Source organism: Camellia sinensis, chromosome 5 (assembly GCF_055761805.1).
Source record: "Camellia sinensis isolate YWXY chromosome 5, ASM5576180v1, whole genome shotgun sequence".
Classification (NCBI taxonomy): Eukaryota; Viridiplantae; Streptophyta; class Magnoliopsida; order Ericales; family Theaceae; genus Camellia; species Camellia sinensis.
The window spans coordinates 117,888,389-117,960,477 of NC_138965.1; the positions used below are offsets into that span (position 1 = coordinate 117,888,389).

Consider the following 72,089-nt stretch of genomic DNA (forward strand, 5'->3'; position numbering starts at 1 on the left):
AATCTATATATATATATACATTGAGGAATGTGCCCCTAGTACCTAAATTGATTAAAAAAAATAGCCCCATCACCCTTCCCAATGGCCGGCCACCCTAGGGAGAAGTGAGAAGCCAATTTCCAAGATTTATGATCATGGTATTCTAGAAAATCCAAAACCTAGCACCCTAGACCTAAGATGTTGTTTCCAATACTAGTTTCATTTCAACTAGGAATTAACTAGATGTTGCCTAATCCTATGATTAAGCTCCCTAATCACTCCTATCCCATTAGACTCCAAGCAAATCCTAACCTTTCCATCCATTTCCAACTAGTGGGCTTTTATGACCTTTTACACCAAAATTTGCCTATAAATACCACCATCCCCTAGCTTGGCAAGCACAACAACACACTCAGACACACACATTCGGCTAGAAGAGAGGAATGAGAGCAAGAAAGGAGTCTTGAGAGGAAGGAGAGCAAGAAAGAAGTCTTGGGAGGGAGAGGAAGGAAGAAGAGAGCCATCTTGTTCAAAGCTTAGCAAGTAAGCCACAACATAACCTTCTCTTTCTTTTTCCTTTTTCAAATACATGTTCTTAAGGGTTCTAGATAATGTTTTCAGATGTGTTATTGATGAGTTACTTGTGCTAAAAATGCTAAGAGTTAAGCATTGATTCTACCTCTCTTGTATCTTCCCCCATTTCGGCACAAAACCATCTTTTTTCATACCAATCTCTCAAACTTTCCAAAGGCACACTTTCAAGCAAATTTTCTGAGTTTAATATATGTTAGTTAGCATGTTTTCATCACAAAATAAACGAAAATTTTCCCTTAGTGGACCCTTTTTCTCATAAATCTTCTTGTTTTGGGCATTGAATCTTAGAATCTGTTTTCGTAGCCCACTTTCAAAAATTCTAGAAAAATGTATAAAATTATTCTGAAACTATATTTTATGTCAAAATATTCCTTAAGGAGTTATCTTTCAACTAAAATTGGTTTCATAGAAAAACAGTGAGCGGTTTGAAAGAAAATCAAATTTTCGTAACAATTGAGAAATCTGGACAGCGCTAGAATGTTTTCTAAATAACTTAAAATCTAGAAAAGCTATCCCATTTCCGAAATATGTTCTAGAAACTAGATCAAATTCTCTACGAACCATAGAAAGGACGAGTCCGGTGAAAAACCTAAAATAGTCCTTTCATTCTAATCCTTATGTGATATTGAATTTGGAAAATTCTGTTGTGTTTGATGTCTTATGCCCTTATGTTCATGAAAATGTTTATTAGCTTATGATCATATCTTGGCATGATATTGTATGTGTTATGGTTATGTTCTTTATCTTCTTCATCTTATTGATGCATGCTTGTGTGGATACTATTATCTTGTTAAGTTGTCTAACCTTGATTTAAAACATTTAACTCAACGGAAAACTTAATTGGGATTGTATTGGGTTTTTGATCACTTGAGTAATGAAAAGATGAAAATATGTGATGTATGGATGTTGGGATGCATTCCCTATTTGAAAGTTAAAGTCTTGCGCAAGTGGTTTCGGAACCCTTGAACGGAGCGGTTGTATTCGGACCCTAGGTGGTTTGGTGTGAGGAGGGACTCGGGCAAGGCCCTATTTTACCGTCTCTTTTGAGGCCCTGCGGTTGGCGCTACGCGGTATATAACCGTTGGTAGGAATCCGAGGTTAGTTCTGTAACAAAGCAGCAAACGAGGGGGCATACCGAATAATCTGCGTCCGATTCTTGTGGTTGGGAGGACAAAATCTTTTTGGGGGATTTCTAGTTTACTAACATCTAATTTGTAACCCTTTATTTATTTATTTATTTGAGTATCATGCTTTACTACTTGATGTTATATTTGTGATTGTGTATTAGACTGGGGAAAAATGGACGCGGTGTGTGTGTTTACTAGGCATTCAAAGCTCACGGCGTATCATGCCAGGTGACGAAGAGGAACTTATAGCTGGAGACGACGAGCCTGAAACCTTCGAAGACTTTTGGCTATCTTAGGAAAGTTAGAAATTTCTTTTTGATATTTTGTAAGACTCATGTGAAGATCTAAACTTTCTTTTGGGATGTAATGTAATGGAACAAGCTTTTGAATTAAGTATATTTGTGATTGTTATGTATTTATATTCTACGTATATGTATGAACCTTATTGTTGCTTATGAGACCATGTGTCAATACCTTTTAAGATCTGTCAAAAGGGTAATGCGCTGCCTAAGAAAGCTGGACTTAGAAGGAAGGCTAATTTGACTCCTCCGGTGATCTGGGATCTTACTTGGTTGTTGACCACGGGACTCATTAGTGACTCTCCCTTGACTGCAACCAATAGTGTAGAATCGGGGCATCACAACTTGGTATCAGAGCCTAGGTTCAACCCTTAACCCTCGCAACCCTATATGTGACTCTAGAAGCCGTTACCCCTTTATCTTATTTTATTCTATCACGCTATTGTATTTAAAGAAGATTAACTAATAAAAATCTTTTCCACCTTAGGATGTCATCAGGGGACTACCCAGGACGTAGCGTCAGTCTTGACTCGTGGGGTACTTTCCGTATGCAAGGAAGGAGGGCCATGTCTGTTAGCCCCTGCTTTAGCCGCCGACACTATACAAGTGCCGCCGAGGAAATGATCAGAACCGAGATACGTAAGGTGGAGACGGAGTACTCTCGCTATACGAGGGAGCAGAAGAGGTCTCTGGTGCGGCGCCGCTTACAATTCTTGAGCCGGGCAGTGAAGACGGTGATCCGAATGGAGCAAGATGATTAGAGGATGGACTCCTTGATACACCGAGCTTTGACCACTAGAGCATACCACCGACCACCGACTCCGGCTGAAAGTCACACATCTTGTTATCAGGGGCCAGGCAACAATCAACCAATGAATATAGAGCAGCCACCAGAACAGCAAGGAGCAAACCTAGCCTACCATATAGAGGTGTTATCTGAACGCAATCCCCCTCACCAATGTACACCCCCCGCTCTTCGGACCAAGCCACTGACTCCGCTGATGAAGACCGAGAATAAGACTTTGATTGGTCGGGAAATGAGAACTAATTCGAGGGATAGTAAAACTAGACTTTTGCAAGATCCGCTGATGGGGATCCTTAGAATAAGATAGCTTGAACCTTGTAATGCGTAGATGCTCTTTGAATGTAACTCCGATATAGGAGCCCTTTTGTAATGATGCCTATTATAATATATGAATGATGTGTTATTGACTGTTACTTGCTTTAGTACACCCTAAAGAAACTGAATCTTTATTTCAAATATAAGTAGTAAGATTTTCTAAGACTGGAAACCAACTCACCACGTGCCATGAACAGAATGGTGGACACGCGAGCTAATGGCTATACCGAAACCAGCAACAATGTATGAAACCGTCCCAAAAATCAACACGGACCCGTCCCCGCAGGGGCTGACATCCCCAATAACCTAGGTCATCAAATTTTGGAGGAACTAGGGCAATTAAGGAACAATCGGCAGAATGAGAGGACTCAACTCTTTTCTGAGTTTCGGAAGCAGAGGCCCCCAAAGTTCACAGGTGTACCGGACCCAAGGATAGCTGAAAATTGGCTTCGGCAGATAGAGAAAATGCTAGACACCATGGGCATAACCGAGGCCGCTGATAGAATAGCTTTGGCATTATTCGAGCTTGATGATGAGGATAACCATAGGTGGGAGTTAATCAAGAATACTTGTGTCCGATAACTCATGTCTTTAGCTTTAGCTTTGGCGGGAGTCAATCAAGAATAGTTTTTTCGTTCCTCCATGCCGCAGCAAGGTGTTGAAATCCGATAACTCATGTCTTTAGCTTTGGCGGACAAGAGATATGCCCCACTTTCGAAGACTTCCAAGCTTTGATGGAGTCTGAGCGCGATGAAGAGATCTTGCCTTAACTCCGTTTTGGCCACATCCAAGCCATAGGACGGATGTGTGGGCTTACTTTGCATGACGCCCGGTCTTTGATTTGCGACGGAGAGCTGGACAATCCGAGCCTGATTCGTCGATTTTTTGATGCTGGTGACCGCAACGATCATCATTGGCAGGGTTTTCGACGACACGCCCTCTGCTTGTGCATGTTGTCTCATTTCTTGCTTGCCCCAGGCTTCGGAGGGTCTAGCGTCCATTTGGTTGAGCTTCCCAAAGCTTAAAAGAGGGCAAGAGCTGCATTGCCATGACACTAGTTGAGACACTAATGGGTTTGGATGCTTTCCATCGCCGAGAGACAACTAGATTCGCGGGGAATCCACTACTGCCACAGGTAATGTTTCCCACCCTATCTCACATATATTTCTCACATCACTCAGCCCTCAGGCTCGGTTTTTCTCTCAAAACCCTTTTCTCACTTTTCTCTCCACGTACACCTCTCTATTCTTTAATCTCTCATTTTTCATCCCTCCCCAGATATGGCTGATGGATAAGTTGAGGGTTGTAGACTCATGCCTAACATATTCAGCTCGTAGCTATTTCTTCCGGCGACGTCTAGTCGATGCCTCTGATGAGGGATGGTGGTGCGAATGGATGTGCAGTCTGTCTGTTATCAACATTGCTTGGCGCTACCTTTGGCTTAATTTACCGGCGATGAGCTACAACATGTCTTGCCAGCTCAGGATTCAGTTGATCGACCTGATACACTGTGTCTTTTACTTCCCATTTTGAATCCGGCTCCAATTTAGGCATGATCAAACTTTCCCGGAAGAGGGGATAGAGTACCCTCCCGCATTTCCAGTCCGAGGCACACAGCTAGCTCGGTATGCCACAACATGGAGGACGAGAGAGCTTCTGGCCCCTGCTCCTACTTTCAGTTGCACCCTCTCTGATGAATGCATAGCTTGGCTTGATGAAGAAGTGCAGGTTGGGCTTACTTTGGCATCAGAGGCTTCCACAAACTCTGGGAGGGGATGCAGGAACACCTGACTATGCCCCGAATTTATTGCTTTATCAGTACTTTCAAGTTTTCTTTATGAATGTAATAAAAAAACAACTTCAATTTGTATTCAAGAGTAGGAGAACTCTGTACTGAAATCAATGTAATTGAAGGTTTGTGGGCACTGAAAATTTTCCGTTTGGTCCAAAAATGGTCTAAGTCGTAAAAAGATTAATTTGAGCAAAATCAACTTTTATTAAAACTTTTCAAAACCATTTTCGATATGGATCAAAACTGGACAAGCCCGAGATCTATCACTGAGATGTACAACCCCGGATCCAGCAACTGGAAAGTTGTCCCTAGTTTGAATAGCATTGCACTGGAGATCACAACCGAGCTCTTGAATGTAGAATAGACAAAGTTGACCAACATGATCACATGGACAAAGTTGATTGGGGAAGTTTTTATGGCTGGACTTCATAATGAAGTTGCCTACGTATCCCAAAGATGGGAATCAAGCCTTACCTAGTTCGGTTCAGGTTCACTCGTGTATTAACCCTCTCCTTTTGCGCTTTAACTTTTGCCAAGGCCGCCCTTTCTGGGTTTTCAACCTTGCGAGCTCAGTTTTTATTACTTCAAATTTTCTGTGCTCTAATTTTTGCCTAGGTCGCCCTTTCGGGTTTTCGACCTAGCAAGCCACTCAGGGATAGTATTTCTTCAACTTGTCCATGTTGATCGGCTGGGAGAACTTAAGGCCATCTAAATCCATCAGAATGACAGCTCCAGCCGACCAGATAGACTTGATGATGTAAGGGCCAGTCCAATTAGGTCTGAACTTGCCCCTAGGGTCGTGGACGGGAGCTCGGTTGTCTTTGAGTACTAGATCCCCCTCTTTCAAATTCCTGGACCTAACCTTCTTGTTGAAAGCCTTGGCAATTCTTCGTTGATAACCCTGGACGTGATACAGTGCTTTCAGCCTTCTTTCATCAAAGAGCATGAGTTCTTCGAACCTGCTTTGCTGCTAATCTGCCTCAACTATCTGACACTCAGCCAATACCCGTAATGACGGAACCTCAACTTTGATAGACAGAACAACCTCCATCCCATAGACCAAGGGATATGGAGTTGCCCCAGTAGAAGTTCGAATTGAAGTCCGGTAACCCCAAAGAGCAAATGACAGCTGATTTGGCCAGTCCCGTAGGTTTCCACCATCTTCTGCAGAATATGCTTGATGTTCTTGTTAGCGGCTTCAACAGCTCCGTTGGTTTGCGGCCGATATGTAGATGACTTATGAAAAGTCACGTTGTACTTCTCCAACAAGTCGATCACCTCCTTCTTGAAGTGGGAACCATTATCCGAAATAATCTCGTTCGGGACCCCGTAGCGACAGATAATGTTGTTCCTGATGAACTTAGCAACATGTGACGCCTTCAACACTGCGTAAGATTGGGCCTCAACCCACTTCGTGAAGTAGTCTATCGCTACCAGAATATACTCATGCCCGTTGGACCCCTTCAGAGTGATAGCCCCAATTACATCAATCCCCTAGACTGAAAACGGCCATGGCGAAGTCATGTTGTACAGCTTCGACGGCGAAATGTTCATGCGGTTTGCATGAATCTGACATTTGTGGCATCGCCGGACAATGCCGATACAATCCACCTCCATGGTTGACCAGTAATAACCCTGTCTAAGGATCTTCCAAGCTAGTATCACCCCGCTCATGTGCGCTCTGTACTCTCCTCCATGGATGGCCTCCATCAGGCGCTTGGATTCTTTAGCATTAACGCATAGCTTATGTATCCCGAGATGACCCCTCTTGTACAGTTTACCCCCACAGACGATGAACTGAGCAGCCATTCTTCGAATTGCCCTCTTATCTTTGGCATTTGCCCCTAGTGGATACACCTCATTTTCCAACAAGTTCCAAATGTCGTAATACCAGGGGTTCTGATCTTGTACCTCATCTATGGCAGTAATTAGCTCGTAGGTCAGCACGAATTTCTGTTCAATGATGATCGGACACATCCGGACTCCAAAAGGGGTGTCTATCATAGAAGATAAAGTTGCTAATGAATTAGCGAACCTGTTGTTCTCTCTTAACAAATCGAGGAATCAAAACGTCCAAGGTCTGGTGGTAAATTCTCATCTTTTCTTCTTTAACTTTCCAATCTCCTTTAGCTTGAGATACAACAAGGTTCGAGTCCCCGATGACATCCAACCGTTTCGCCCCTAGTTCTAGGGCGGCTTCTAGTCCAGCAATACATGTCTCATATTCTACCTCATTGTTCGATACTTTGAACCGGAGTTTGAATGCTAAAGGTATAAGGAAATTGTCGGGTGTCATTAGCAACACCCCTATCCCATACCCGTATTGGTTTGACGCTCCGTCTAAGTACATAGTCCAAGTCTCTTCTTCGACATGCAGAATGGCCTCGTTTGGGAACAGATATTCAACTACTTCATCCCCTTCAACTGGGTGGTCGACTAGGAACTCCGCTACCACTCTCCCTTCACTGACTTGCGTGTCATGTACTTCAAACCAAATTTAGAAAGCAGAAGCAACCAACGAGCTAGCCTACCCGTAAGTGCTGGTTTCTCGAAGAGATATTTGATGGGATCTAATATCGAAATCAGTATTACAGAGTGAGCTAACAGGTAGTGCCTCAACTTCCTGGTAGCCCATACCAAGGCCAGACAAGCCTTCTCCAGCGGAGTGTAGCGGGTCTCGTAATCCAGCATTTTCTTGCTCAGGTAGTAGATGGCCTTCTCCACTTTGTCCTCAGACTCTTGTGCAAGCATACAGCCCATTGTCGTTTCGGTCACTGATAGGTATAGAATCAATAATTTCCCCGGCTCAGGCGGTGACAACACAGGTGGGTTCTGTAAATATTGTTTGATCTGCTCGAAAGCAATTTGGTATCGGTCGTCCCATTGGAACTTTTTTCCTTTCTTCAGGAGACCAAGCAGTGGTTCACAAGTCAAGGTTAATTTTGTAATAAACCGTCTTATGAATTGCACTTTACCCAGAAAGCCTCGCACCTCCTTTTCAGTCCTCGGTGGTAGCATTTCTAAGATGGCCTTGATTTTGGAAGGATCGACCTCGATACCCCTTTGTGTGATCAAGAACCCCAGCATTTTCCCTACTGTAACACCAAATGTACATTTCTGAGGATTCAATCACAACTGATACTCTTTGATCCGTTGGAAGAACTTATGCAAGAAGGTGTAGTGGCCCTCTCTTTCCTTGGACTTGACAATCATGTCATCCACGTACACCTCAACCTCTTTATGGATCATATCGTGCAAAATCGTGGTCGCAGCCCGTTGATAAGTAGCCCCAGCGTTCTTCAGCCCAAACGACATCACCCTATAACAATAGGTTCCCCACGGGGTAGTGAAAGCAGTCTTCTCCTTGTCTTCGGGTGCCATCAAAATCTGATTGTAGCCTAAAAACCCATCCATGAACGAGAGCAACGCATGCCCAGCAGTGAAGTCCACTAATTCATCGATATGCGGCAGAGGAAAGTCGTCTTTCAGACTGGCTTTGTTCAAATCCCTAAAGTTCACACATACCTAAATTCTGCCGTCCTTCTTCAGCACAGGAACTATATTGGCCAACCAAGTTGGATACTCAGATACTAACAGGAACCCTGCGTCAATCTGCTTGGTGACCTCTTCTTTGATTTTCAGAGCCTAGTCCGGGCGGATCCTTCGGAGCTTCTGCTTAACAGGTCGGGCCTCTAGGTCAAGAGGGATCCGGTGCTGTACAATCTCAGGATCGATTCCAGGCATGTCTTTGTAGGACTACGCGAAAACATCTTTGAAATCTTTTAATAAAGCGACTAAGCGCTCGCGCTCCTCCGAATACAACGTGGACCCAATCTGGACCAGCCGCGGGTCCTTCTCAGTACCAACATTAATTGTGGTGATTTCATCAACCAAAGATTTTACAAACCTCTCCTGCTCTTAATCAATCAAACGTTGTAAAACCAGAGGAATTTCTTCCTCGTCGTTTTCATCAAAATTTTGAAAGCCTTGATTAATGCAATAAATTAAAGGCACAGAAAAGTACTCGGAAGCCACAGTCGTACCATTCTCATTAATAACATCCAGTCTTCCTGATTCCTCTGTTATAACAGACTCAAAGGAAAAAGAAAAAGATGACCTGGACAGGACAGTGGCATCCGAGTTATCACCCCCAAGAATACCGGACGCAGACTCAGAAGAGCTGGAATCTGATTCCGACTCTACAGATTCAGTGGAATCAGATTTTGGCTCACTACCTGACCCGGAACTGCTCGATAAAAAGCCCTCCTCGTATTGCCAAACGAGGGAGGGTGCAATGGATGCATCAAGAATGCCTGAAGATGGGCCCACAGCCGCTTCATCCCCGATCATGGAAACTGAGAAGTTATCCTCCAAGCACTTTGGTACGATCTGAGGATCTAAGAGGAGACAAGCCAGTGGTACCCCCATTTCCAATTCTGTACCCTCAGACTCATCCTCCTTACACTGCTCAGCCTCAGCTAGTGGGTCTATCTGCTCTTCGGTAACTTCATCCCTGGACAACTGAAGATCAAAAAAGATTTCGAAGCTGGGCAAGTGCTGCTTCTCTGAATTCATCCAGGGCTCCGAAAAGCCGCAGAACGGGAAATCTTCCCCCTCCTGGACAAAACATCTGTTCAGGGTCCCCTAGATAGGCCGGTGCACCAACTCATAATACTTCTCGACTTGCTTTGCCTTGGCTCTTCTGGCCATCTCTCTTCCTTTCCTTGCTGAATCCTCTTTGGTAGGCAGATAACCTAATCCAAAGGTATATGGGTTGTGTGGCACTTCGGCCAATACTGCAACGCCCTTCCGGCCACTTCGCCCTAATCCCATCCCGGGCACGTGCTAAAGCTTGTTCATAAGGTAGACAGATTGTGCACTGACGTATAGCCCCTCATCAACAGCTAGAATATTCTGTATAACCCGGGCCTCGGCTAGGGTGAATCCTGACAAAAACACATCCTCCGCGCCATGCTCAATCTCCAAAACTGGTGTAGAAACCTCTGGCGGCGGATGTATTGAAAAATTCCCAAAAACGATTGCCACCCCCTTCCCGTGGAGGTACTTCAGCATTTGGTGCCGGGTGGAAGAGACAGCTTTCACTTGGTGCAGCCATGGCCACCCAAGGAGTAAATTGAAGGTTGCGGGAACATCCAAGACATGAAACTCAATGTCCTGTTGCCCCGGACCAACCTGAGTCTTAATCTGTACGGTCCCCATCACCTCTCGGCTAGTATTATCATAAGCCCGTATCACCTAGGCCGTAGGTACAAAATCCGCGGGCTTTAACCCGATAGCATATGTCGTTCTCGACGGCCACACATTGATAGCAGATCCTGTGTCGACAAGGACCACTGGTATCCATTTTTCTCTACACTCGATAGAGATATAGAGCGGTTTGTTATGATCTGAGCCCTCAGGCGGCAGTTCCTTGTCGGTAAAGGTCAAGGTCGGGGAAGCTCCTCCCAGGAAAACCAACCCTACCAACTGTTCGGGTGTCGTATCGATTGAAAGCTTGGCCCGGTCCATGGATGTAAGGACGACCTGTCTGTGAACCCTCGAGGCCATAAGCAGTTCCCAGATGGAGATGTCTGCTTGAATTTTCTTAAGCTGTTTCAGCACAGCCTCCTCTTCCAGCAATTTTTCTTTCTGCTTCTCCGTTTCTTTATCTTTCTCGGACGTCTCTAGTTGGTCCAAGTGTGGGGGCTTGAAATACCGCCCACTTCTAGTCATATGGTCAACCTCTTCAACATACCAGGTGTTATCCGATTGGTTCTGCTCCCAATCTTCGTCAATGTGGGCAAGAAGTAAGTCGTCGTCTTCCCACCACATCCCGTCAGCAACCGACAGACAGCTGTCCGGTTCCGTTGCAACTGAATCTGTGCTTACAGCACATTTCATCCCCACAGGGGCATTGGCATTTCTAGCCCTCTCAAGATCTTCGATCTTTTCTTGCTCAAGACGCTTCAATGCAGCCTTCTGTTCAGTATCTACTGTATTCAAACTGTTCGGATCCCGAGCAAAATTCTTTACATCGGTGCTCTCTGGCGATTCTTCCTAATTCTCAGCCATTCCGGCCACTGCTGATATCCCAACTTCTGATTGCCCCCGTTCTGGCTGAGGTTCCTCAACAACATCTGGCTGGTCACTGAGCGATCCCGTATTCTCTGCTGATCCATCCAAGTCGAACCAGTTGATGTTCACATCCCTTGAATCCTGCTCTTCAAAGAACTGTAGATTTGCGATGTCTTCTTCCAGCTCTGCTAGGTCATCTAGCCCCCGACTAGGTTCATCCTCCCGAACCACACTGATCTCTGTCCCAACTGGCAACTCTACCATCGACTTAGCGTAGTCTGTTGATATGATATAACCACTCGGATTGTATGCAAAGCTCGCAGACCCCTCAGGCTCTGATTCAACATTCCCACCTGCCTCCAAAGTCATCCCGGTTCTGTCTTCGACAGTCACCACCACCGGTTCAGGTTGGGTTTGGGAGATGCTCAACATGCACAAGTCCGTGCTGTCTAGAATGAACACCTCAGGCTTGGGTAGGTGGGAGGGTGTGATATATATGCTAGGGTCTTATGGCACAACCTCAGTTTGGATCAGATTGATATGTTTAGGTGGTGGAGCTTGGTTATGTAGTGGGAGTGGGTTGGTTGTGACATTTGGTTTTTTTGGAGGTGCAATCACCTTATTGTCAATAAGATCCTGAATCTCATGACGCAGTCTGTAGCACTGGTCGGTGTCGTGACCATGCTGTTAGTGAAAGGCACAGTATTTGGCCAAGTTATGGGAAGTAGGAAGTTTGTCTGGTAATGGCTGTAGCTCTAGGGGCTTCAAATGCTCTTTTCTGATGAGAACCCCCAAGGCTTTGGAAAGAGGCATGTACAATGAAATAAAGGTCCTTTGGCCTCGGGGTGGATATCTGGCTGTTTGTGAGCTGGTACCGGACGCACCGGTGAATGGGGTGGCTATTTTTGGTGTGGTGGTGGTGACCATGCCTACATCGAAAGTTCTAACAACTACAGTATTACTCATGCCTGCATTCGAACTGCGGGTAAATGCCCTCTTGGGCTGTTCTCTCTCGTGGTCAATCAGACCCTGCTTCATGGCGTCCTCAATCTGTACCCCAATCTCGTGTAAATCCGCAAAGGTGGAAAGGGGTAAGATGATCATCTTTTGCATCAGCTTGGGTTGGAGGTTACGTACAACCATCCGTATCTGATCCTTGTCGATCGGCCTGATGGTCATCATAGAAGCTTTGGCCCTCCAACGGGTTACAAAGTCAGAGAAGCCCTCTTTCGGCTCCTGTCTAGTTGTCTCGAGATCACGAGTTGTGATCTTGATCTGCGTGTTGTAGGAGTATTGAGCTATAAAGGCCTCAGTTTCTCTTGATAGAATCTTCCAACTTCGTATACCAGATGGCTGCGACACTCGACAGGGTCCGGCCGAAGAGGGAAAGCTTTTGCAGTCTGGAAAGGCCCATTGGCCTTAGGATATCTGAGAACAACTGCAGGTGTACCATGAGATCCCCAGAACCGTCAAAACGATCTATATGTGGCATCTTGAACCGGTCCGACAAAGTCACCGCCGAATCGGTGTATCCATCCTCTATGTCCAGAATGGAATTAATGCCTTGAGCTTTTTTGAACAGCTTTTCTAACTTGCTCACTTTCAGCGTTGTTGGATCCACTTCAAATTCAAACGGTGTATCCACTGGATTAGCCGGTGCTTTGGACAGTTGAGGTAGGATTGGGGGTGGAGCTGGCCCCGTTGGGACGTCCGTACTTTCCTGGACGTTTGTAGTATTCCCGAGTGTTGGAACTCTAGGTGGGAGGCGGGGGTGGATGCGAAATAGATGCTCCGGCTTGTTGTGGTTGCTGCTGTTGCTAAAGTCTGGCAATCAGCTCTATCTGTTGAGCCACAACCTCTGCCTGGTGCGCGGCAAACTCTGCCTGGCGGGCGGCATCCTGCTGCATGGCTTGTATGGTTTCTTGGAGCTGACGCATCATATCCTCCATACTTGCCATAAGGTGCTAATCTAACTGAACAACAGGCATATCTCTCTGCGGTAGAAACGGAAACCTCAACCCGACTACACACTAGTGGGGTGGATAATGACCGCTGATCTGGTAACCGTTGTACTAATGGACTGTGCCTAACTAACCTCCATCTAGTAACTAGGGGTAATGAAAGGAACACTGCTTGTCCATCAATTAGATCCTCGGATCGATGAAGTCTTCGACCTCTGATCCAGAGTGCTTGGGGAATATCTGCCTGGTTGGAAGCAATGATGCTAAACTACCTTGTAAAAAAATATAAATAAAGCATAATAAGGAAACAAACAACCAGAAAAACGGGCAGCATTTTGGCTTAAAATAAACACAACACACAGTTGGCATTTGTAAGCTGAACACACTGTTCTCAAACACTGATCGTTGCCCCCAAATCACTGCCTTAAATCTGATACCCTCAGGTAAAATTGATTTCCCCAAATACTGACGTCCGCAGACTGATACCCGAACTTGCAAACTGATACATGCATTCCCTGTAGAGACACACTCTAAAAGCATATAGCAAGCAAGTGAGAGCGAAAACACCCCTATGGAGATGTAAGGTTTCCCTGTCCTATCTTGTCTGGAGCTAGGGTTTTACTACGCACGCAGCGGTTTCAAACAACCTACAATCGGGTAATCAACCTGTCCTAGCTTGGAATGGTCACTATGGCTTTCGATATGCAACTAGGTCGAATGGTCAAAAAGGGTGCCTCGGTGAAAATCGAGGTTTGTGTTCCCATCGTGGCAGAGCCCGTAACCGGTTAGCCTTATGGCACGCAGCCTCCAGCAAATCGTTCAGGAATAACAGATGGCAAACACTGTGACTTAGGGGCACCTATGCAAATGCGATGCAAAGAAACACATAAGTGTAGACAAAACAACATATCATGAGCTTGAGTCAAGTTCTTTAAATCCCCAGCAGAGTCACCAAGAATTGTAGACTGCCCGAACTCCGCTCCACGCACGAGGGCGCGAATTGTAGTTCTTAGCTACTACAGTTCAGACTCCTGTCACGGTTCTGTATCTAATCTCACAAAGTGCAATGTAAGATTGATAAATCACCAAAGAGTCCAAATCCGGCAAATCATTTTGAAAAATTGATTTTAATCAAGAAGTGCCAAACATGGCTGTAGACACCCCATTTTTTATCGACCTTAAGACTCAGACGTCATCGATTGAGCGCTTGGTGATAGTGCATGTTGTGTTCGTTTCGAGTTTCCGGAATTTTGGCCAGGAGCCTTGCCTCTGGGCCTCTGAACTCTTTGTGCTTTGGCTCGATTTGCAGACCAGGCCTCATTTCTCTTCCCTGAAGGGAGGGAATGGTCTGGTAGACCATCCTTTTGTGGTCGTAGACCACTTTTCTCGTTTGGAGACCAGTTTCCAATTTTTGGAGCCTTCGGTCGCGTGCCTTGGCTCGGGACTGCTTAACGCTCTCTGTTTGGCATGGTTTTTGAACCACACCTTGTTGCCTCTGTCTAGAGGGAAACTGTGGTCCGGGAGACCACTTTTGTGGTCGCAGACCACTTTTGGTGCAGGTAGACTAGTTTTTGAGGCTCCCGGCTGTGCGTTTTGCCTCCCAAACTTTCGTCTTGCATCCATTTTGATTTGTTTTTGGTACAAACCTTGTTTTCCTTGTTTGGAAGGTGGTACAAGGGTGGGAGACCAGTATTTCCCCTTGGAGACCACTTTTCTTCCCGCCAGCCAGTTTTCTGGTCTGACAACTGGTTTTCTTGGTCTTTGGGCCACCTTTTCTGGTCGGCCACCCCACCCCTAGCCTGTTTTCAGTGTGCTGATCATCTCCCACCATGTCTGACCACTTGTTGTCTTGGAAGACCACTTGTGGTGGTCGGCCGACCCCTAGAAGTAGCTAGCCGACTTCAAGTGATCGACTGCTTTTTGTCACCTTTTTGGAGATATTTTCCTCCAGCTAGCACAGCTGGAGGGCACTGAAACCATCCTCCATACACGTGTATAGAGGGCTGGCCTTGAACCCTTAGCTTCCTCAAGAAGCTTTACCTTTTGTTCTTTATAAGAGAGAACCACCTCCTCCCTCCTCTAAGTTCAGAAAAAGTGTGCTTGAGTGATACATATAATCTATATCTATACTTCTTTATTTTGCTATTGTTTTGTGTCTAAAAGTGTAATTTTGTCTCACTTTTGTACACAAACACACACTCAAACACCATACTCTTAGAGCTGAGGACCCTTGAAGTTGTTTTTGGAGTTCTTGGACTGGTTTGAACTCAGAAAAGTTGCTGGAGTTGCAGCTTTAAAGAGGATCTTCAAGGGTGAGCTTTTAACCTTTTAAACCCCCATTTTTGCTTAAGCTTTTAGCCCTACTTGCATGCTGTTTTAGGCTTGACTTTAAACTACAAAAAGTTCTATTTTTCAATCCTTGTGAAGTTTGTTTAAGGTCACTTTTGCATTGGGGGTGGTCTACCCCCTCTTAGGCCTTCTTAGGCCTTGTTTTGAGCCACCCCTTTTGGCTCTTGTTCTAGCCTTTGCACGACCTTTCTACCACTGAAATCCAGAGGATTTTTAGTGGTATAAAGGTGGTTTTGAGGTCCCTAATAGGAGAGGGTCCCCTTTCCTTGTGTTTTGTGTACTTACTTCATATGTCTCATGTTTGAGCATGTTTATTAAGCTTGTATTGGCTTGTTCTTAGCATGTCTTTGGGGTTATTTCAGCATGCCTCAGATCTCTTTTGACTTGGTTTGGTCATTCCATGCATGCCTTATACAGTTGTAGTGTAAATCTTACAAACTAGCTTTGTGTGCCTTATGTTTGAGCATGTCTTTCTAGCTTGTTTTAGGACCATCTCAGTAGGTTTTTGGTGTTATTTTAACATGCCTTAGATCTTTTGTGGATTGGTTTAGTTGGCTCTTGCATCCCTTATACACTTGTAGTGTAAATTTCATAAACTAGTCTTATATGCTTCATGAAGTAGCATGTCTTTCTAGTTTATGTTGAGTCCATTTCAGCATGTTTTTGGTGATGTTTTGCCATGTCATACCTCTGTTAAGGTTTGGTTTGGTTGGCACTTGAATGCTCCATGCACTTGTAGTGCAATTCCATAATTTAGCCTAACATGCATCATGTTTTAACATGTCATTCTAGCATGCTTTTGGCTTAACTATAAGAAGATTTTGTCCATGTTTTACCATGATCTAGCTCTAATTTATGTTGTCTTGGTCATGCATGCCATGCTTTGTATAGTTATTGTGCATTTTAGCTTGTTAGCTTTGTGTATCAAGTCCACTAGCATGCCTTGCTTGACCTATTTGAATGATTTGGCATCATTTGAAATGTGATTTCAGTCCATGTTTCGTGGTCATACACTCATGTCTTTCACTTATTCAATGCATTGGAGGGTTGGTCCTTTATGCCTTTAACATGAATCATTGCATATGCCTTCATGCCTAAGCTTGCGAGCTATCATTTCAGTGCTTATTTGGGGTTATTTTGCCATGATATAACTCTGATTTTTGTTGGTTAAGTCATCCCATGCTTGGTCTTAATAGGTGTAGTGTAATCCACCGTATTTGCCTTGTATGCATCATGCCTTATGCCCTTCATGCTAGCTTGTTTTGGCTTCCTTTCATACATGTTTTAGTATCATTTTGACATGTTCTAGGACTGTTTTAGGTTGCATTTTCCATATGCTTCATGAATTACATAGTTGTAGTGCAATTGGCCTTACTAGCCTTGTGTTTTGATGCCTCATGCATGTTATCTTTGAGCTATTTGGATGATTTGACATCATTTAATACTTGATTTCATAGCATGTAGCATTGTCATATTCTCATGCATATCACTCTTTAATTGTGGTTTAGGAGTTGAGCATTGTTGCCTTGTTTATGGCTTAGTATGTATGCTAGCATGCCTAGGTATTTGAGCCTCCATCTTAGTTTGTTTTGATCCTTATTTTGGCCTATTTAAACTTTGTCCATGGTTGTTTCAAACATTTGTGCCATGTATTGCATGTCTCCTTTGTAGTCCTCTTTATTAGCTTTCATGCTTAAGGACTCTAGCATGCCTTCCTTGTATTATTTGAATGATTTGACATCATTTCTTACTTAATTTCAGTGCACTTAGTGTTGTTACACTTCCACATTTATCACTCCTTGAGCACTCTTGAGAGTTGTGCTCTTATGCCCGGTCAATGGGCCTTTGCATGTGCATGCTTATATATGCTCTTGTGCCTTCGTTTCATCATTATGGCCACTGATTTGGGCATGACTGAGGTCTGTCCATTTTGGTTTAAGTCTATTCATCGCATTGCATAGGCCATGTACTTTGCGTTGTGTATGCTTATGTTACATCGCATTGAGTATGCCATATTGTTACATTGCATTTAGTCCAACACGAGAAACGAGGGACATTTCATACTCAAAGTGATGAAACGTGCCTCAATTCTCGGTTGCTGACGCTCTTGATCAAGCATGATAGAGTTTTAGGCTTTATGTGTTTATGTGTGCATTCATTTCATATTGAATTGTGCAATTTGGCTTCTCGGCCATCATGCATTGAAATGTGCGATTGGTGGCCCGAGGGTCGAGAACCGCACTCCCTTGAGATCATGAAATGATAGGGAGGGTGGTTGTGGACACATATCTTGCAAATACATTGCCATGCCCTTTCTTGCTCTCTGTTGTAGAAAACTGGAGTTTGGCAGCAACAACTAGTCTGCCAGCCAGAAAAACTAGCTGGCCGACCACTTTTTCTAGTTCACAGCAAGGATAGATGGTCGGCCATGGCTGGTGACACCCCTAGGTGGTCGGCCATCCTCCTACAGGTTCCCATGGTGAAGTTTAAGCTTTCTGGAGCTTGGTGCAAGGTTCTGAGAACAGTTGCAAATAGAGGCAAGTTGGGGCGTCGCGCTGGATTTCCGAATGAGGCGACCAGGTATGCATGCACTCTTCTCCCTTTGAAGCTCCTGCTTTACTGCTTTACTTAGCCAATTTACTTAGCTAGTTCATGCTTTGGTTTTGTAATTAAGTAGTTAATGCGTTTAGCTGCTTATTTGTTTTGTAATAGCTTAATTAGCTAACTAGGATTAGTTAATTGGTTTTTTTTGCAATAATTAGTTTAATTAGCTTAGATTAACTAGTTAGCTTCTTATTCAGACACTCCTGCGAAAAGGCGTATTATTGTAATAAGCGTGCGTGTGTGTGATGCATGTCTTCCAACCCCCACTTCTTTCTCCCTTTTACTTAACCACTTACGATGGTTAGTTTTAGGGCATATTTCGATTAGCATACATTATGCTTGCATGTGTGCATCCATTCATCTGTATTGCATGCACTGGGCTCGGCGCATCATACTAACTGCATTGTATTTTCAATACATTTACTTGAATATGTGTTCAACAGCATGCTATCAAGTTGCATCTCACATGACATTCTAGAATAGCCGAGCCTATTTTAGTTGCATTTTCGCATGTGTTGCATTAGCCATCTTGACATAAACTAGGATCATATATGATTTCTAACTAGTTCTTTGTTTTGGCTCGGAGTATACTGTGAGTGTTTACGCTTTAGCATACTGCATGTGTGTTAATGTTTCCATGAAAGCATACTTGCCATGAGGCTAGCTGTTTATTTGATATAACTGCCTAAATGCCTGTGGGTGAAGGTTGGATTGCTTGAATTGGAACAATTCATTGAAATCCGCATTTTTAGCCTACTTGCGAATAGCAAACTTCAAATCATTTTCACAAATGAACATGCAATATTTTGTTCCAAATTAGGCGATCTAGTCTATACTTGTATGCTGTGCGCATCACGTTGTAAGATTAGCTAATTAACCAGAATGAGAACACATGTGTTTTCAAAAACAAAATATCATGCTTAGTACAAGCCGATCTTTGATCGGGCGAGCGGGGGTGCTCATTACATGACCTTCCCCTCTCGTACCCAAGTACCCGAGCCGAGGCAACTTTGGTGATGACGGACACGTGGCCTTAGGCACGAATTAGGGTTTCCTAAATTCTCCCAAAATAAAACATTTAGGTGGCGACTCTGTATTTGGCAAAGCAGTCCATGTTTGGCACTTCTTTATAAAAATTAGTTTTCCAAAACGATTTGCCGGATTTGGACTCTTTGGTGATTTATCGGTCTTACATCGCACATTGTAAGATTATATTCAGAACTGTGACATGAGTCCGAACGTGTAGTAGCTCAGAACAAAATGAGATCTGCACCTCGCAGCGCAGATATCAGAGAGTTCCCGGGACCGCGTCTATAATGGACTGCTTTGCCAGATTACAGAGTCGCCACCTAAATATTTTGTTTTTGGGAAATTTAGGAAACCCTGACTCGTGCCTAAAGCCACGTGTCCGTCATCACCTAAGTTGCCTCGACTCGGGAACTTGGGTATGAGAAGGGAATGTCCTGAAATGAGCACCCTCGCTCGCCCAATCAAAGGATCGGCCTCTACTAATCATGATATGTTGTTTTTGAAAACACATGTATTCTTATTCCGGTTATTAATCTAGAATTACTATGTGATGCGCACAGTATACAAGTATAGACTAAATCACTCAATTTGGGACAAAACATCTCATGTTTGTTTTTCGAAAATGATTTGAAAGAGCTACTCGCAAGTAGGCTAAAACGCGGATTTGCCACCCTCAAGTGGGCTTAAAACATGATTTTGCCACTTCAAGTGGACTTAAAACACACATTTTGATGAATTGTTCCAATTCAAACAATCAAGCCTTCATCCACACGCATTCATGCTATTATAGCAATTAAGCAAATAGCCTCATGGCAATAATGTTGTCATGTCAATCACTTACACGCATGCAAGGATGCTAAAACATAAACACTCACAGCGTACTCCAAGCCAAAGAAAGAAAACTAGTTAGAAATTAATGCATGATCCTAGCTATGTTAAGATGCCTAATGCAACATACGCAAAATGCAACTAATAGGCTCGGCTATCTAAGATGGCATATGAAATGCAACACTTGACAACATGCTTTGAAACACGTATTCAAGTAAATATATCGAAATACAATGCAGTTTGAATGATGCGCCGAGCCCGGTGCATGCAAGACAAATGTATGGATGCAAACATGCAAGAATATGGATGCTAATCAAAACATGCCCTAAAACTAACCATCAAAAGCTAATAAGTAAAAGGGAGAAAGAAGTGGGGTTAGAAGACATGCACACACACATGCACCCTTATTACAACATTGTGCCCTCTCGATGGAGGGTCCGAATAAATAATACAAGCTAGCTATGCTAAGCTAAGCTACTTAACTAATCTAATAATCTAATTAGACTAATTATTACACAACACAAATTGAATAACTAGCTACAACTAATTAAATACAAACTAAATTAATTAATTAAACACATAACTAATTAATTACAAAATAACTAAACTAATGAACTAGTTTAGCTAAGCATTTTAAACAAATGGCCTCAGGAAGCGAGGGGGATATGCATGCTCGGTCGGCTTCGCTTGGAAATCCACTACTGTGCCTCATGATGCCTCTGTTTGCACTCTTTTGGACTTCTGAAAATTGTACCAACTTCGAAGATACTTCTGATCCACCTTAGGAACATGCTGAGGGATGGTCGGCCAAGAGGGATGGCTATCGGCCAAAGTTGACAGCCATCGGCCACTTTTGATAGCTGATTGGCAGACTTGGTGGCCGGTCGGCAAATTTGATGGTCGGTCGGCCACTGCTTCTTGTAATTTCTCCTTTTGCTGCAACAGAGCACAAACAGAGGCATGGCAGTGTATTTGTAAGAAAATGTGTGTGCAACTACACTCCTTATCATATCTCAAGCTCCAAGGAGTGTAGTGCTCGGCTCTCGAGCCACCAATCACGCATCTCAATGCATGATGGCCAAAGAATCAAGCTTGCACAGTGTTGATGAATGCACAAACAACACATAAGGGCCTTAACCTCTATCATGATTGATCAAGAGGGTCGGCGATCAAGAAACGCAACACGTTTCATCACTTCAAGTACGAAACGTGCCACATTCCTTGTGTTTGGATCAACACTCGATCCAAACACAATGCAACACATACAACATGATCAACCTGTCAATACTAATGGCATGCACAAGATTTTATCATGTGAACAATGCATGCATGGCATGTTTGAAGGCTAAAGCATCAAAGCAAGTAAAGAGCATCATACAAGAGGCATGCAATACAATGTTTAATAGACTAAACCAACCCTAAACAGTCCTCATGCATGCCAAAATAATGGCCAAAATGCTCTAAAATGCTAGCATTGAAAGCAATAAAATGCATGCTCATGCATTGGCCCATGAATAGGGCATAAAGGTGCAACTCTTAAGAGCACTTAAAGAGTGAAAAACATGGAAGTGTGATAACACTATATGCTCTGAAATATCATTCCAAATGATGCCAAAACATGCACATATGACAAATGAGGCATGCTAGGAGGCTCAAAGCTTAAGGCTAACAAAGGTACTTGCACCATAGCCATATCAAACAAGCCCCAAAGGGCCAAGATGACTCAAAATAGTCCCAAGGCAGGTCAAAATAATGACAAAACATGCATGGAATGAAGCCAAAACAAGCTAGCATGGTAAGCCAAAACACCAAGCATGTAAGGCCAATGAGCATGGTTACACTACAAGTGTAAGAAGCAAATGAGGGATGCTCTAACCAACCAAAAACAGAGTTGTATCATGGAAAAATAAGACCCAAAACACATTGAAATGGTAGCCCAAAAGCTTAGGCAAGATGGCATACATATTGGCTCATGTTTAAGGCATAAATCATAACTCTCCAAGGCATTGAAAGAGTGAAAGATGTGAGGGCATGACAGTGAAACATGCTCTGAAATCACATATCAAATGATGCTAAATCATGCAAATAGCCCAAGCAATGCATGCTAGTGACTTGGAAACTCAAAGCTAGTGAGTAAGATTGCACTATGGCTATACAAAGCAAGGCATGCATGACCAAAACAACTTAAAATAGAGCTTAAGAATGGAAAAACATGAGTAGAATCTTCCTGGAGTGGAGCCAAAAGCATGCTAAAATGATGGTCCAAAGCATGATGCATGTTAAGGCTAAATGGAGGATTGCACTACAAGTACATGAAGCATGCAACAAGTGATCAAACCAACCCAAAAAAGAGTTATAACATGTTAGAAAAATCGCAAAAACATACTAAGATAGAGCCTCAACATGCTAGAAAGACATGCTACTTTGCAAAGCTACAAGTAAGATTATACTAAAAGTACAAGAAGAACGCAAGAGGTGACCAAGACAGCCAAAAACAGAGTCATGGCAGGTCTAAAAAATCACAAAAAAGTTCTCAAACAAAGCCTCAAGAAAATAGAAATACATGCTCTTTTGGTAAGCCACCAACACAAGCAAACAAGAGAAGAGAAGAGGGGACAACCCCCTCCTATTTAAGGCCTCAAAACACACTTTCCACCACTGAAATTCCTCTGGAATTCAGTGGTTAAAAGGCCAGGAAAAGGTGATCTCAAAGGCCTAAAGAGATGACACAAAACAAAGCCAAACAAGCCACCGAAAGGGGTAAACCACCCCTAACTCAAATCAAGCCTCAAACAACCATTTTTAATACTTAAAAATGAAACTTTTTATAGTTGAAAGTAAATCCAAAAGAAGCATGCAAAGATGGCTAAGTAAGTAATGAAAGAACAAAGCTTTAAAGAGTGTGAAGGCACCCTTAAAGAACAACTTCAAAGCAGCCACTTCTGAGGAAAAACCAAGCTTAAACCACTGGCATGATGGAGTCCTTCTCCCTGGCCATAACAGGGAAGGGCATGGAGAGTCTCCATCTGGCATGATGGAGTCCTTCTCCCTAGCTAATCTAATCTAGATGTCGGCGTGGCTGGAAAATTCTCTCTTAAAATATTCGAGCTTTTCTGAGGTGTCAACCCTCTACCTGAACATACCTATTGTCTCAAGGTAAAGGGGTTGGGCAATAGGGTGATGGATATAGGTTTGAATACCTCAGCTAAAACCTAAACTAGCACTGGGGCTAAGGTTTTCTCAGATCTAAGGGGAGTTTGTTTCAGTTTCTCCTAAGTGTTTGGTTTCTAGGCAAATCCCAAACCTATAAGCTAAAGCATGAAAATAAAGGTGCAAGGGCAAGAATCTGGAAATCAAGTCAAAGAGAAACAGAAAAGAACATGATTCAGACTCAAGAAAGAAACAGAGATTCAAGAACACAAAACAGGTATGTGCAAATGTGCTAAGGTCAAGAGCAGTGACAAATTGTTAAAATATCAAACACTTGAACAATGCGTATGTGTGTACAAAAACCACGAACAGTGTATGCAGACACAGAGATAAATTGAACAGCGCAAATTGCGAAGAAACACCTTTGACATTCTGAATGATGAAGTTCAAAGCACAGTGAAAATTCAAAGGACCAGAAATGACTTGTGGTGACGAGAACATAAGAACAGACGAAGAACAGTACAAATCATTCAAAAATACGAACAATAATATCAGGGACTTATCGACTAAAGCCGAAAAGAGAGACGCCGGAGTCAGATGAATTGAAAGATCAAAGTCAGATCGGAGCAAGTACAAAGCTTCAAAGGTATAAAAATGGTGGAATCTAGAGAGCGAAAATTTGATCACAAGAGAGGGAAATGCAAGAATGAGAAGTGAAGAGGCAAAGAGAGAGTAAGAGTTTTGTCAAAAATTCGAAAAGACGGCAAACCATGATGACATGCTTTGGACGACGTGTCTATCAGGCGGCATGCGTAAAAGCGACGCAACCTGATGGCGCGTATCAAGTATGAATCAATGAGAGAAGGACGCGTGGCGGAAACGATTGAAAAAACTGTGCGTGACAGCTCATGAGCAGATAAAACTATTGGAATTCTTGATTTAATGAAGTAAAAACCTCAACTAGAGGAACGATGTCAGTCAAGATACTTAAAGAACTTGGTTCTTGATTCTTAATCCCTGATAAGAATGGACAGTTAAGTACTGGGCACTTGAAGCCAACGAGTAATGATTTTGGTCGATGGGAAAGAATGGATTTTTATCCGACATAATACATGAACGAGCGATGTAGGTTCCATCACCTCAGGTTGCCGAGGTAATAGAACCTAGGGGGCAATTGTGGGGATATATTTTGTAAATGACAGCATGTGGCTAAGATGATGCCGAAGTATCAGCTGAGGTGCCATGTGGCCTGGTTATGATGTCGAGGTTATTTGAAAGGACATCGGAATTCAAGATGAGCGGATAAGGGACAAGAGTCCTAGAACAGGGGAGGATCTCAATCTGGATAAAGATAAAACTCTTAGGGAGTTTATCCTTATTTAGCTAAGAGTCTAGGATGAGCATTGAGCTTGAGTCCACAGGAGTGAAGCTTCTGTTTTTTATGTTCTGTCTAGTGAGTTAAGCACTATTGGTTATTTTTTAGAGATCTTGAATTACTGACTTGAGCGTCGGAGTGCCCCCGAGTGGACGAAGCACTGCCAGATTCTTATTTTTCTGTGATAGGTTGTTCGGGCTTAATCTATTTTGCCAGTGCTCTCCAGCTGAGTTCCCTGTTTGGTTGTGTGGTCAAAAATCAACACCCACAAGATTGTTTAAATTTAGCTTGAAAAAATTAACAAATTTAAAATTGTGCAAAAACTTAATCTGTGTACATAACGAGTCGATCTCAAACAAATTTTTAACGAGCCGAATATAAATCGAACTTGATTAATTTGATTTCTTTAACAACTCTATATAGCTATTAGAAAGAAAAGAAGAAAAAAAAAAAACCAACAAGCACAGATTTTTCACACCCAAACACTGCTCTATGAATCATAAAAATTTATTTTGAAATAAATTGTATAGAATAAATTTAAAATAAATAAATTGTATAGAATAAATTTAAAATTAATAGAATATAAGTCACATTTAAAATGATTATAATCTATAAATATGATTTTTTAAATTTGTAACGTTGTTGAATGGATGAATTCTTGAGCAACATTGTTGGGACATTTGTGCCAAGTTTTTTTTATTTTTTATTATTAGTTTTTTTTTTTGACAATAATAAAAAAAATTATGATTAATTTTATAAGTTTATACAAAACTTTAGTCTAGTTTTTATCTAACGATAAAAAGTGAACGAAAATACGAAAAGACTACATTGAATTAATTAAATAAAAAATTATTTATTTATTTCGAGAAATTACAAATATATATATATATAGAGAGTTTGATCCTTATAATAAAATAAACTCTAAATTTGTAATTTTGTTAATTTAAACCTAAATATTTGATTTATTTTCAATTTAAACTATTTACATATTTTCATTAAGTAAAATCGATAAAAAAATAAGTATTTTAGTAACTCAGTGAAAAATTGTATTTTAGAAATTTCATGTATATACACATTGAGTTTAATAGCTAAAATATTCTTTTTCTATCATTTTTACTTGACAAAAATAGACTAATTGTTTAAAAACAAATCAAAAAATTTAAATTTAAATTAAAAAAATTAAAAAATCGGGGAGTTATTTTGTTAAAAAACTCAAACTTTGGAATTTTTTTTTATTATAATTGTCCCTATTTATTTTGGTATTAGAAATTATGGGACATTCTAATATACACACCCTAAAAAATGATGTACCATATGTATATCTAGTTATGTCATTTTATTCTTTAGTTATCATGATTAATTTTATTATTTAATTATGATATTATTTTAGTAATAACTTATAAATTCTTTAATATGTCTCATGTTATATTTAATTATGACTTAAAAAATATAAAATTATGCTATTTTTTTTGGGAAATTAGGAAAAAAAAAACCCCAGGGTTTAACATGTTTTTCACATTAAACCCAACATTTTAATTTTGACAATTTAAACCTTGAATTTTTAACCGTGTCCCAATGTTGACCCTCCGTCTATTTTCGTTTGTTTGGGTTAACTTTTTACACTTATTTGATACACGTGTCACTTTTTTATTCCTCCATAATTATTATAATTATTTTTTTTCTATCAGTTCTCTCTCTCTCTTCAAAATCAATCCAAAAGATTATCAACTCCACAATCGAGGTCTTACCACTACAAAAAATTTCACTTTTGGCGACTTAAATTTTAGTCGCCAAATGCCCTATTTTAGTCGCCAATTACTTTTGGCGACTAATATATTTGGTCGCCAATTTGGTAGCCAATAGTTCGTCGGGAAAGATAATCAGCGACTAAAATTTGTTTGGTAGCCAAAAGTAACCTATCAGCAACTAAAACTTTAGGCGCCATATATTTTTTAAAAATAATTAAATATATATTTTTTTTACTTTTAGCTACTAAATTTTTTAGTAGCCAATTGAGCATGTATGTTTGGCGACTAATTATTTGGTAGTCAAAAGTTTCACTTTTTGAAAATTGGAGACTAAAAATTTAGTAGCAAAAAATTTCTTTTTTACAATTGGCTACTAAAAGTTTAGTAGCCAAAAGTTTCACTTTTGACAATTGGCGACTAAAATTTTAGTAGCCAAAAGCCAACCTATGATATTTGTTTAGTCGCCAAAAGGTCTCATTTAGTTTTTATAATTTGTTCTATAATATTTTTTGTACCACATGTAACCTGTGCATATACAAAATTATTCATCTATTCATCCATTCAATTCTCAACCATTCAATACAAATATTTTCCACAAGCTGTAACATTCAATTTTCAACTATATACAAAACTTAACTATTAACTGTGCATATCAAGGAAAATAAGAATCCATAAACATATTATAATCTAACAAATACATATATTATCCAAACCAACAATTAAAATACAAATTAAAACATATCAGGTGTACATGTTTTCCATATACAAAAATATAAAGTAAATTGCGCCCATGCAAACATCATCAATCTGGCCCAAAAACATTACTGTATCCATGCCAACATCATCAATCTGTAACAAAAACCAGTGAGGTAAGTAATGAAAAATGACTAAACTGTAAGACTTTTTCCTAAATATGGCTTAATGTGACTTATGCACGATTATACTAGATTCATCTCATTAAGTAAGATATATGTACATCAATTAGATGGTGACTAATTATTGATGAATGCACCTATATATACAATGTATAGAAGACTAATGTTAATGCATTGAATGTGATGGATTCATTATGAATGAATCTTAAAGATGCATTATGTATCTATTATAAATATATAAGATACATTAATCTATCTAATGAATTCATTAATATAGAAGATGCATTATGTATCATGAATGTATAAGATACATTAATATATTTAATGAAATTCATTGAATGAATGGATTCTTTGATGGGAAGAATACTAGTATAAATAGTGTAAGGTCCCAATCCATACTCTCCATCAAAAACTCAAGTTGTCACCACAAGAAGGCTCCCATTGCCTAGAGAGAGAGAAGTGGTTTGAAGATCTTAGATAAGTCAAGATCTTAAAGATCAAGGTATTCCATTCAATGTTTCTCTTTCTTGCAAGAGGATTTCATACTATCATGGATCAATGTATGTATTTACTTAAGTTGTATAGTAGAATTCATATAGTTTTCATGTATAGAATTGAATCCTTAATGGTTTTTAGTTTATGTTCCGCAAAGTTTTCTATCAATCTCAATTCTGATGCATGAAACGTATAAGTATGAATTTCATTTTATGATGATGTTTAGTGTAACAAGTGCAAAACCTTGATTTACACTTGTCCAATTTTATTTTTATTTTTGGCCAATCTTTTATTCTATTGATGTTAAAATAAAAATTGAAAATTATTGAATAAGTGGTAATTAAGATAATGTTTTATGCACTTATAATGTTTTGTTACACACCTTAAGAGTTGAAACATTGTTGATCAGCCCAACGAAGGTTCAACACTATGTATGTTTGAACAACCGAGATGATTAGTATAATAAATATAGCAATAAGTTTTTCTGCCCAACGGTGATAAACTTCTCACGTGCTTTAGTTAATAAAATAAAATAAGAGACATTTGAATTTTTCTGCCCAACGGTGATAAACTCGTTACGGTCTTAATGATTATTTTATTTTATTTTTTGTTGTTTATTTTTATTAGTCATCTCATTTACTTTTATGAATTGTTAAAATATATTGTTATTCGGCCCAACAGAAGGATAACTTGATTTCGTATCTAACTAATTATGTTTTATAGTTAGATATATTTAACTTGTGGTGTTATTTTTATGAGATGTGAAAAGTCGTTTTCTTGATTATATTATGTAATGGATATTATGTGTTTGCAGCATTGAATCCTATTGCCATTAATAGTTACTTATCTGGTATTGAAGCTTTAAGTGGAACTAATTTTAAGAAATGGAAGGAACAAATTGGAATTATTTTGGGAATTATGGATTTAGACTATGCATTAAGAGAGTCAGCTCCTACAAAGCCTAATGATACAAGTTCTAAGGAACACATGGCTTTATATGAAAAATGTGAACGCTCTAATCGCTTAAGTCTAATGATTATGAAAGGCTCAATTACGCCTGCAATTCAAGGAGCAATCCCTGTTTCTGAAAGTGCAGTGAGCTATATGAAATCTATTGAAGAACAATTCATTGGAACTTCCAAATCTCTTGCTAGTACTCTCATGATTAAAATGATGACAATGAAATATGGTGGTTTGAGTGGTGTTCGTGAACATATCTTAAAGATGAATGACATGGCCTCTCAATTAAAGGGAATGGACATGGAAATTTCTGAAGGTTTTCTTGTTCATTTCATTATGACTTCTTTTCCTGCGCAATTTGGTCCTTTAAGATCAATTATAATACGTCGAAAGATAAGTGGAAGATGAGTGAGTTAATTGCCATGTGTGTTCAAGAAGAAGAGAGGCTTAAAGCTGAAAAGCCTGATATGGTTCACCTTACCACCTTGGGTCCAACAAAAAAGATTTTCAAGAAAGACAAAAGTAAGAAGAAGAAGAAGAATGTAAATGATGAAACTCCAAGGCTAATAAAGAAAATAAGATTCGATGTCATTTCTGTTGAAAGAAAGGTCACATAAGGAAAGACTATCCAGGTTTTAAAAGTTGGTTGGACAAGAAAGGTAACATTCAATGCTTTGTGTCTTATGAATTCCTTTTGGTAGATGTTCCACCAAATTCTTGGTGGATTGACACTGGTGCAAGTATTCACATAACAAATTCCATGCAGGGATACCTTACAAGTCGGAAACTAAATAAAGGAGAACGAACCATTACGGTTGGGAATGGAATAGAAGTGGACGTTAAGGCTATTGGCACCCTCCATCTAATTTTAGACTCTGGTTTCATTTTAGATTTAGTAAACACAGTTTATGTTCATGTTTTTACTAGAAACCTAATTTCTGTTTCACAACTTGATTCCCATGGTTATGAATTTAAGTTTGGAAATAATAAGGTCTCTTTAATCCACAATTCTCATATGATTGGTTCTGGTATTTTATATGGTAATCTTTATTCATTGAATTTAGATTCCACTTATGCACAATCTCTTTTATCCTTTAATGTAAACGACTTGGTAAATAAAAAGAGAAAGTGAGTGAATGAAAATTCATCCATGTTGTGGCATAAGCGCTTGGGCCACATATCAAGAGAAATGAGGGAACGTCTTATTAAAGACGGAATTTTAAGTTCACTTGATTTTTCTGATTTTAGTACTTGTGTGAATTGCATTAAAGGAAAATAAACAAAGCCAAAGAAAAAAGGTGCTACTAGGACTACTGAATTATTAGACACAATTCATACTAATATATGTAGTCCCTTTACTGTTCCAACTATTTCTAGACATAAATATTTTATTACCTTTATTAATGACTTTTCTAGGTATACTTATGTGTATCTTATTTGTGAAAAATCGGAAGCACTGGATATGTTCAAACTCTATAAAGCTGAAGTTGAAAATCAACTTGGCAGATGGATTAAAAGTGTAAGATTTGATAGAGGTGGTGAATATTATGGTAGATTCACTGAGTTGGGTCAAAATCCAAGTGCTTTTGCTTTATTTTTGGTTGAGAATGGTATTGTTGCTAACTACACAATGCCTGGTACACCTGAGCAAAATGGTGTAACTGAGCGACGAAACCGTACTCTTTTAGACATGATAAGAAACATGATGAGTAACTCTTCTTTGCTAGATTACTTGTGGGGTGAAGCTTTAAAAACTGTTGTACATGTTCTTAATAGGGTTCCTAGTAAGGCTGTGCCTGTAACTCCTTATGAGTTGTGGGTCGGTAGGAAACCTAATTTGAATTATTTACATGTATGGGGTTGTCCTGCTGAAGTAAAAATTTTCAACCCACAAATAAAGAAATTAGACCCTAGAACTATAAGTTGTTATTTCATTGGATATCCTGAGAGATCAAAGGGTTTTAGATTCTATTGTCCCACTCATAGCACAAGAATTGTTGAAACTAGAAATGCTGTGTTCATAGAGGATGAAAACATTAGTGGGAGTATGAATCTCAAAAATATTTCTTTAGAGGAAAATCATGATTTTACGCCTTCCACGATTATCTAAGAAAATGTTATACCTGAACCTATTGGTACCCAAGAGATTTCTCACATTGGAAAAGAAGTTGTCCCAGTTGCAGAACAACCTTTACGCAGATCACAAAGAGAAAAGAAACCAACCATATCAGATGACTATGAGGTTTACCTAAATAAGTGTGATATAGGGTTGGAGAACGATCCTGTTTCTTATGCCCAAGCCATGAAAAATGAAAATGTAACTCATTGGTTAAATGCCATGAAAGATGAGTTAAAATCCATAAAAGACAACAATGTCTGGGATCTTGTAGAATTGCCTAAGGGAGCCAAAACTGTTGGATGCAAATGGGTTTTTAAAACCAATCATGATCCTAAAGGCAATGTCGAAAGATACAAGGCCAGATTAGTTGCTAAAGGATACACTAAAAAAGAAGGGATAGACTATAAGGAAACTTATTCTCCTGTTTCTAATAAAGATTCCTTGAGAATAGTCATGGCCTTAGTAGCTCATTATGATTTAGAGTTACATCAAATGGACGTTAAAACAACTTTTTTGAATGATGACTTGCATGAAGTGGTTTACATGGACCAACCTGAAGGTTTTCAGGATGAAAGCAAGGAAAATATGGTTTGTAGGCTTAAGAAGTCCATATATGGTCTAAAGCAGGCATCTCGACAATGGTATCTTAAATTTCATGAAATTCTCACCAAATTTGATTTTAAGGATAATGTGGTTGATTAATGCGTCTACCTTAAAATCGGTGGGAGCAATATCTGCATTATAGTTTTGTATGTTGATGATATATTGCTTGCTAACAATAATTTGGGAATGATACATGAGACAAAGAAATTCGTTACGAGAAATTTTGAAATGGATCTTGGTGAAGCCTCTTTTGTCATTGGAATAGAAATTCACCGAGATAGGTCTCGTGGTATTTTAGAATTGTCCCAAAGAGCCTATATTGAAAAGGTTCTTAAAAGGTTTAACATGTAGAACTGTTCAAGTAGTGTTGCCCCTATAGTTAAGGGTGATAAATTTAGTGAATTTTAGTGTCCCAAAAATAATTTAGAAAGGGAACAAATGAAAGAAATTCCTTATGCCTCTGCAGTTGGGAGCATTATGTATGCTCAAGTTTATACACGTCCTGACATAGCATTTGTAGTTGGTATGCTTGGTCGATACCAAAGCAATCCCAGACTTGATCATTGGAAAGCAGTTAAGAAAGTGTTGAGATATTTACAAGGCACTAAGGATTACATGCTCACTTATCAAAGAACAGACAGCCTTGAAGTGGTTGGTTATTCAGATGCTGATTATGCTGGATGTAAAGACACTCGAAAGTCCACTTCTGGGTACATTTTTATGCTTGCTAATGGACCCATTTCATGGAAGAGTCATAAGTAGACTCTAACAACTTCTTCCACTATGGAGGCAGAGTTTATAGCATGTTATGAAGCCACATGTCATGCAGTATGGCTAAAGAATTTCATATCTAGATTACAACTTGTCGATTCAATTTTGAAGCCCTTACAGATTTACGGTGATAATGATGCTGCTGTGCGGTACTCCAATAATAACAAAACTTCAGGAGGATCAAAGCATATTGCTATCAAGTATCTAGTTATTAAATAAAGGGTTCTGAATCAGACTGTTTCCATCTCTCATATTGGTACTACACTCATGTTAGCAGATCCTTTAACTAAAGGTCTCACAACTAAGCTCTTTCAAGAACATGTTGCGCGCATGGACTTAGTAGAAAGTTTATCATGTTTAGACTTGAAATGAGTGTATTATGTTCGTGATAAATGTTATGTTATAATCATCTTCTGTTAGTAATGATTATGTTTGTTGTTTTCATTCTTCATACTTGTGCACAATTTAAAAGAAGATGTAAACAACGGGACCGTTATAGATGAATTAGCATTAATCACCATTATGTTGCTAATGTCATCTCTATGATTTAAGATTCACTTATTCATGTTGATGGAAAATATTAACACTATAACCATTGTACAGTCTTGATCAATGTATAAATCAATGACTACAATGATTTGGTGCTAATAATTTCATTGAACAGAATCTAATGGTGATGGTGCAATCTTCAAGTGGGAGAACATTGGCCATATTATGATAATCTAGTGATGTAATATAATCATGCAAGCCAAGTGGGAGATTGTAAGAATTTTTCCTAAATATGGCTTAATGTGGCTTATGCATGATTATACTAGATTCATCTCATTAAGTAAGATACATGTACATCAATTAGATGGTGACTAATTATTGATGAATGCACCTATATATACAATGTATAGAAGACTAATGTTAATGCATTGAATGTGATGGATTCATTATGAATGAATCTTAAAGATGCATTATGTATTTATTATGAATATATAAGATACATTAATCTATCTAATGAATTCATTAATATAGAAGATGCATTATATATCATGAATGTATAAGATACACTAATCTATTTAATGCAATTCATTGAATGAATAGATTCTTTGATAGGAAGAATACTAGTATAAATAGTGTAAGATCCCAAACCATACTCTCTATCAAAAACTCAAGTTGTCACCACAAGAAGGCTCTCATCGCCTAGAGAGAGAGAGAGAAGCGGTTTGAAGATCTTAGATAAGTCAAGATCTTAAAGATCAAGGTATTCCATTCAATGTTTCTCTTTCTTGCAAGAGGATTTCATACTATCATGGATCAAGGTATATATTTACTTAAGTTGTATAATAGAAATTCATATAGTTTTCATGTATAAAATTGAATTCTTAATGATTTTTAGTTTATGCTCCGCAAAGTTTTCTATCATAAACAGTTTGTGAGTTAATTGCACAATATTTATTATAATTGATATAGCAAGACTAAATGAGGGAATATTAGTGAAGTAGCTAATCGATTTAACAGATTAGCATGGATATAAAAATAAATAAATAAATAAATAAATAAAAGCAACAAAATTAATTATAGACAAAAAAAAAAAAAACCATTTTCCTTCAAAACAAAATCCCACTTCACTTGGGAGATTTCATAAACATAAAACAAACAAACAAACTGACATGGATAGGCCCACAAGGCTTACAGCCCACAGCAAACCACCCTAAACCCATCGCATGGGACCCATAGCATAACCCGGTTGGCAAAGCCCAGGACAGCTGAAAGCCATCTGGACATGGAGGGCCAATGGCATTCGGACACATGGCAGGTGGAACACAGGCCACATCAGCAGACAAAGATTTGCAGAGTTATTGCCACAACACATCACCATTAATGCAGCCCATCAGAGCATTTATTACGACAACACCTCCCCGTCGGAACAGAGCCCCCTCACCCTGAACAAGGTAAGCTACGGCACAGGCTTTCGGCGGAAGGGGGCACGTCACAAGAGACAGTGAAATGATTACCAAAGGATATAAGCAAGAATGGAAGACAAGAGGAAGGTTAAGTTTTTCTATCTCTCTCTCTCTCTCTCTACATTTTCCTTCTTCCTCTACTGATTCGCTCGCCGGAGGGTTCACTGGGGGACTACTCCGTTCCCTTTTGGACTTGTTCGCAGGTCATCTGGAGGAGTCATCCGCCTGAATCGGAACTTGAGGAGCTTGGACCAGCCCAGCCCATCCACCCAGGACGAACTGCATTATCACAAACAAACAGGTAAAGAAAAGGAGATTTATTCAATTTTGAGATTTTTAAAAAAGTAAAGGAGAATTTGAAATGTTAAAATTCTGAGATTTTTTAAAAAAAAAATTAAATTGAGAAAAGGTAAAAAAGAAAAAAAGGCAGAGAGAAAAGGATCGGTTCCGATTGAATGCCCATCGTGCCGTGTCTGCTGGTCACCATTAGAAAAAACTCTACATTCCTAGTATTGACTTTCCCTCATGTCCACACACACTGTTCTCACTTTTTTTTTTAATTTTTTTATTATTACTTAAAAAAAAAAAAAAGTTAAGAATATTTATCTAGTTTAATAATATTATTTTTAATTCATTGATCCACATATAAGTTGTAATTGTGTATGTTTATTGATAAATTAAATAAAATTATACATATTCAGTAATAAATTAATTACTGATAAAACTTATCATATTGATTTATAAAAAATTACAAATAAAGAATTTGGTTCCCTCACTCACACTTATACTCTGTTACTCATAAGAACCCCTCATTCCCACATACACACACTTTCATTTGGGATAAATTTTTTTAATTTTTTTTTTAGCTATTTTAACATGACTTAAAAAATTCTATTTAGAATCAAGTTTGACTTTTTTTTTTTTTGTATAGTTCATTTTATGGTTGTGAAAAAAAAGGTAAAATGATTATGATTTATTTGCGATATTTTATCTTATTAACTAAATTAATCTATTTTGTTTTTATTAACTAATTTAGTCAATTTAGCTTATGCCAAACAAAACTAGTAAAATAATCTTATTTATCAGAAGCACCACAAACCTAAATGACAGAATAAAAAGAACTTTTAACCCAAACCATCCATTATATCTCCAACTACTTTTTTTTTTTTGTTACAGGAAAATCCTCCCTACCCTTCCGTAGGTCCAAAGCAGCGCCCCTTGCAGAGATCACCAGGGTGTCCTATTAGCCGTTCCGAGTGAAGAGACTATAACCTGGGAACTTGCCCCGACCTCCCAAGACAAGCTCCGCTTAAGTCAGGACTCGCACAGCGGGGCAGGTCCAAGGCAGCGCCCCTTGCATCACCAGGGTGTCCTGTTAGCTGTTCCGAGTGAGGATACTATAATCTGGGAACTTGCCCCGACCTCCCAAGACACACTCCGCTTAAGTCAAGACTCATACAGCGGGGGAGCATTGAACCCACACCAAGTGCTGATTAGATAACTTGAGATCCAACCTCCTAACCAACTGTGCTTCGCCCAGGAGATTGGTCCAGAGGGGAGGGAATTGAACCTATGACCTTGGGGCTTAAACCCCAAGCCTTAACCACAATGCCACCCATCCCTGGGTTATCTCCAACTACTTAAGCACATAAGAACCCAAATCTAAAACATATGCCATAAAACATACCAGGCAGAGCCAACCAGAAGGCAAGTACTCATCTTTTAACTTCCAACCTACTGGCTGCAAATGGTAGATAGCAGAATAAAAAACAATTAAAATCCACCAAGGAGATTAACATCCAAACTGATGTAACATATGAACAATGGGTGTTCAGATTTACACTAAAAATTATTCAAAATTTAAAAAAGAAATCATTCACTGGAAATAGAGAAACAAATCATTCACTGGTCAACTAAAGCAGCAACTAATCAATATGCAATGCAATGTACACCTTGCTATAGCAAGATTTTGATCCATGAGATCAAATAGCTTATATCATAGGTAGTTGAACTCATGTACTGACGCAGTAATATGCTAAAATACATATTGTACTCAAGTCAAGTGCTAGCATGATTAGGTGGTAAAGATACACAAATATACTTATATACATATACATATATATATATATATATATAGAGAGAGAGCATACGCGAGACGGAGCATCAATGGAGCAGAGTTCTTCTCAGTGATGAAGCCTCTGGATCTTGTGGCGGTGGCGGTGGATCTGCGAAGATTGACGGAGGAGGAGGAGGCGGCAGTGTGAAATGTTTTAGACAGGGATGGGGTGTGGATCTGCAATCTATGTGGCTCACTCACAGATCTGTGTGAATCGCATAAACTTGTTTTGGTTGCTTGCTTTGGTTCTCATACTTGAGAATTTTGATGGGAAATTAGCTTCTCAATGTGGATGTATGTATGTGTAGATGTGAACACAGAAGATCGTAGAAGCAGATAGATTTAAAGATGTGATTTGAAATGAAGTGTTTAGTGGAGAAAATTTGGGAGAGAAAAGGTGGGTTTGGTTTGGATTGGGCAGAGAAAGAGAGGATGAGAGAGAAGAGTGAGGGCGTGACTTGTGAGATATATAAAATCGTTAGTGGCGACTAAAATTTTTTAGTCGCTGAAGGTATTTTACAAATCTCTCCAAAATATTTGAAATGTCTCCCTCCAAAAATTTTTCTTTGGCAACAAATTTTTTTTTTTGTCGCTGAAAATAAACTTTTGGCTACCAGAAGTTTAGTTGTCAAATGTAAAAAATAATTTTTTATTTTTCATTCGATGACTAAATAGTTTTAGTAGCCAAAACTCAATATACGGCGACTAAAATTCTTTTTTGTCGCTGAAAATAAACTTTTGGCTACCAAATGTTTAGTCGCCAAACGTAAAAAATAATTTTTTATTTTTCATTTGGCTACTAAATAATTTTAGTAGCCAAAACTCAATATACGGTGACTAAATTTTTTTTTTTGTCGTTGAAAATTTGGCTACCAAATTTTTGATCGCCAAAGGTAAAAAAATAATCTTTTATTTTCTATTTGGCGACTAATGGTTTTAGTAGCTAAAACTCAATATACGGCGATTAAAATTTTTTTTGTCGCCAATTCTGGCATTTTTAGCGACTAAATTTTTTTTAGTCGCCAATAGCCAATAAATCTCGACTAAAAAATTTTTTTAGTCACCAATTCCACAACTTTTGACAACTAAGTTTTTTTAGTTGCCAATTTTAATCGCCGAATGTGCATTTTGTTGTAGTGTATCTAACAGAAACCCAAGCATCTTTTTCAATCTCTCTCTCTCTCTCTCTCTCACACACACACACACACACACACACACACACACATATTCACACACATATATATAGATACAGCTGTGATGTTTGTATATATATATATTTGTATAAATTAGGGTTTTGGATATTTGTGTGCAGTGTGAATGGCTGGAGGTGGCGCAACTGCGAATGCGAGCTCTAGTGTTCGCATTGTCGTCGTCAGCGAACGTGACACTGGCAAATCGAGCTTGATTGTCACCGCTGCCGCCACCATTCCTAGATTTTCCGGTGCTGTAATCGTCGGAACCACCTACCAATCTCCCCCACATAACCTATATTCTCATTTCAACCTCATCTCATCCATTCTCGCCAGAGCCCTCACCATCGCCTGTCTCTTCATCCTCACCATTCTCTACCGGAAACTATCTTGGAAACGCACAGCTTTAGCAAATTTGAAGCCCCCTCATCGCTTTTCCTACCCGTTCCTCCACCGTACCATCTCATCTTTCTCCACCGCCAACCGCCTCGGCCAAGGTGGGTTCAGGTCGTTTTACATATATATATATATATATGTAATGTATGTGTATGTATAGGTCAGATTGGTAACCATCTACACTGCCTTCTATTGTTCTTTTCCCATCAACCATTATTTCATTTTCATCTACCTCTTGATGAAGTGTAGACAGATCATTATCTGCTTTAGAATTAGGGTTCAGTTGGGGCACTTTTACAATTCCATAATTGACCTCCTCACTCAACTCATCCATGGATAAGTTTCTTCCAATCTGCTCTGCATCAGGAGATGAACATAGGCTATGCTCCCTCTGTGGCAATGAAGCACGGGTACTCCATTTTTGGTGCCGTACGAGTACCGGGTACGTACCAGGTACGGGTACGCGTACCGGTACGGCTGCACGCGTACCGGGTACGACCAAAGGGGGTTCGGTACGTTTAGTACATTTGGGTACGGCATGGGTACGCCGTGGGTACGGAGGGGTATGCCGTGGGTACGTTTCGAGTATGCCGGGCAAAAAATCAAATTGCAAAGAAATTCAGGGTACCGAAGCAATTTTTTTATGCTCTTTATTAAAAAAAAACAAAAAATAGAGGGTTATTTTGTAATATTAAAAATATATACAAACCTGGTTTATCGGGACATCATAATCTTCAATCTCAGTTCTTCCTTCGAATCTTCATCCCTGCCAGCGAGTTCCTTGTGAGCAAGATGGAGAAAGCTGACTAAGGGCTTAGGGGTCTCGGAGGGTTTGGAGTGAAAGATTTCGAGGGTGAGGAGGGAGTCGTGGAAAGGGAGGGAAAGGGGGAAGACGAAGTGCTCGTTCCAGACGGGGCAGGTGGAGCCAAAGTCGTCGGACTTGGTGGCCAGACGGCGATCTGAATCCACCTAGAAGATCGCGTAGGGCTTCAGATCGTCGGACTTCTTTCAATTTCTGCTGGTGGGTTGGGTTGATTTGCTGTGTGAGAGAGAGAGAGAGATAGAATGGTTCGGTGCTGCAATTGTCTTCGTTGGAAGGGGAACTGGTACTGCAATTCTCTTTCTTTTATTTACACCTTCTCTCTCTCTCTCTTTGTCTATACAATATAATATAATTATGCACTGACTTATCCTTTTGAATACACTGAGTCAGCACCACACACTGACTTATAATCCTATAATCCTTATAATCCTATGAATATGTGTATTTTTATTTTTCTTTCCTTTTATAACAAATTAGTTTCACTGACTTATCCATTTGAAGGGGAAAAAAATTATAAAAAAAGTAATAATAATTTAGAATTTTATTTTAATAATAAATCAAACTTTTAACTTTTAATTATTTTAATTTTAATTTTAATTTTTAATTTTTAAAATGATATTAGTTATGACCATTTTTGTTGTCATCTTTTTAGTTTTGATATTAAATTTTAATTTGTAGGTTAGATCTTTAACCACAATTATAAAAATAAAAATAAAAATAACAATTATCGGCGTACTGTAGCTGTACCCGTATCATATTTTTTTTAAATTTTAACGTATCGACGTATCCGTAGTCGCATCCGTAGCATATTCGTACCCGCACCCGTGCTTCATAGCTCTACGGTGATTTGTTTTCGGGATTCATTGTATTGATTTCAAGTATTTCAATCCCTGATTCACTAGGAATATTCGATGGTAATCTCAAGGGCAATAAGTTACCAAAACTTTCACAAAATGACATTATGATCTAGTGTAGGAGTCTTCAAGAATTTCTCCATGTCCATTTTCCTAGTTTTTGAGTCAAATAAAATAATTATAATAATTATGGACGAATCAAAAAATGACACATATATCAAATAAGTGTAAAAAGTTAACCCAAACAAACGGAGACAGATAGAAGGTCAATATTAGGACACGATTAAAAATTCAGAATTTAAATTATCAAAATTAAAATGTTAGGATTTAATGTGAAAAATATGCTAAGCCCTGAGTTTTTTTTTTTGTAATTTCCTTTTTTTTTTTCTTTTAAATTATAAGATACGTATGGAAAAATAAATTTTATTGGGTTGAAGTCGCTTGAGTTAGAGCTTGTTTGAAATTTTTTTTGGTTAAAATAATTTAAAAAAATAGATTTTTTAAGTACAATAAGACAAAATATTTTATCTAATCCATAATTATTATATTATTTTTCTGATAAAAAGTCAAAAAAATAAAAAAATCTTTTTCAAATCAAACTTTTTAATATCAAAAAAATCAGAAACGCAAAAAAAGCAAGCCACTTCCCAAACTAACCTTCAACTCTGAAGCCTCTCGCACCACACTAGTGGAGTGGAGCCGACCTTTCCAGAGTTCCCCACCACAGCAGAAGCAATGGCGAGCCCTGAACAACAAGCCAAGCTCGATCGATTCCTTCAGTGGTTACAGGTCACCAAAATCTTCTAAAACCCTAATTTTTTCTTCATTTATTAACTTTAATTTTACATGGATTATTTTATTTTATTTTCCTTTCGATTTTATCTGAACTCGAATTTAAACTCAGTTGAATGGGGTCGAACTACGCGGTTGCAAGATCAAGTACTGCGATTCGAACAAAGGGTTTGGCCTCTTCTTATCTGATGATGTCTCTGATGGTAATTAAAAGCTTTCTTTTACTCTTTTTATTGTTAATTCACTTTAGTTTGTTGTTGGGTTGGGTTGATTGGTTTCGTGGCCTGTTTGGTTGGTGAGAAAATGTTGAAAAAAGTAAAAAAGAAATTGGAGTGAAGTTGTTGAATTAAGATGTTGTCATGTGAGAGTGTATGAACCCAGAAAGAAAAAAAAAATGAAAAAATGAAAAAAAAAGGCAACTTCAAAATTTTAATTTCAAGGAAGTTTGTTGGGAGTTTACTTTTACTTTTAGTTCACTTCCTAATTGTTAGCAGCAATAAAGCTAAGCTCAGGGAAATATATTTGGATGTTTGACTAATGAGGACATAAAAATGAAATGGAAATGTTAGTTTTCTTTTCATTCCCTCAAGTTCTTTAATTTTTTTTTGGCAATCAGACTCGAGGTTAGGAAACAAATCATGGATGCTAAGTAAACATGAAATATAAATTATGTTGGAAATTTGAATGATGATATAGCTGGGAAAATAGAAACCTCATGCTTAGCAGCAATTTGTGGAACTAAAACATCAAAAGTTATTCTTTCCATAATTTTCATTTTTTCATCATTTTTGTTTTCCATCAGAAGAGAAATAGAATTAACTGTCAATTTTGAAACTCAGAGGTTCTACTAGTGGTTCCACTAGATTTGGCTATAACTCCGATGAGAGTACTTGAAGATCCTATTTTGGGGCCGGAGTGCAGAGCAATGTTTGAGGAAGGGGAAGTAGATGACAGGTTCTTGATGAATTTGTTTCTAACTGTAGAACGCCTCCGGAAGAATTCTTCTTGGAAGCCGTAAGTGTAGCCTGCATTTGGTCTGTTTTGAGATGGTATGTGTCTGTCTATGTTGGTTAATGGTATTAACATCTTGCAAAAAATTATACTTAGGTATCTTGATATGCTTCCAACCACATTTGGGAACCCGCTTTGGTTTACCGATGATGAGTTTTTGGAGCTGAAAGGCACTACATTGTATCGGGCAACTGAATTGCAGGTCAGTGCTTTTACAATAGTTAAATTGTTTACATATTCGGGTGAGTCTCATTCAAATTGTTTGAATTGTGAATTTTGTCAGTTATTCCAGGTCTCCAAGCTGATATAAAAAAGAAAAGAAAAGAAAAAAAAGAAGAGAAATCAAACTAATGCTGCTTCAATATTCATTTTTTACTTCTATTTATCCAAAAAAAAAAAAAAAATTCATTTTTTTACTTCTCCTTTTTTGTTCTTCAGATAATTGATTTCTCATGAAACAATTACATCCTTTAATTTATTTCACACTCAGTCGTAGACAATTGTTTTTTGTTTTTTTAGTCATTGACTTGTTGATTTATATTGATTCATTTTAGTTTTTGGATTTAGTAAATTAAATTTCACTGTCCAACATATTTAATTGAAGACAGGTTTATGTTACAGAAGAAAAAGTTGCATTCTTTGTACGATGATAAAGTAAAAAATTTGGTGAAAAAGCTTTTGGTTCTCAACGATGATACAGAAAGGTGTGTGGAAAGTTGTTTCTTAATTTTATTTAATTATTGGAAATGCAGATACAGGTTGGTTTATCCTGCCTTGCTTGAGTTTAGTCATGTCAATACTATTACTAGCTTACTTGCTAATACTATTGACATACAATACTAGTTATTTTCATTGTTTGTTGAGAATACTGAAAAATGGCATGGTTGTGTAAATACCGAAGTAGTTGTTTGTTTATTGGCTCTAATAAATTCAAGAACAAAATAAATAAATAAATAAAAAATCAGAAGCATGCACTGTGCAAAGAAGTGGAACCTCATTAATCGGTATAACTTCTTATTGACAGGCAATGATGTGAAAACCGAGAATAAAATGCACTGTGTAGAGTCGTCATGTGTTGGTGAAAATTATTAGTAATGGGTACAACATGAGTGCCCAAGCGTAAATGTTCCTTATTTGAGGAAGTTTGCTTGCCCAAATTAGATGTCTCATTTCTATCAATTGAGTCTCAGTGTTTTCAAGTCCAGGCAAGAAGCTTACCATTGACAAAATCTAAAATTTTACAAGGAGCACATTTAGGGCATCATTTTTGTCATTATATTAATGTTTATTAGCTGAGGGTATTTTGATAATTTTGTAATTTGCTAGTCATGGGCTGTAGGGGTCACCCATGGGTTTTGTTACGACTCAAATTATGTCATTGAGACTTCTATGGAATCATTATTAGGTCTAGAATTTACTAGCTGGTCCAAGTTTCTTAACTTATAATTATGGAATCATAATCTTTGTAGGAATAGGAAGACTGTAGCAGCTTATAAATAGGCATGTAATATTTCTTTTCAAGATGGAGTTGATATTATGTTTTAGTGAATAAAGGCACCAATTGTTAATTTGTACATCAAATAGCATATGCAGGGATGGAATCAAATATTGATTTGGTGGACTTTGGCAATATAATAAGTGTATTTTAAGACTTAATAAACAGTGCTTTGGATATAGGTGCAACATATTATAGACCAAAATGAGAAAATAGAGAGATTTGATTGTACCCAGGGCACACGTTACACACTAAATCAGGCTTTTATTTAGTTGTTTTTTGCCCCCTTATTCAGAGTTGTTAACATTAGTTTCAAGTTGCTAGCTATTCTCGAAGGTTTTTACCCTTCTAGTCGAATTAGCAGGTTCCCATGATTGTCACACCTGGAGATTCCATCATGTTTTCTGTGAATCTGTTTCCATTACATATGATATGAATTACAAACATCTCTCTATAGATATGGCATGCATTGCAGTTATTGTTACTCATTTTATCAGTTAAATCCTATTGGTGCTGTTCAATTCTTGACTTAAAAGTGTTTCTTTTTGGCCAGTGAAGTGTGTTTTGAAGACTTCCTCTGGTAAGCATCTTCTCAAAGAACTGTTGTGAGTTATGTTTACATCTTAGTTATTTCCTTGATATATGTATATCGATTGTGCCTTGAGTAACATCATCATCGTAGGGCAAATTCAATATTTTGGACTCGGGCTCTGAATATTCCTTTCCCACGTTCATATGTCTTTCCGCAAGTACAAGATGAGCAGGACAACACCTTGCCTAGCTTTAACGGAAATCCTGAGGCATCCATTAGTAATATTTCCAGTGGAGAGTTGGTTGATGGAAAAGGTGAGGCCATGTTTTCCTTACTACATTTCCATGAAGTCGAAGCTTTCTTACGATGCAATCTAGTTGTCTACTGATGAAATTACTATGATCTGCTTTTTTAGTTGATATTATAGCTTGGTGAACTGATATCAGAGTTCTTTTTTTTTTATTTTATCTTATAGGGCTTGAGGTTCATGGGGTGGAAAGCCAAGTCCCTGGAGTGACATCCACTGTGATACATGGCGAGACTGTTTGGGTTGAGGGTCTTGTACCTGGCATTGATTTTTGCAACCACGGTATTTCAGTTGGTCTTTGATATCGTTATTGGTTCACTTAAAAATCCTTCTTTTGGCCCCCCTTTTCCCCTTCGTGCTTGTTATCTTTTGTTGATAAAGACACTTATTCTATAAGTAATGGTGTGGAAGGCATTTGATGATTTGGCATCTTTTTTGGATGCTAGTTGGTACTCTTGTTTGGGAATTGGCTATTTTAGTTGACTTTTTCTTTTTTTCTTTTTTCTTTCCGAAAAAACGTGTAGAAAAGTAGAAAGAATGATGTGACAACCTATAGTGGCTTTTTGACTATTTTAGCCCATTGACAAATGAGGCATAAGCTCTATCTCCTACCAGTATAAAATTGTGTGGAAAAAGAAGTCAAGATTGCTTAGGTTACGAAACCTATTTGTGTAAACTGTTACTTTTCTTATTAGTTCCTCTGCTTACGCAGTTTCAGACACAATCCAAACAAAGATAAATGAAGGGGTGAAGTTATTTGAAATCCATAAACACCCACATTTCTAGTTGTGTTTGTGCATCTGGTTTAATAGAAATTTTCTCATCTGTCACTTGGTGTCTGATCAGGAATTTGAGACTTCTTATGTCACGATCCAAACTCGCCCCTAAAAGTTTGGATCATGACCGGCCAGTAACCCTGGATCACCTTCGGCCTCAAACAAAATTTCAAAATATTTAAATCATATTGGGGCCTACAGCGGAAGCAAAACAAATAATAATGTCCATTGAGTTTGTGCATATATGATAATTGGAATAATTAAAACATTTAGACACACTAGCAATTTATATTCATATACAAATCTTATATATCTCACACATATATACATAAGACTCAATAAAATACATAAGTCTAACAATACAAAGTTAAAGCCTCGACACAGAAGCGCATCCTGGGTGGCTTGACAAAAGGGCAAACTTTACATAGAGGATCTCAATAGGGCAAAAGCTCCATCTTGGAGTCTTGGCATAACAGGTCCACGAAAGGACTCTTGAGGCTGGCCTAATATTGGTCTCCAGATTTATCACCTACATACATATAAAATATAGAATGAACAAAGCTCAATGAGTAATAATACAGTAAATAAGTTTAAATGAATGAGCCCAACATCATAGTAAGCATAATAATATAAATTCATACATTTCTTAAATCACATTTACAGAACGACCTCGGGTCCACAGAATGGCCTCAGGCCCAACATTTATTAGAACGGCTTCAGGTTCACATATGATATAGAATAGCCTCAGGCCCACATATGATACAGAATGGCCTCGGGCCCAATCACATGATAACAGCTGCTTGGAATGACCTCAGGTCCAAATGGATCTTATCATAGAGTAGATGGAACATCGACATGTCCCCATCTCTTACATAAAATGGAACGGCCTTGGACCCACATATCATAGTATAACCAGAACGGCCTTGGGCCCACTTATCATAGTATAAGCAAATCACATTTCGTATCCAGAATCCTTATCACATTTCTTGAAACTCATTCATTCGAATAAAACATAATTTCAGAAAATCACATCATTTATATCAAAATAATTATCAGTGAACATATCTTTACGATACTATTACTCATAGTGATTTCTAGAACTGGTTAACTTATCCTCGAATCTTGACCTGCAATCACAATGCGCATAGCATAACATATCGAAACATAGAATTACTCTCTTGATCAAATTTACTTCTCTTAATCTTTTCTTAATCAAATAAACCGATCCTTTACTTTGCTTCTTAACCAATTATTTATGTTGGTTCTAAATCATTAGTTCTCAATGGGTCATAATTCATATCTCGGAAAATAGGAAGAAACAAAAGGAAACTGGGTTAGGAGATAAAATAACACAAAACTGTTAAAAAGAAAGTGAACAATCTTCACTAATTTGAACATATCTATTTGTGTACTTCGAATTTGGATATGAGATCACTACCATTGGAAACTAGACTTTCGGGGCTTGAATTTAGGCTCAAGCATCACTTAAAACGGAGTTCGGATGAGAGAGATGTGTATTCGAAATTGGGCTGAAACAGGGGAGTTCCGCATGTGCAGGACCAAAACTGCACATGTGGGGGCACTTGCAATTATTTCAGAATACAAAATGTTGCTGGAAATAGACTTCTGCACGTGCATGAAGCCCCACCGCACGTGCGGCTCTGGGCAAAATTCTGCTGTCGAAAATATCTGTTGGTTCTAACACTTGTTCTTCCATTTTCCAAGCTAGGTTTCAACTCAAATCACTCAAAAACATGTAAAACTAATAGAAAACATGAGATTATGATTGTTTTCTAAATCAAAACATCAAAAATATAATGAATCTTCAAGCAAGAAAGATCAAAATCCTTATTTAGTTCTTTTTTCAAACCTTTTCTTCCAAATTCACATAGATTTTCATTTCATATATAATTTTATGAGTTCAAACCATACAAAACCTCAAGATTAAGGCTCCACTTCTCACAATCAACTTCAAGATAAGCAAATATAAGGGAATTAACTCTCAAATCTAACAAGTGCAAGGAATCCAAGTCCAATTTCATATACCCAAGATGATAAAACAAAGTAATCTTCTCCTTTAGGGTTCTTACTTCAATTAACACCAATTTACACCATTCAACTTCTTAATTCAACCTAGATTATATGATCTCATGAGGAATACAACTTATATTCATAAAATTAAAGGAAGATGCTTTACCTTAGTTGGCTAATTTGTTGTAGATTAGCTTACTTCAATGTTCTCTTCAAGTTCCCTCTTCCTTTTTCCTCTTTTCTTCTCTCTTCCTTCTTCTCCTTGAGCTCTCCCTCTCTCTTTTCTCGTTCTAGAACTCTCTCTCTCCTCAGATTTTTGTGTTTTAAATCAAGATAAAGATGAGCTCAAATGGCTTATATCACTTATCTATATATATATATACATTTAAAGGTGGCTCATACACACTTTAACGAATCAAACAAAATAAATTTTTAATTAAACTTCCCAAATGATCCCAAAAATTCCAATTAACCTAGCTAGGTACACCATTTCGGTTTCTAAACCTATTTAGGCCGTCAATTTCAGAGTCCGAGCCGAAAACACACAAGATAATTTATTCCGAATCAAAATTTTACCAAAATTCATATTAGACTCTAAAAATCATGCTGATCATATCTATGTGGTCGGTTTTGGCTTATGGCGCCTCTAAGGCTTTCAATTTTTAGTCTAAAGGACATAATTTTAATAGTTTTCTCATAATCGACATATACAAATTTATGAACATGTAATTCACACATTAAAACATGGAATTTCACATCAAACACATAAGCACACATATAATCACACCTGCAAGGAGAGAATTAAAGCATATGAGAGGGTTGGGTTATTACAATTCATTTTTGCTTCCACAAATTGCAATCATAAATTTATTTTCTTTTTATCTTTTTATTTGTACAAGAAGAAGTGGTACTTCAGCTCTTTATAACATTTCCTCTTCTGTATCTCAGATGTATTATTTAGTCCTATAGTGGAACCTTTCTATCAATCTACTCGAGTGTTCCTTAGAGTGATGGTCTTAGGCTCTTGCTAAAGTGTCTGTTTACTTTTATTAGAATTTAACTCCTTCCTTGCTGCATATGGTGTAAATTTGTGGATGCATGATACCGTGTATCCTCTCCAGTTGCTTCACGATGCTCCATAACAATACTTGCTGAGTAGTAGTAAGATTTTTAGCCTGTTATTTTTCTTGGATAGTTATAATTCTGTATGACCTTCTCCTCTCAACTCCTTAGCATCAAGGTTTTTGCTTGTATGCGTGCAATCATGTAAGTAGGTATGCATAAGAGCGATCCATACATAAACTGTATCATTACTGGTATGCATAAATGTGCCCAAGGCACCAATTAGGGGCTAATGTGGTGATTTTATTTTGCTTAGATGATTTTTCTATATTCTTCATGGTTTAGATTCAAACTGATTCTAAGGTTTTCTTGTGTATTCATTCTGTCTACATTGCTGCAAAATTGTTGTCCAGTTTTAAAGGCTGCCGCGACTTGGGAAGTTGATGGAACAGGATTGACAACAGGAGTTCCTTGTTCTATGTACCTTCTTTCTGGTAGTACCCTCTCCCTTTCATGTTCTTTTGTCCTTTATACAAGTGTTAACTTTCCTTGTTGATCTAATCTAAAATTAAATTTATGTAGTTGTAACATTTTGTGATGAAGTTCTATCTTTCTTCCTTTTCCTTTTTGTTAAGTTACCACAATATCTAACTAATCATGACATTTTATTTGTCGCTCTTTGAAAGCTGGTCAAAGTCATCTCCAAATCGAGAAAGAGATATCTATTAGCTATGGTAACAAAGGAAATGAGGTAATGTCTGTTGTCACTGGCAGGCCACCATATGTCTATTATCATAATTACTTACATGTGTATCATCTTCGTGATATGTTCACCTATATCCATATGTGTACATAATTCCTTACGTAAATTCCATGATCAACAGCATATGTGTCTTTCACTGGTTTAGCTTTCAAACTTCTATTTGTTCACAAGACTTATTGGACATATATTACTATGTTTTGGGTTAACGGTCAGAAGATCGTTATAAGTTGGCTGCAAATATTTTGGAAAACTCAACTAGAACTTATTTTTAGTTTATTTTCTCTCTACCTTACCTTACCTCACTTTCTTTGGCTTTCCTGTTGTGTTTGTGTTGCCTTCAACTAGAACCATAGCACTATGCATGATTGCAGACAGCAGGTTTATAATTGAATTGTACTCATTTCTTACTGATATGGTTGATCTTAGTTTAGATTATTTATGCCACGCAAGTTTTGATATATATGGAACTTGTATTATTTTGATGCAGCTGCACAGGCAAGTGGAAGCTTTTGTCTGCCTTTTGATATTCTTCTACTTCCTTCTATTTATTTATTTATTTTTTAATGCAGGAACTGCTGTACCTATATGGATTTGTTATTGATAACAATCCAGATGACTATGTCATGGTAATTTATTTGTTTCAAAATTTTAACATGTCTACTTTTCATTCATGTTATCTTTCCCATTATGCTATTTTAACATCAGGCCTATGTTACATGGACTTGGGTGTGGGATGTGGGTTTGTGTCTTAAGTGTCTAATTCATCTAATCCCATGTCCAAGGACACGGGGCCACAACAAAATAAAACAGCCTTTTTGTTGACTTATAATTAGTTGATTTAAATCTTATTGAAATAAATGAACTGTACAGGTTCATTATCCTTTAGAGGCTATTCAGAGTGTCCCCTTTTCTGAATCCAAAGTACAGCTTCTTGAAGCACAGGTCAGCAGTTTAAACAATCTTAACTTATTCTCTGTATTTTTCTTTTGTAATTTTTTCAATAATATATGCCTTCTTGAGGATTATTTTGATTCCTATAGTAAGGTGAAGCTAGTTTTGTATATGAGTATGTTAATGCATCTGCATATTGTGTATATATCTGTTTGTACATATGAATATTTGCTTCATTAACAAACTTGATTGTTTTCACAGAAGGCTGAACTGAGGTGTCTTTTACCTAGAAGCTTGCTGGATCATGGTTTTTTTCCACCATCCACCCCACAGAAAGAAAGCAATGATAAATGCACCGTTGATCGGTTTTGCAACTATAGTTGGTGTGGGCAGCGCAAGATGCCTTCTTACGTAAAAAAGCTTGTTTTCCCCGAAGATTTCTTAACTGCCTTGAGGACAATAGCCATGCAGGAAGATGAAATTTGTCAGGTTTCATCATTGCTGCAAGAGGTGCGTGTGGCTTCTTAAGTAGTACCTATTCTCATCTATGGTTGGATGTTTATGTTGCCTTCTGCTTTGTGTATTCAGTTGTGTTTCGGTAATTTCTTGTATTCAGTTGGTTGGATATGAACATTTCTTTGATAAAGGGGTTCTTGTTAGTTACTTTTACAATTTGTTTGCTTTAATTATTTAATTTCTTTGTTGTCGAATCCTAATTGAATCTTCTGTTTTTTCTTTGAAGCTTGTTGGTTCTGATGGAGAGAAGCAACCTTCTGATGGAGAAGTTCGAGCTGCAATATGGGAGGCCTGTGGGGATTCTGGTGCTCTACAATTGCTCGTTGATCTTCTTAATATGAAGTAACCTCTGAAAACTAGTTCATTGATATTATTATTCTGCTTATAATTTAGCAACGTTTTATTTATTATAAAATGTATATCTTTAATTTCTTGGTCTGCATGCCTCTTGGGACTCATTCTTTGGCACATCGACTGTAGTAAGGGAAAAGTTTTTATGAATGTAGTTCTAAGCACTGTTCTCTGATTTCTTTTGGGATGATTCAAAGATTGAACTCGCAAATTCTTCTTCAAGAAACTCGCAAATTTTTCTTCATGGCATGATTGAAGATTGAACAAATTTGGTGTATGCACCTCTCTATTTTGATACTGAAGTTTGCAATTTTATTCTCTTTTAAACTAAACAATAACAATCTTATTTGGAACTTAGCTATTGGGATTTGTCTGTGATGAGTTCATTCATATTAAGCTCAAAAAGAAAAACCAAAATACCGCACCAACACCAGAAAAGAAAAAACCATAAACAAGTAAATATGAGAGGGTTGGTCATGATGGAGGTATATCATACAAGGTCTGTTTTACATATGGTATGATGTCATCTTCATTTGGTTTTTAACGTGAGAGGTTAGTTCATCTACCTTGTATAAGTTGTTTGTCTTAATTAAGAATTGGCATATGAGTTCATACAAGAGTACACTGCTTTTTTCTTTTCGTTAAAATTACATTTTACTCAATTTGTTATCGGCATTTCAGGATTTTAAATTTTTCGGTCAAATTTCTCTCTTGTTGGAAGCAATCAGGTTTAGAACTTAAATATGAATTCATTGAAAATGGATCATTAACCCCAGAGAGGATAAAATGTTTCTATACGGTTTCTTCATTTATGATTCTTCACATCATCCTGCGTGAATTTGCTTCAAAACATCTCATCTCTGCTGCCTTTCTGAATTTCCTGCGTGCTAGGATGATAGATCTCGAAGAGAGTTCTGGAACAGAGGACGATGACACTGAACTACTTAATAAGGCCCGCAGCACAGAAACCCCAGAAGAGAATGAAAGGTACCAAAATAGCTCAAGATTATAGCAATAATGATTGTTCCTGCCTGACCTAATGCCTTGTTTGATAAGTAGATTATTTCCTCTTGCTTTCTGTGAAACTAAGCTGCACTGCTATATCTCATTATGTTGTGAAGTTTGATAAGTAAACACAACTGAGCTGGATGTGTTGTGAAGTTGTGTTTACAAATACATGATTTTATTATGTTTTTATGACTTCATTATTGTCGTGTTTTCAATACACGGCTTTATTGATTTCATGTTTTGAAAAGGCCACTTCAGGCTTAAACTCTTGTTTTCAAAACACTTCATAAAACAATCAAGTTTGGGAAAAGTTCAAAACAACATGCATTTGGGAAATAATTTTTAATGAACTTGGGTTTGGTAATCAACATGCCATACATGTACCTGACATCTCTTCCATCATTGAACATCCTTGTATGATTTCATTCATATCCTTGTCAACTACACAATGGCATAAAATATATTCCCAGTTTCAATGAATGTTAAACCCTCCTTTTTGTTTGGATTTTGCCACAGTTGTCGGACAAATGGGATGAGTAAAAACAGGTGGTCGAGCATTGTATATCGAAGAGGGCAAAAACAACTTGCCCGTTTGTTCTTGAAGGAAGCAGAGCATGCCTTGCATTTAGCTTTGACTGAGGGTAACTAAACATTCATTCTTTCTATTTCACTATTCTGGAAATTCACGAGTGTGAGACAATATTTAGAGTAATAAATTCTATTGTACATTGGCCTATTTCATGATGATGAAGAAGGAAAATTTTGATATCCTGTGTTTTTGAAAAATTGTTCGGTTGGTTTAATTTTTTGGGTGAGAAAGTAGTTTAGTAAATCATTTTGATGCTTTTGTTGCCTATGTATGCCAGAGAAAGCTTCAACTTTGAAAGGTGAATTATTGAGGAATAGGTGTGTGTAGGGGTGGGCATTGACCGGGTGGCCTATTCAAAAAAACACAAAAGTCTTTCATTGTTTCTCAATAATCAAGTTTTTCATCTTATTTAAATTATTTTTATCTCGTAAATTGTAAGCAAAAATTGTAATTTTAAAATAAATAAGTAAAAAAATTAGTATCTATATACCAAACAGGCCCCATCAAAATCTTGCATGAGATATTTTCATTCACTTCACTTTGATGTTTGTTTCACCTTCCTTCTTGAGTTGATCACCATGAAACCTACCTTGCTTGTCTTCTCTCCTCTCAACCGAGTCGAAAACTCTTGTACCAACAGATGATCTGCAACATCCCCCCTCCTAAAGAATTCATGATCCATCAACTTGCTCACCTTTGGCCTTTGTGACGGCAGCTGTGAAAGACACGCCGCCACCATCTCTCCGAACAATCTCGCCATCTCCTTCACACTCCCATCCCCACCACCCCTCACATCTCTCGTTGAATAATTTGCAGTACTAAAACAACCACCCACCATTTTTCTCACAAAACTCAGTGCAACCTTCACTTTACTCTCTCTTGCTCAAGGGACTGAAACCATAGATAACTCTCTTCACCAAGTTATCCAAATCATTAGGGTTTGAGATTTGAAGCCGGCCGTAAAACAACTCCAATGCTAGCATTCCAAACAACCTTATATCACCTTTGCTTCCGTTCACATTCCAGTTGAGCATACATGACATGGAAGGTGAAGGTGGAGGAGACCTAACTGGCTCGTAAGTTAGGGCATCGAAGGCGAGATTGACCGTCGAGTTCTCGTCGATGAATGCATGATCAGCATTCTCATGGACGCCTTCATGGGTATGGATGTAGTCCAGAGCCATTAGGGTTTTCTTGAGAATAAATCCGAAGACCGGTTCTGGTAAACCGCGCGGGAAAATAGAACTCATGATGGATTTGAAGGATGAGCTCGGCGGCATCAATGGCATGACCACCCAGAGATGGTTTCAGTGGACTTGTAACAGATTTTCGTGTCGCAATTGTTTTGCCCATTGGACTTCTCTGGTGAAGTTGAAGATGTCTTTGACTTTATATGTATCGATAGCTTCTATTCCAACCATGGCTTCTGCTTCTTCTGAGTCTGGTTTTGGTGACGGTATTTGAAGGTACCAAGCCTTGTACATAGTAACTCCTTCTGACATGCCAATGGCGCTGAGAATTTGGTAATGTTTGGCGTCAGCAACATACTCGTGTGGCGGCTCAGAAACTTCAACCTTCTCATCCATGGAAGCTATTGTTTTTTGACAGGGTTTGATCCACAAGCTGTGAGTATTTATTTTGTTTTCATGTTTGGTTTTGTGTTCATATTTTATAGGTTATCTCTGTTGCCAAATCCAAAATTGTTTAGGATAAGTTGTTGAGAGGAGGATTATCAAAATATATATATTTTTTCTTGAGAAATTTTTCTTTATTTAATGAGTTTATTAATTTAAATTCTTTTTAAAGTTAAAAGAAACCTAATCTAAGGGAATCATGAATTTGTTTGTTTAAAGCCTAAAAAAAATGTATTCTAATTGGGGCACTTAAACAACAAAAATGTTTAAGATTCCCTTTCCCCTCACCCCTTTTGACCCCCTCTCTTTTTTGATTGACTACTTTTTCTTTTGTTTTTTTTTTGTTTTTTTTTTTTCTTTTCCTCCAATCACCACCCATCACGTGTGTGTGGGAGGGTGGAGTGGTGATTGAAGGGGGTCTCTATCACTGCTCCTTAAACAATAGAATTCTATTCCTGACAAAATATACGAATTGAGGTGTTTGTTTTAATCTTTTAATTATAAAGATAAATAGAATAAAAATATATAATTATAATTATCACATCAATTTTATTTTTTCAGTGAGTGGTTTACATATAAAGACTTACATGATGAACAAATCATATAACTGGATGCTCCAATGTGGATTGGAGATAGTCTTCTTTTCTTGTTTAAATATAATGAATTATAAATAGGTATGACAAATTCTTTTGTCCTACTTTGCCCATCGTCCCCCACCCCGCTTTATGTGAATTTTTTCTACTCGGATGAGAAGAGTGAGGACAGGTTTTGCTCCCCGCTCTCGTCTCAACTATATTTTTATATGTATATCATATATATAATTTAATTTTTTCAAATATAAAAAATAATTAAAACATTAAAATATTACATTTAACATCATTTTTACTAATTTATGTATTACCTTACATCTTTTAATTTTGATTATTTTTAAATCATTATCCACTGCTCGCATTATTATCATCTCTGAGTACACGTGCTAGGGGTGAGTATGGTCCGGATTTGGATAAAATCAGAACCAATCTGTTTTTAACAGTTCCTGAAAAATTGAAACTAATCCAATCCGTTTAAATTGTGGAACCAATTCGAACCAATCCATTTAAACACGAATTGGATTGGTTTAGGACTACGGATTCACATAATTAAATAACAAAAAATATATATAACATTTTAATTTCATAAAAATATAAACATAGCACTATATTAGTTCCACAATAGCAACATGTCTTTCTATAATAGCGATATACTATTAGAATTTAAGCAACCACAATAAAATTAGTTTCACCATACGTATTTAGACCATTACTAATTAAAACTAAAAAATAACAAACAAAAGTAATAAAAGAAGATACTATATGGATTTAGGTTTGAGTTTATGTTTTATATGGAATAAGAGAAGATATTATGTGGGATGGTATATAATAAAAATATAGACTATTTGTATACGGTCCAGATCGGTATCAATTCGGAACCATGGAGTTCAATCCGGAATCAATCCGTGGACTACGGATTTTTAATTCTTCAATCTGGAATCGAACCACGGATTCAAAAAAACCAATCCAAGCCTACCGGATTGGACTGGACTGGATCGGATTATGGATTTTACAGATTCCTTGCTCAGCCCTAACACGTGCAATTAATTATCTAAATACAAAAGGTGAAATATATTGGGTAACAAACATCATTTTTTTTTTTCATGATGTAAAATAAATTAATCTTGGAATGATAAACTTATATAATTTGATTTTTTTAATTAATACTAGGGTAAATTATATAAATGATTTTTGTAATTTATACGATATGTTAATTTGGTCTCTATATTTTAATTTGTTCGACTTTGTCCCTTAATTTAACGAATTGTGTCATATTAGTCCAATAAATAACGGCTGTTAGGTTTGGTGGATGGAAAGCCAAACGATGTGTCAATTCGGTCCTTATAGCTTACACGATGTATCAATTTGATTCTTGTCAAAATCGAGCAAATTAAAATAATAAAGACTAAATTGACACATTATAAATTGATACATCATTTGAGCACGTGACGACTTTCGTCCACCAAACTTAACAACCATTATTTATTGGCTTAACATGACACAATCTATTAAATTAAGGGGTAAAATCGAACAAATTAAAATAATAAAAATCAAATTAACACATCGTGTAAATTATAGGGACCATATGCATAATTTAACCTTAATACTAATATTAAAAGAAGTTTTTGAAACTTTGGAGGTAGTTGCCCCACAGTGCAATACTAAACAATAATACTTTGTAACTCGAAAAATCGAGACTCGAATGGCTCGAAATCTTCCTTATATTCTCTCTCCTCTCCTCAGACACCAAACCTCCAAACCATCTCGCTGATCCTAAGCCCCTCTCTACTCATACGGTAACGCTGCCGCCGAAATCCTCTTATCCCAAACCAATCTCATCTCTACGCTGAAGCCCTCTCACCCCTCTCATATTTCATAAATAGCCCTCTCTTAGCTCTGTTAAACCTCCCTCTGTACTCATACAGTAACGGAACCAAACGACGAACGACGACAAACAACATATGACGAACAAAGAAAACAAACTCCTCACCTACCAGCGCGATGCCTCTCATACACTAACGACTCCTGAAACTCGTCATTGCATACCAGAACAAAACGAATCTGAGGTAAACCCAAATTCGACAAAACTAGGGTTTATGTTTTGCCTTAAATTTCTGTACGAATTTGTCAATTGTGACTATTTGGTTTTGGAATTTGCTTTCAATTTGTGTTAGGGTTCCCTTTAATTGTGAGAAAATGTGTTTGGGGCTTATGAATCTATGATTGTTAGGGTCTTGTTATTATGGGTTTTCCTTCTGTTGATGAAATATGTTGAATCTGTTCTATGAAATGTGGATTTTGCTTTACATTCAACATGTGCAAAAATCTGTTAATAAGGAACATTGAATGTTTTGGGTTTTGGTTTTGCTTTACATTTGAAATCTGGGTGTTGCTTTAACCTCATGAACCGCCTCAGTCGATGCATCTTTCATGGAATTGTTAACCAAGTTTCGAAACAAAAACCCATCTTGCATTGGCTTGAGGCATCTGTATTTGGGGAAAATAGGTTCTACTTCTACCTCATTTGTGAACTTATCTACAGGAACAAAATCCAAAAGGGTGTTCTTGGAGATTAGTCCAACTGATAAACAAAAATTCTGGGTATTGAAGAACACAGAGGTAGCTATGGCATTTGGGTTTTGGTCAGATTATGCATAATGTTTCTCAATCTATGTCAAGAATCGTAAAATAGAAAGTTGATAATTAGAAAGAGAAAGTTAAAACCCAAATGCCATAGCTAGCTCTGTGTTAGAGCATGTCACTCTCCACTAATTAGTTTATTAGCTCCTTTTCAGCTAACCAAGCAAGAGGCAATTTTGTTTAGTTGCATTGTTTGAGGCCTCTGTGTTGTTGACAAAAAATTGAATCATAAAAAGGGTGTTGTTGAAGCTAGGCCAATAGGGAGGGGAAAAAATTGGTTATTCAAGAACACAGAGCTATGGCATTTGGGTTTACATTCCTTATGACCTTAAAATGGTTTTCGTATTTTTTATGCATATTAAAAAATGGCTTCATCTTCTACTAATAATAGCAACATAAGATTAAAACCAAGATTGTGTGATTGTGGACGAACAACTGCCATGTATATTGTACGAACCAATGAGAATGGAAATCAAGGGCGTTTGTTTTTTGTTTGCCCATCAAAATATGTAAGTATCCGTCATATAAATTAATCTTTTAGTATTTACAAATTTATTTGTGTGATTTGATTAACTAATTCTTGTGCATTGTAGAGTAGTAAGAAACACTGCAATTACTTCAAGTTCGCGGATGAGGACGACGATGGCGCTATCTCCACAATCCGTTCCGATGCTGGATCTCGGACAACTATAAGAACAGAAGAATTTAACGATCTAAGGAGAAGGCTTGGTGAGATGGACAATGAATTTCTTGAGCATGATAGAAGGCTTCAAAGGATGGAGAAGAAGTTCAAGGCAATGACTTGTGTCATTGCATTTTGTGTCTTTATGTACTTTATCATGTAAATGACTCATTTGTTAGGTTTTGGCCAATGTTATAAATGTAATCAAAACTTGTTTTGTATTTTGTGTCTTTTCCTACTTTATCAGCTAAATGACTGACTTGTTACGTTTCCTATTTTGTGTTTTTTCCTACTTTATCAGTTAAATGTTATGAAAAACTTGTTCTATATGTTGTGTATGTAGATGATATGGATTGTGAGAGGCATGGATGTGAAAAACTTGTTTATACTTGACAGTTCAACCACTGATAATAATTCCTATTCCTCTTTCAATTTTTTTGAAAGTAAAATGTTTTATAAACTGAGACACAAGGATGAATGCATTGAAGTCTGAATGTTGAAACAAGGGCTACTTGTATCCTCCTCATTTGGGGTAGTCAAATTGCTAGGTCATTTTAGTTGTGAACCACAAAGCAAACCCACTCCTGAACTAGGTACAATAATGGCCCACCAAAACTTCAATAATGTCCACCCTAAACATCTGTAAGAATTTTTCCAACTAACTAGGTAACCACAAAAAGTTGATACAAGTGGCACATTGAACTCTAATATTCAGCCATCAGAATCAACAGAATAAACTTTAAGATTAAGACACAATTCATCTAGTAAATAACAAAATTCACCAACAGCGCCAACAACACAATTCACCAAAACCTGCTTCAATTCAATTGAACCCCAAATACAAGTACAAGTCAAACCACATACAATTCAATACAAATACAACTACAACTACAACTTAAACCAACGTTTTCAAATGAAGTCCAACAATCCGAAGTTTACAAATGAAATGCACCTAAAATTAATACTGCGATACTAAAAAAAAAAATGGGACATTTGGATCCGTTTTTATATTCAAGTCAACAAATTTTGATGGTACTATCGAACTTTGACTGCTTATATTGTTGACCATTCCGGATTGAGTCTCAGATGTGCTTTCAATATGGTCCCCTATTTGCATTGTGTTTACCCGTGCCTATAAAATAAAGTAAATATTACAAATATTGTCCACAAACATATTTACCAATTTAAAATTTAATTTGTCGCATGAATATATTTAACACATACTGGTACATACATATTGTCTTGTGTGCCATCCATACAAGAAAAATAGTAAAGTTCATGTTGCGGCACCTTATCATTCAGATTGTAAGAAAATGTCATTAGTAATTTGAAGCATTAAAATATAAACTCACAACAAACAAAGTGCAATATATTAAGTCCGTCCAACACATACCGGTACATACGTACTGTCTTCTATGCCATCCATAGAAGGAAAATAATAAGGTTGATTTTGTGGCACCTTATGATATAATAGTAACACAATTTATTTAGTACTTTCAAGCATTAAAATAAAAATCCAAAAAAATCACGAAACAACCTTTATATTTTAACACATACCGGTTCATATATAGTGTGTTGCACGCCTCTCGTACAAGGAAAACTTAACTTGCGAGGTTCACCTTGACGCACCTTGCAACCCTATAATACCAGACATTGATGAATATTTTAAGTTTAACAAATTCTGAAACATACATATGTAGTGCGAAATTAAAAATTTACCTGTACCGAATTAGCCTTCTTATTCTTTCCCTTCAACCGATTCACTATTGCATCAACCTTGCTAATCTTCTGTTTCGTACATGGATGGCTTCTTCGACGAGCAACCAAAGGACTGAGTACCTTGCAAGTCATGCTTTCTTTTGTAGTATTGCGACCGAGCGGACTTTTCGGTGAAGTATGGGAAGGTGGTAATGTACTAGTCGAAGGTGGTAAAGTATTAGTACATGGCACATTACTCACACTACCTGATTGAACTGTTCTCACTTCATCCTTGATTTTCATCAACCCAAGTTGAATCACTTTGTGTTTACCATCATCATTGGTCGCAAGTTCTAGGATCTCATCCAACGTGTTGTGATAGTTATCATGCAACTTTGGATTTAGAGCAGACCCAAAGTTAGTATATATGGTTGGAATGCATGTGTACCCTCTTTTCAAGTCTTTTCTCCATCTCGAAACAATGTATTTATTTGGCACCTCATATATAGATCTTTCAATGAGCACACATAGTGAATGGGCACACATAATACCTCTAAACTCAAACAACCGACATATACGTTAGAGCTCACATTCAGTTGAATTTAAGTATACAACAAATTCCACTTTCTTCATTCCCTCACCCAGAAGAACAGCCTCTCTCACATGACAGGCACAAATTGCTTCCTCCTCTTTGATAAGATTTGCACGACAGTACACTAGACACTTCATTTTTGCTTGAACTTTTTTAAATTTTGACTTAGTGTAAGCTGCACGAAATTGCTTCTTAAACGATACACCGTTACGCAATCATACAATTTGTTACGAGACTTAAAATATGCTTTTGTCTCCTTCTCTACCTTACTTCTCAAGGCATTGTCGTACTGCTCAACAAATTGCTTTAAGGTTGTCTTGGAGTTTACATATCCATCAAAAAATGTATTCATGCTCTCACTTCGTTGTGTAGTTGATATGCCACCCCAAAATATGTCTTTAACATAGGTAGGAATCCACCTATGTCGCTCACGGTATAATACCCCCAACCACTCGTTATCATTCTGATTGAATTTTGCAATCATTGCTTTCCAGTATTTCTCAAATTCATCTTTTGTGAATGAATCATAAATTGCATTACTCAAAGTAACCTTTATGGATTCATATTGCGAATATCCTTTCAATTTCTCTGGAATTTTCTTCATAATATGCCATAAACACCAACGATGTCGAGCTTGTGGGAAGACAATTTCTATGGCATTTTGCATAGCTCTACACTGGTCAGTTATTATCGCTTTTGGGGGAGCATCTAACATGTAACTTAACCATTCTTTGAATAGCCAAACAAATGTCTCAATGTTCTCATTACTTAACAATGTATAACCAAACAAAATTGACTGTCCATGGTGATTAGCTCCTACAAACGGAGCAAACGGCATATCATATTTGTTTGTTAAATAGGTTGTGTCAAAGGAGATATCATCCCCAAATGCTTTACAAGCCGTCTTACTCCTTGCATCTGTCCAAAACAAGTTTCGTATGCGACCATTTTCATCAAGGTCAATTGCCGAATAAAAGTTCGAACTTTGTTCTTGCATTTTATGAAAATAAAGTGTAATTGATTCGGCATCCCAAGTCTTAACCTTCTAGTATTCTGAATATAATTCCTTACATCTTGTTCATTAAACGTTAATGTCTCATATCCCCCCGCTTCAACAACTATGGAATGAAAATTCTAGCCACCCCAATCCCTACTGCATCATTAACTTTTAGTCTCCTCTTCACCGGAGTAAGAATCTTCTTATTCATTGCAAAATGCCGTGAGTCAGTAGGAATCAAATCATGAGTGTGCTCAAGCACAACTGTGGTTAACTTATATCTTCCATCTTTTTGTAGACTGGCTCTTACCCTTGCTTTACAATCAATTTTTGATGACAAAGATAGTTTGAGGGGATTTTCTTCTGATCTTTTTGTTCTATTCTGTGCCCGAGTACATTCAATTCCAAAGCACTTTACTTCCCCATCCCTTGTTACATTTTGTGTTCTATAAGCTATAGCAAATCCAAGCTGTTTTGCATATTTTGCATAAAATGCGTACACTTCTTGCTTTGAGATAAAATACATCCCCTTCTTCGGTTCTTCAATTTCACCACTTTCATTAAATTCAAGATTGTTATCTTGTTCTTCAACTTCCTCACTCACATTGAATAAATTATTCTTTGAATCAATATCCATTGTAGCTTCAAAGTGAAATAAAATGGACATTAAGAGAGTTAGTAGACAAAACACTGATTGCCTCCATTAATATTCTTATCACACAACAAGCAACATTATAAGGAAGCAAGCAAGAACAATACAAATTGTTCAAAACAACAACAACAACAACACAAACAAACTCAATTTTTCATCCCTTTGTAGGTTTATTTTTACACTTCCTTTTCAAACTGAAAAAAAAAATAGTGTTTCTAAGCACAGATGCATGGGACAGGTCCCCTTCAATTAAAAGGTAAACAACTTTAAAGAAGCAAAATTAGCAATATAGCAACATAAAATTATCATAGGCAGCATGAATCAAGGAGGTGAAAGTAATGATTGTGGCTCCTTTCAGAGGTAAAATTTATGAATCAAGGAGGTGAAATTAGGATTAGATTGAAAATTAAGTGAATATTACTGAATTTTTAAACCATGAGACATTCCACAAAATAAGAAAAATAACAAAATTCTAGCCAGTTGAAAATGGAGGGAGTACGTGACAGGAAAAATTTCCACCCAGTAGATTTTTGCAGAGTTCAAAGAACATATTCAAAGAACAAATTTTTGTAATGTGATCCATTTCTGCTATCAATTCTTAATCACCCAATGCAAAACCCTAAATCAAAAACAAAACCAACTAATGAGTCAAGGAGAATGAATCATAAACAACATGAAATTATCATAAACAACATGAATCAAGGAGTAGTGACGACACCTTTCGGCATATACAGCAGCAGCGGCAACACCCTTTCGCACACACAGCAATAGCAGCAGCACCTGTCGGTACTAGTAGAAGCAGCAGCAGCAGCCTCGTCGGCGGCACCTTTTTGCATACACAACCTCGTCGGCGCTAATGGGTCTCCTCTCTCTCTCTCTCTCTCTCTCTCTCTCTCTCTCTCCCTCTCTCTACTCTGTTCTTTTTTCTTGTCTTTTTTTTTATTTGCACTGAAATGTGTGAGTTTTGTAACAGGGATGACCTGTACAAAGAAATGGAGGTGGGTGTACAAAGAACTCGGGCCTTTCAAACTACAAAATGGAACTGAATACTAAAATCTTAGAAGTAAATACCCAAAAAATATTCAAAATTTAAAATCAATGGTCAAGATTTACAAAAGATATGGACCATGGATTTGATATTCTGGTTTATATTATGGGACCATAGAGTTTTTTTTGTCCCAAATGTCTCGCTTGAGTCCCACGTATAGAGTGGTTAACCTTGTCTTCCTCTCAAAATAGGAATTAGTTCTACCTATCTCATTACTACTACTATTATAATAACAAGCTAGACCCTTTATTAAATATATGCAAAGTATATTTTCTAAAAAAAACTTTATGGTTTCTTCAAGAGAGAGCACGAGATATAATTTGTCACTTTATCTGAAAAGCACTTTCAATTTGTTTTATAAATTTGCAAAACTGTTATTTAAAACCAAAAAAAAAAAAAATGATAACGATGAGAGTTTTGTTAATTTGTTATTTACTTAAATTTTAGTTTTGAAAACATCAGAATAAAAAATAAAAACTTTATGGTTATGTTTCTTTGGTTAAGTTGGACGCAACGGTGAGTATGACAAAATTGAGTAAGTAGATTATTAATATAGTTATATTAGATTAGAGATGTTAGATAAATTTTATTTGTTTATACATTATTGTAGTGATATTAATTGGTTGAAATTAAATTTATAAAATTATGTAAAATTTCTTTAAAAAATTTGATTTAAACTTTGTAACAAAATAAACTTAAAATTTTAATTTTATCAATTTAAATTCGAATCTATCTATCTATTTTCGTTAAGTAAAATCACTACACACACATGAACACATAAAAAAAAAAAAAAATTCTCTACACATTCTTTTTTTCTAATAATATTCATCTTCAATTTTGAAATCTTAATTTTTTTTTTTCCATCCATCAATCTCTCAAAACTTTTTTTTTTTTTTTTCTTTCATTCACCAATCTCTCAAAATCCAAAATTTTCTTCCATCCACCGATCTCTCAATCATCCGCTTTTATTTGTTTATACTATTCACAGCCCTCCATTGCCACCACCGTCGCGAGGGCAGGTGGTTTGCAGTGAGAGTTTGTAGGAGGTTCTAGAATTTATACCATATATAAGGAACGTTTATATAAGAAATAAAAGATTTAAAAAAATAAGAACAAACAAACAAACAAAACAAAAATCAAAAAACAAAGCTCTTAATTACTTCATAGGTAAGGAAGGCGGTTCTGAACTGTTGGATGAACCAAGCCGACTTTTGACTGAGAATGAGGGAATAGTTTTAGTTTTAAATTGTCATCATAACCAAGATCTCCACACTGAAGAATGAACCTGCCTACATGTTATATAGTTGACTGTCTTTCTTCTCCTGTAAACAAAGTAAACTTAGGAATCCTATAATTTCTAGGAATGGGAGTTGTTTCCACCCATGGAGGGTAAGGACTCCTAAACATTGGTCTATCTGACCTTCTCAAGCCTAGGCCATATATTTCTTGTATGATGTTCGTTATTTGCTGCCTATTTTTAACCTGAGGGTCTACATGTTGCTGCTACTGTCTCCCTCCTTGAACTTCTGGTTGGAAGTAAAGAAAATGAGGACCAGACCCTCTAGGCCTTAGATGCATTATGTTAGGTTCATAATAGGGTTATTGAATGACATGTTCCTGTGCATTCTGAGGCCTTACTTGATTCATTGGCCTATTTCTTTGTTCATGGTAACCAGGCCCATCAAATGCAGGAATACCACTACAAGAAAAAACACTTTCCGTGACCAACATTTTGGTCGCGAAAAGTACCATATTTGGTCGCTAAAACCTTTTCGCGACCAAAATATGTTGGTCGCGAGTTGGTCGCTAAACCCTCGTCACAGATAGTTTTCTGCGACCAAAAAAGCCTTTGGTCGCTAAAAGTGACCATTCGCGACCAACTTTTTTGGTCGCGGAAAGTCCAATTCATATTAGCCAAAAGTAAACTTTTAGCGACCAAAGATAAGTTGGTCGCCAAAAGTCAGCGCCTTGACCCAAAAAAAATAATTCTTTTGTGCTCCCTGGAGCTTGAACTCCTGACCAAGGAGTCACCATGCACCCAATCCATTCTGCCACTCTGCCAATAACATACTTCTTGCTCATATTTGAAAAAAAAATATATATAACCCATAAAAATTGGGTTATATATTATTTTATAAAACTTTTAATGCCTAAATAGAAAAATAGCATGTAATTACTGTAGTATAATTTTTTTTAAAATTTATCCCGCCATAACTTTCCGCGACCAATTTTTTTTTTTGGTCGCCAAAGGGTAATCTTCCCCGACCAAAAAAGCTTTTGGTCGCCAATAGTATACTTTCCGCGACCAACTTTTTTTTTTTGGTCGCCAAAGGGTATACTTTCCGTGACCAACTTTTTTTTTGGTCGCCAAAAGGTGATCTTCCGCGACCAAAAAAGCCTTTGGTCGCCAATAGTATACTTTCCGCGACCAACTTTTTTTTTTGGTCGCCAAAAGGTGATTTTCCGCGACCAAAAAATTGTGGTCGCCAAAAGTTAAATTTTAGTCGCAGAAAGTGGACTATTTGCGACCAAAAAAAATAGGTGGTCGCCAAAAGTGTTTTTTCTTGTAGTGTACCATATGCAGGAGTACCATACATTTGTGGCCTTAGTTGCCCCCTAGGTCTTACTCCCATATTATTTATATTTAAGTTATGATTAAACACTGAGTTTGTAGGGTACTCTCTCTCAAACACAAAATTTATGGTCATTCCCTCCTCATATCTTTCTTGGAGTGTGAGAGGCCTACAAAATGACACAGGTTCATTTACATTTTGATGTTGTTGAGAGATCACATGTGGTATAAATTGTGCTTTACTTACCTGAGTTTCATCTCCAATCCTGCTTGATTGGCTTGGTTTGATGTTGGCTTTCTCAAACAAAGCCAGCAAGTCATCTATCATCACTTGGTTCTCATATACAGACATGGAACCAATTGTTTGCTGAGTATGCAACAAAAGAGCCCTTCTTGAATCAACAGAAGGGCAACTAGACTGGCCATTTTTGGCCGTTTCCTTGGCCTATTTCTTGCCTAGCCACTAAATGGCCATCAACTAGGTTGTCTTGCACTCCTTCAAGCCCACCATTCAGCTATTCTCCATTTTCAACCCTTTTCTCAGGGTCTTCAAAGACTTCATACTGTTTCTTCTTACCCATCACTCCAAATTAGACAGGTCCCACTGGGCGTGCTAAAATATGTTAGCAAAAATCTGGATAGGGCCAAATCGACAAACGAGATTCGACAAAAAACCCAGAATTTCATAAACAACAAAAAATCAAGCAATTGCGGTTTGAATGTCCTATGCCTTGACAGATTCAAGGACTTCTTTGGAGGTTATAATGCGAAGAAACAAATGTGAATAAAATGAAAATCGATTGAAGAACAAGCAAACTTGCCACTTAATTACAAGAATTAAATTACAAGCTCAATGTATATGACAATCGACAGAGGGAAACTTGGCCACAGAGGCTGAATTCTACACAGACTACTCCTAAATACAGAAGCTATTACTAACTAAGTTAAATTACTTCTAATTCCATATGAGCTGTGTGTTTGATTGTCCTTCTTTCCTTCAAAATTCCAGCCTTTATGCTGCTTCTCTGTTGCCACATGTCCCATCATGGAGCAAATTTTCTCCACTTCTTGTATAACTACCCATGATTTTCACAACTGCTGGTAACTGCTCCTCTGCTGCAACACTCTTTTTCTCTGCAAATAAACCACATATCCTGCATCATCTGCGTGCCTTATCTTATGACTTGACATCTGAGCCACGTTTGGCCCTATCTCATCGTGTTATTAGAGGAATCGACAGAAGAAACTGAATCTACCACATCTGTTCCTTTAATTGCGTCACTTAGCTTTACATTTTAGGGTCCATCTCTCACTGGAAACTTATGAACTTATGATTTTCACCTCTGTCATCCCTTTGATCAACTCTCTGTATTTATTGTAGCTATTCCACAGAGATGATAAATTTTAATACTAACAGGACTATAGAATTTTTTTGGTCCCAAATGTCTCGCTTGAGTCCCGGGTACAGAGGGGTTAACCTTGTCGTCCTCGCTAAATAGGAATCAGTTCTTCTTATCTCATGACTACTACTATTATAATAACAAGCTAGACCCTTTATTAAATATATGCAAAGTATATTTTCTAAAAAAAACTTTATGGTTTCTTCAAGAGAGAGCACGAGATATAATTTGTCACTTTATCTGAAAAGCACTTTCAATTTGTTTTATAAATTTTCAAAACTGTTATTTAAAACAAAAAAACAAAAAACAAAAAACAAAAAAAAAAAAAAAATGATAACGATGAGAGTTTTGTTAATTTGTTATTTACTTAAATTTTAGTTTTGAAAACATCAGAATAAAAAATAAAAACTTTATGGTTATGTTTCTTTGGTTAAGTTGGACGCAACGGTGAGAATGACAAAATTGAGTGAGTAGATTATTAATATATTTATATTAGATTAGAGATGTTAAATAAATTTTATTTGTTTATATATTATTGTAGTGATATTAATTGGTTGAAATTAAATTTATAAAATTATGTAAAATTTCTTTAAAAAATTTGATTTAAACTTTGTAACAAAATAAACTTAAAATTTTAATTTTACCAATTTAAATTCGAATCTATCTGTCTATTTTCGTTAAGTAAAATCACTACACACATGAACACATAAAAAAATAAAAATTCTCTACACATTCTTTTTTTCTAATAATATTCATCTTCAATTTTGAAATCTTAATTTTTTTTTTTTTCCATTCATCAATCTCTCAAAACTTTTTTTTTTTTTTTTTTCTTTCATTCACCAATCTCTCAAAATCCAAAATTTTCTTCCATCCACCAATCTCTCAATTATCCGCTTTTATTTGTTTATACACTATTCACAGCCCTCCATTGCCACCACCGTCGCGAGGGCAGGTGGTTTGCAGTGAGAGATGAGAGTTTGTAGGAGGTTCTAGAATTTATACCATATATAAGGAACGTTTGCATAAGAAATAAAAGATTTAAAAAATAAGAACAAGCAAAACTAAAAAACAAAGCTCTCAATTACTTAATAGGTAAGGAAGGCAGTTCTGAACCGTTGGATGAACCAAACCGACTTAAGAGTCAAAGCTGATTCTTAGACTTAGAGGCCTCGAGATCGACGGCTTGTTTGAGGAAGCTCTGATCGTCGTCTTCGAGAGCCATTTGGATGGGCAATGAACCAAGTCCGTCAGCGATGGCAAGCATGATCTTCTTCATCTCGGACCTGAACTCATCGATTTCCACGGCTCCGCTCTTGTCGCAGTCGAACTTGTCGAAGATGGAGTCGTAGAGACTCGTCAACTCCTCCGGCGGCGTCGCCACGTCCACTTCGCAGTCGGTCTCCATCAGCCTGAACGACTCGAACGCCTTCCGAAGCTCCGATCGAGACAAAACGCCGTCGTTGTTGATGTCGAGAGCAGCAAAATGCTCGTCCATGCTTTTCTTGAACTGTTCATCGTCCCCAACGAAGGCTTGTACTGTCGACCCGTCTATTATCACCACTCCCATATCTCTCTCTCTCTCTCTCTCTCTCTCTCTAGGGTTGGTGTGTGTCGCTTATGAAGCGGTGCAGTGACTGCAAATTTATAGCAACATGCTCTGAGTTTTTTTTTTTTTAAAATTATTGTGTGGTTGAGATTTAATAACAAATTAAATTAATTTTTTAATATAAAATTTCAATCACACAATACAACATTTTAAAAAATTTTAAAAAAAAAACAATCCTTGGTGGCAAATTTATGTAGCGGAAGGGAGGGGATGGAAGATTGTACTCGTTGAAATTACGTTTTGGGACGAATTAGTATTATACTAGGATTATGTTTCGGAATTAATAGTGTGTGATGGTATTAAATTTGTTTTTATTAATATTATTCTTTTATTTATGCATGATATGGGTTTCTTTTGGGGTTTTTTTTTTTTAAGGTCCTTGATCTTATGATTTTATAGCATAAAGGACATCAAATATTTTTATGATGTCTAAGGTCCATCAACAATATTTTCATAATGTCTAAGGTCCCTCAACCTTGATCCAGAGAAATTTCAGTCCAGAGAAAATTGGTCCAGAGAAATTTCAGTCCAGAGAAAATTAGTGCAGAGAAATTTCAGTCCAGAGAAAATTGGTCCAAAGAAATTTCAGTCCAAATTTCTCTGGAAAATCTAATTATTCTCAGAATTTTATGCAGAGGGAGCCACACATACACCATGCATATTTTTGGTGAATGTTTGTGCACTGATAATCAAGAAATGTTTTTTTTTATTTTGAAGAAGTTTACGAATGATTTTTTTTTGTTTCCCCTTCCCTTTTATCACCTGATGCAAGTTCTTCCCAATTCCTAAGAAAAAACAATGTATTGGCTGTAAATTCAAAATTCTTTCTACCATTGTGTTTCGTATACAATTCATGGCCTTTATATTTCCGCTTCAGTCTTCCATTAATGGGAGAGTTCTGCAACTTCTTCAGCGCCGAATCATGACCATTGTCATCATCTCACGTCACAGAGAAAATTGGTCCAGAGAAATTCTGGGAAGAATTTCTCTGGACCAACCCTAATAAAATTTAGTTCAAAAATCAAAGAATTTCTCTGGTTTCAACCTAGAGAAAATTCAATTAAAAAACCAGAGAATTTCTCTGGTTTCAACTTCAAATGAAAAAAAAAAAATTCAATTCACAATTTGGAACCTGGAATGCTTAATTTGAAACCCAGAGAATTTCTCTGGACTAGCATTGCTATTGCTTGTGGTGAACCCAACACAACTGCAATTGTTCCAGCACTTTTCCATACAATCGCTAATGCTTAAGCCCGAATTATCGTCACGGTCACTGGATTCGGCCGAGTTGGAAGTGAAGGCTCGGAGCAATAATGAGATGAAAAGGACTTTTACTTGACTACTTTGCCTCTTGTAGAACACAGAGATGCTGAGGTTTTGAACTCCAGGTTTATCTTCTTGTTCGACATCTTCATCAACCTCTATATCAGTAACTAAACAGCACAAATGCTGCACAAACTTTATTACCAAGAAACAACAACAATACCAAAAGCATACATATACAAGAACACATCATTTGTGTAGTTGACAGATATAATACAAGCTGTAGAAGGGGAAATTGAATCAATTAGACTCAACTAGTCAGAGAAAATTCGATCTAGAGACTCTAGACGAATTTTCTCTGGACTTCACAGAGAAATTCTAGTTTACAGAGATTTTCTCTGGTCCAATTTTCTCTGAACTTCACATTTCACAGAGAATTTCTCTGGTCCAATTTTCTCTGAACTTCACATTTCACAGAGAATTTCTCTGGTCGAATTTTCTCTGGACATCACAGAGAAATTCCTCTTCCATTTCTTGTTCTTTTGCATCTTGCTTCCCAGATTGATCATCACACTTGTTCATTGTAAGGTGCAAATCTAAAGCATTAGGGACAGAAGAGTAGGGAAAGTGTATGAAATAGTCTGTAAAAGCTTGACGGAATAGTAGGGAAAACAGGGGATGACGAATTAAAATGAAATTGAAGGGGTTCAAGAACTTGAAACCCTAGAATGAGAAAGTGTATGAAAGAGGAGGAGGAAGAGGAACCTCGTTGATTATCGCCCTACATGTCCACAATTCCACTTCTTGGAGACCAATTAAGCATTCGACGAACGATGAGAGTGATGATTCATCGCCGATTGCATAGCAGCTTCGCAATTGGAGTTTCTTGAGCTGTTTACAACTCCTCCAGAGCCAACTGAGGCCGTAATCGCAGTGTTGAATCCCGGACAAACCTAGGGTTTCTAATTGAAGTTTGGTTTCGGAGTTTCCGATCATTGAATCGGTCAAATTGAGTTTGTGTAAATTGAATTGTCCAGTGTTGAAGACGATCGAGAGGTCTTTCAGTGAGTGGAAAGAGATGAGCCAGTGAAACTTTCATCTGATATATGTTTAGGGACCTTAGACATCAAAAAATAATTTTGTGGATCTCTTCCATTACGAAAAGTGGAAGAGGGACCCTAGACCGATTTTCCCTTTCTTTTGTGGATGAGGTTAAAAGTAGCATTCCGATTTTTAACTTTTTTAAGTATATCAATTTTTAACTTCTTTTACACCGTTTTTAAAAAATGGTAAATCACTGACACCTCTTAAAGTTTTTTTTTTAATCCAAATCTTTTTTTACATTTAAAAAATTATATTTATTTTTTATCAAATTAAAATGATATATTTATCTTTTAATTTTTATTTATATAAAATAATAAAATAATATTGATATTTTGTTTATGTCATTTTAAGATAAATAACAATTATCTTATTTGATTTAATTCACATAAAAAAAAATATATTTTTTAATTTTTCATATATTTTTTTATTTTTGCTGAATATTTTTTTTTAATATTTTAAGTAATTTTTATTTTTTAGATATACTTAATCTAGATATACTTAAAAAGTATAATATTTTGTGATTTTTTTAAATTCAGCAAATATAAAAAAATAAAAAAATTCACTAATATTGTAATAAATGTGAATGATGGTATTTGATAATACTGAAATAAATATGGGTGTATAGACGAGAAAGAAAAATGATAGTAGAAATAAAAATGAAAAATTATATTCATATATAAAAATTCATACAAAAAATATGTAACAACCGAGATTTTTAATTATTCTATAGAATTTATACTAATATTATTTAATCTCAGTTAAGAAAATATATAATTTATTATATATTATTATGTGTAATTTTGTAAAATAATATAATTATTAAAAGTTTAGGGGTCAAAATATAAATAAAAATAATATAGATAATATAAATAATAATAATAATAATAATAATAATAATAATAATAGGTGTGGTAGTAAAATAAATAAATAATTTTTTATTAATATACGATAAAATGTAATTTAATTAAGAATTAATTAATTTATATAATTATATCAAAACATTGGGTCAAAATATAATTACTCTAAATTTAAGATAAATACAAATCTTCGTTGATAACAAGCAAATCAGGTGAATTAAGAAGCAGCTCTGCGGGAGATACGGATTGGCCACGTGTTGGCTTGTTAGTGGCGTCACTTTCCTATAACTAGGGAAGAAGGGATCAGAATGTAGGAAAGAAAAGAAAGAAGAAAGGGAAGAAAGAAAAGAGAAGAAAAAGAAAAGAATAGTGGGAGTTGAAGGGATCGATAGTGGAAAGAAAGAGTAAGGTATTAAAGTTAAGGTGAGTTATATTATATCTTGAGTCATCAAAATGTATTTTACGTATGTTTTGACTTACCAAAATCTATTTTATACAAGTTATGTTTTTAATAAAAATTATGTTTTATAAAGATTTCAGTTACGTGGTTTATCTTCTGAACCCTATTTGCTTAAAAGGAAACCCATGGATATGTTTGTTTTACTTTTAAAGAATATTTGACTATGACCTTATAAACAATTATGTTTTGTAAGTACCATCACGGGAGTCCCATGCCTTAGGGGACTTAAATAACCATCGGCTTCTGTTTGGCCACTTTGTGGTTCTCTGTTTGTCCTGGATCCATTGACCTCTGTTTTGTGCGGACCAAAGTGCTGTGCAGAACTAAGTGCTACACTATTGTGGGAGCCACCTCTAGAATCCGTACGAGCCACCTCTTGAATCCGTACCTCTGTTCTATTGTCACTCCTGTGACCTCTGCTCTGTTCTGTTCTGTACCATGGTTATGGTCATTTACTGACATAATTTATGTATTTCAGTTTCTGCTACTTAAATGATTTGGTGACTACTGATTTATTTACCAAACTGAGTTATGTAAACGTTTTGGCCTAACTAACGATCCATGGTTATTTCATGTCCCTTATACTCTTAGTATAATGTTTCTCACTCTGCCATGTGCTTATAATTTTTTACCAATTTTCAGGAAACATGCAATTCAGAAATAGCTTCTGGAAAGTCTTAGATGCAGGGCTGCAAAATAGACACACACACAATATTTGTTATGATATTTTTATATGTAAATATCGGCCTTTTTGGGTCAATACATTTTGTAATAAAAGTAGAAGCTCCAATGATTATTTTGGTACCTTTATTTAAATTTTACTTCCGCTCGCGTTTATTGATTTGTTATGAATTGGCTACAGGTAACCCTAGTTACTGGCCATCACGATACTTAACCCTTGGGTACGGGGAGCGGGTCGTGACAAAATATTATAAAAATATTGTGATTGTGATAGTGATAATGTAAATATAAATCATATTTATGAG

General features: G+C 37.2%; 4 protein-coding genes across 8 annotated transcripts; 3 read left to right on the top strand and 1 right to left on the bottom strand.

Moving 5' to 3' along the window:
• Positions 1–12,772: 12,772 nt before the first annotated feature.
• Positions 12,773–28,768, top strand: LOC114291785 (uncharacterized). The gene is made up of 2 exons (XM_082872021.1): positions 12,773–12,851; positions 28,215–28,768. Exons 1-2 carry the CDS (start codon positions 12,773–12,775, stop codon positions 28,766–28,768), a joined length of 633 nt encoding a protein of 210 aa, XP_082728147.1.
• Positions 28,769–31,520: 2,752 nt separating this feature from the next.
• Positions 31,521–31,844, top strand: LOC145791638 (secreted RxLR effector protein 161-like). The gene has a single exon (XM_082872022.1). It carries the CDS (start codon positions 31,521–31,523, stop codon positions 31,842–31,844), a length of 324 nt encoding a protein of 107 aa, XP_082728148.1.
• Positions 31,845–39,614: 7,770 nt separating this feature from the next.
• On the top strand, positions 39,615–57,183 carry LOC114291769 (SET domain-containing protein). Of its 5 annotated transcripts, none has more exons than XM_028235639.2 (17): positions 39,615–39,973; positions 40,089–40,179; positions 40,816–40,990; positions 41,084–41,189; positions 41,609–41,691; positions 43,036–43,062; positions 43,165–43,328; positions 43,490–43,603; positions 47,604–47,684; positions 47,877–47,941; positions 48,523–48,579; positions 48,824–48,895; positions 49,106–49,354; positions 49,587–49,702; positions 50,603–50,698; positions 51,236–51,360; positions 56,766–57,183. In XM_028235639.2, exons 1-17 carry the CDS (start codon positions 39,920–39,922, stop codon positions 56,768–56,770), a joined length of 1,680 nt encoding a protein of 559 aa, XP_028091440.2. In that variant the 5' UTR covers positions 39,615–39,919; the 3' UTR covers positions 56,771–57,183. The 5 variants fall into 5 exon arrangements, with proteins under 5 accessions (XP_028091440.2, XP_028091437.2, XP_028091438.2 ...); XM_028235636.2 differs by lacking the exon at positions 56,766–57,183 and adding an exon at positions 51,949–53,078; XM_028235637.2 differs by lacking the exon at positions 56,766–57,183 and adding an exon at positions 52,335–53,078.
• Positions 57,184–66,789: 9,606 nt separating this feature from the next.
• LOC114291804 (uncharacterized) lies at positions 66,790–67,773 on the bottom strand. Its single transcript, XM_028235674.2, has one exon. The coding sequence runs from the start codon at positions 67,378–67,380 to the stop codon at positions 66,955–66,957; it is 426 nt and encodes a 141-aa protein (XP_028091475.2). The 5' UTR covers positions 67,381–67,773; the 3' UTR covers positions 66,790–66,954.
• Between the last annotated feature and the right edge of the window lie 4,316 nt (positions 67,774–72,089).

What these genes read in the sequence shown, in the direction of transcription:
- LOC114291804 (XM_028235674.2), bottom strand. Translation starts at nt 67,380, where the DNA reads ATGGGAGTGGTGATAATAGACGGGTCGACAGTACAAGCCTTCGTTGGG.
- LOC114291769 (XM_028235636.2), top strand. Translation starts at nt 39,920, where the DNA reads ATGGCGAGCCCTGAACAACAAGCCAAGCTCGATCGATTCCTTCAGTGG. An exon ending in CATTGATTTTTGCAACCACG is followed by an intron (nt 43,604 to 47,603) that starts GTATTTCAGTTG and finishes ATTGTTGTCCAG; the next exon opens with TTTTAAAGGCTGCCGCGACT. An exon ending in TTCTATGTACCTTCTTTCTG is followed by an intron (nt 47,685 to 47,876) that starts GTAGTACCCTCT and finishes GCTCTTTGAAAG; the next exon opens with CTGGTCAAAGTCATCTCCAA.
- LOC145791638 (XM_082872022.1), top strand. Translation starts at nt 31,521, where the DNA reads ATGAAAGAAATTCCTTATGCCTCTGCAGTTGGGAGCATTATGTATGCT.
- LOC114291785 (XM_082872021.1), top strand. Translation starts at nt 12,773, where the DNA reads ATGCTCCGGCTTGTTGTGGTTGCTGCTGTTGCTAAAGTCTGGCAATCA. An exon ending in TGAGCCACAACCTCTGCCTG is followed by an intron (nt 12,852 to 28,214) that starts GTGCGCGGCAAA and finishes ATGTGTTTGCAG; the next exon opens with CATTGAATCCTATTGCCATT.